Below are 72089 nucleotides of genomic sequence, written 5' to 3'. Positions count from 1 at the left end.
ATTCTAAAACCTAACCTCGGGACCAATCCCGAGCTCTCGGGAAGTCCTAATTCCACCAAACGGGGTGGTGGAATCAAACCCCGAGCCCCCGGGTAAAAACCCCAAGAAATAACTCAAAAACAGGGTAGCGCTATAGCGCCACAAAGGGGGCGCTGTAGCGCTACAAACAGAGCCAAAAAGCCCCCAAACACTCAAGCCTAGCGCTGTAGCGCCCTAAGGCTAGCGCTATAGCGCTAGTCACAGCACACCTAATACTCTGGTTTTCCTCTTCGATTTTCCTCGAGCCAAAACTCCCCCAAACCTTAACTACACACCAAATTGAGCCTACCACCACCTACATCTCACCCCACACAACCCAATAACACAAGACTTAACCACATGCATCATCAAACCAAGAAAACAAGCATTGAACTCAACAAGAAACTCAGAACTTCAAAGCCAGAATTCGTTACCTTCAATGGAGAATTTCGACCTTAGGTTATCTCTAGTATCCTTCCAGCCTCAAGCCCTTCAATTCCTCAAGCTTATTTCCCTTAATTTCATCCAAAACTTAAGTTTAGAAATCACCTCAATAAAACTCAGAAAAACTCATCAGAAATCCTGAAACTTACCTCAGTTAAGCTTAATTTCAGTAGAACCTCCTAGATTCACCAAGGATCCAAGTGCTAAGGTTTGGCCTAATCCTCCTCTGAACCACAGCTCCAAAAGCCCCCAAGAAATGGTGCAAAGAGAAGGAACCGAGTGAGAGAAAAATAGGTTAACTTAGGAGTTCTGTTTTTCTTTCTTTCCTTTTGTCTCTTTACCTTATTCTTTCAGTTTCTACTACTCTCTAAACAATCCACTAAGTGAATAAAGGCAGATTGATACTTATCTCTGTATTAAATGAAATGACCATATTGCCCTCCCATTAAAATCTAAACCTTAAAACATTCTAAGGGCATTTTGGTCATTGCTCCCAATTTCTGTTATTTCCTCGAGTGTCTCTAATAATTATCGCTTAAACTCCGACACCTAACTAATCACCAATTATTTTCCTCAATATCAAGTAGTCTCCAATATATATCCTAAATTTTCAGAAATACCCCCAGGCTCACGCTGAGCCGGGTATAAATTCTCACTGTGACTTTTTCACTAAACCGCTCACTAGGATCACCTCGTGTCACAAGCTGCAAATATATCCACATAATAATGTGGTATCAACAATTTATCACAATTATTTACATTTATGCCCTCAACGGGCCAAAATTACAAACATGCCCTTAAGAACAAAACATGGTCCACATGCATATTCAATACTCATAAACATGCATCTAATCATATCTATATACTCATTTAATCATGCATGCCATATAATCATGAATTTAATCATTCATTCACATAAATAACAATTATGCCCTCCTGGCACACTCATCAAGGCTCTTAAGCCTTATTAGCAAATTTTGGGTCGTTACAAGTATAGTGTCAAAATGACGTGTTGTCATGATATGGTTATGGGTAGAAAGTGTATGGGAGTGATTAGAATTTACGAGGTTGTTCTAAGGATAAGGATTTTGTAACGACCCGACTTTTTCTTAACTAGATCCACTGAAATATGACTATGACTATCTGGGGTCAACTGGACCCTAACGATCAACTTTGGTCAAAATCGGACGTTAAGAACTAAATAGACTTTAAAGTAAACTTTAGAAAAAATTTCATTGGAGTACTTTGAAATAAAATAGTATTTGGATGGGATCCCATAGTTTTAAAAACAAAATGTAGTTAAATGTAACGTAAGAAATAGTCTGTAGCCACATGGCTTTCTTTAAATAAACTAGTAAATATGAAATTGATAAAACTGTTACTGGACTCAGCGGAAAACTTAAGAGAACCCTGACAACCCTGCAGGTCAGTTGTTTCACAGTATGCATACTTCAGACAGAATCCTCTCCAGCTTATTGCACTGCTCCTTAAGCTTTGCCCTTACCTACACACACAGAGTAACTGATGAGTTATAACGCTCAGTAAGGAAGCTAGCTACAACTTATGACTCTACTATCCAAAACAAACTTTGCATAACAGAAATTCATATCTAGAAACTGCAAACCGAGCAACACGTCTAGCATATGCACATAAGTCAAAGTGTTGCATAACATACTGAAAACATATAACTGAGCCATCGTGTTATCTGTGGGGTTTTAATCCCAGTGTGGCCTCCACGGCCCAGAGAATACTCACCTCCTGTACCAAAGGGGTACACTCCGCTAAAACACGATGACTTTACTGACTTGGCGGATAACCCCACTGTACGGCTGCATGGGGAATCCGCCCTCACGAGGCCTTGTACTGAGCCATCGAGTTATCTGTGGGGTCATGATCCCCGGGTGGCCTCCGCGGCCCAGAGAATACTCACCTCCCGTGCCAAAGGGGTATACTCCGCTAAAACCCGATGACTTTACTGACTGGACGGCTAACCCCACTACACGGCTGCATGGGGTCCACCCTCACAAGATTTCCCTTGAAAGTCACAAACATTGCACATGCATTCATAATACACTAAGCACATTCAAACCCGATAGATGAGTACTATCATGCGCATCCAGCCATATAATCACACATATATATAGCAACTAGAATTTAACCAGCAGTATACAAACATGCAAACAATTCACTAGAATCACAACAAGCTAAGACGTATTATTTAGCAAGTTCAGAGCTTTAGTTGGAAGGTTTCCGAGTGTAAGTTGGATGAACACATCAAGTAGGACTGCCAAAGTCGGTTGACTCAAGACGGGCAGCGAGCCAAGAATCATAAATGATTTGGTGATGATAAGGAACATCAGTTCTGCAGAAGAAGCTGAAAACTAGGATGTTGAATAAAAGATGGAGCGGAAAGATAATTCACTTTTAAAGGAATACAACACGAATTTATGAGAACAAAGACGACCCGAAAGTTCGCTGACGATCAAGCAAAGATCGGATGTGATGGGAGGCAGTAGAAAGAACCCCAAAACGATTGTAATTCTCCGCATTAAAGGAGTTTGCATGGTGAAGAGCGAGACGACCAACCAATGAAGAATGACATTAAGTATGAAAGAGGATTGAGCACCTATATTTTGAAATAATGATGAAGATGACAAGAAAGCGCGAAGCACTCACTACAAAGAAGATGACGGACAACCACATGCAAATGAAGCGGACTAGACGAGGACAATCGTGGATAGACACAGGAGGAGAGATCACTACGTAAAGCACAATGCAACAGCTTACTACATGACACGATTGATACGACCACCTGCAGAATGCTCAAGAATTAGAGGCGTCTTTTTTCACATTGAATGATGGAGGCTACAAACATATGGAAGGATTGCACGAGATCATTAATATTCCACTTCTAACGACAAGGATATGAGGAGCACATAGCTAGGAGGACCAAACAAGAACATATGAGCATACGACATGGATTAAGACTGTAGTGATTGCACCTGTTTTGGAGGAATCTAAGGCAATAGGAATATGCCCAAGTTATTATAAGGTGAAAGGAACTATGATTACAAGAAAAGACAAAAGTGTTGGGTTTTAAGGAGACGAGTTATGGATTAAGACTGCAGCGATTGCACCTGTTTTGGAGGAATCTGAGGCAATAGGAATTATCCCAAACTATGATAAGGTGAAAGGAAATACGATTACAAGAAAATACAAAAGTGTTGGTAAACCATGATATATGACGGAACATATTTTAGAAACAATTTATACTTGGATAGTAAGGACTTTTAAGACGGACTATTTGGACAATGATGCCTACAGTTTATTGATATGATAGACTACATTTTCGCATTTTCAAGGCTTGAAGATATTTTAGAGTCGTTACAAATGAGGAAAACCCAGTGTAGGGAAAATTTTATTATGAGAAACATGTAGGGATGTTATGACTTAGGGAAGTATGAAAGTAAGATCAATACAGAAGAGGCGAAAGAATTTTTCAAATGATTCGAGGTAACAAGATTCGTTAGTGGTAAAAATTGATTGATTTACATAATAATGTGGGTTATTTTGTAAAAGGCGATCCTTATGGATTGATCTCGGAATTGGAAACATAAGAAAATTTGATAGCTTTACGGACTGCATATTTGGATAGGATCTATAACACATTTAAGACTATCTTCATGAATTGCATAAATTTTTTAGAAGTCAATGGCTATAAAGATAAAGGTCGCCTTAGAACCTTGTTGTCGGACGAAAAGGATAAGTGGAGGATAGACTCGTGTTCTAAGAAACACGATATGGATTCAGTTTTGGATTGTACCAGATTATAATGTATGTATGAGTTTTATGCTACTGTTGTAGCTAACAAGTGACATATTTCAGGCAACATCTTAAGTGGTAGGGTAAAGGATGAAGTTACCCACTTGTTCGATAGGACACATCGAAAGCAAGGATTTCATAATGGTCAGAAGTGAATGACTACTTAGGAGGGTTATTAGAGTACAATTGAATTGATAGACTGAAAGATTGAGAACATGCATCAAGTACTTCTATAAGTGCTGCTAAAGAAAGCTATTATAAGGACAAGTTGAAAGGAAAAATAATGAGGGCATTATGAGCCTTAAGCATTGCTTAAAGGAATTAGTGAACATCTGACATTAGAAGGCATTTATGAAGGACCCTCTTGTTCTTCTACCTTCAGTACTAGATTCAGGGCCCTATGAGATCACAAGTAAGTGAGAATCACACTTCTTCAAATAAAAGTAATTTCATTTATTGAGAAATGAATGAGTCCTGTTTGGGATTTCTCATTCTTTGTTAATGTATTATGTTCATAGTGGATTTATCCAATCAATTTTGTTGTTTTGCAATTGATTTGTTGACTTTAGATGTTTTTGTTGTTGTGTTTGTTCTTAGAGAACTGGTGATTAGTTCTGTGTGTGAATGTGTATAAACCCTTTTATATTGTTTTGTTCTCTTTAATTTTATTGAATTTTGGGATTCGAGGGTTTTCCTTGTTCGTCACTAGTATTCTTACACGACAGATTTTCTGATATGATAATCTCAGAACGTGAAATTAACAATTATTCTTCTTTCACTTTCAGTTTTGCCCTGCATGCTCATCCCAATCTACCTGAATAGAGGATCTATTCTTAAGGTTTGAAGAAAAATGGTTAAAGGCTATACATAGCTTGAAGTACTCACTAGTAAACAGAAGGATTCTAAAATGCCAACTTGCTTGAGATTTCGTGCTCGGTGCTCCAAATATTTCTTTGGCCCAGTCTGATTCCAATTCTTTGAATCATAGTGAAATTGATTATCCTCATTGTGATGAAGTGGAATCTAATATTAAGAGTATTTAATGTTCATTCTGAAGTGCAAACCAACTCGGTTAATGATTTTTTTTACTCTGTTAATGCTACTCTTTTGTTTCCAAGTCTTGTAGTTTCTGCTTGTGAGTTTTCAACTTGTGATGAAGAGGAAGAAAATCATGCATTAGAACAGTAGATGATTCTTCTATGGATAAACCAATGGACAAATTGACTATTGGTAATCCCATTTTTTTTTCACAATTATCAACAATTAAATTCTAAGTGTTGACCGCGTTTTTGGCCAACGACGTGAGAACGTCAAAAACGATAAAGCCTTCAAGAGAAATTAAATGACACAGACAATTTTGAACAGAAAGTAAATAACACATGCAATTTTTATAGTGGTTCAGACCCAATATGTTGGTAATAGCCTAATCCACTTAGAGTTGTGATTATAGATCTGTACTCAAGATCAGATGAACTGAGCCAACTGAGTTTCTTCAGTACAGATTACAAGAATATAAGAATTCTTTCAGATACAAGCACTTTCTCTTTCTAAAAAATTCAGACCCAAAATTTCCAAAAGTCCTTTTCTGATCCCATCAGCCATATATTTATAGGCTTAGGATCATACATCTGCTCTCCCCTAGAATCGAGATATTTCATTATATTTAAATTACAAAAATATTCAAAATGTAACAGAACACCCAATTTGTGGGAAGAATGAGAGATTCCCGCGTATGCCAAGACCGATTCTTGTTGAAGTCGTTTCTAGGAATCTTGACGTAGTCTGTTCTACCTGGTTGATGAATATCACATTCTGGTCGGCCATACCTCTACTGGACAGTTACGCACTTGGCTGGTAGGACACGCACTCCTCTGGTCTAACATGGTACATCTCTGGTCTGGTCTAATATGACACATCTCTGGTCTAACATGGCACACTGGTCTAGCATGACACATCTCTGGTCTAACATGGCACACTGAGCTACTCCTAAGCCAAGTCACTTTATCACAACTCTGAGGAGCCAATATATTTATTGACTTATTAATGTGTCTTTTACGGACCATGTACTGCCACTTGTCACTTCTATTGCCACGTCATCGATCTCCATTTTTTGGGGATAACACTAATAATTTCTTTCAGTAACATCTAAGCTTCAAACTTAGTTCCAAATTACTTTACAATCAAGAATTAACATCATAAAAATCCATACAGTGACTAAAATACATTCTAAGTAATTTTCATAATTAATCCACACGATGTTCGCGTCTTCTCCAGCCCTGGTGAGGTGGAGGGTTTCGATTTTGGCCCTTTCCTAACACTCCTTTTCCTTGGAAAATGATCCTCATGTGTCCAACACCTCAAACCACACAATCTCAACCCAAAACCACACTTGCAACCCCTCGATTTAAGGTCTTCTTCTCCAACTCCGGTACACCACAACAAATGGAGCTAAAAATTAGTTTATGTGTTTTAGGCCTTTAAGCTATGTTTCCCCTAAGCTTGTACACAAGCCTCCACAACCCAAAATTTTTCCTAACTCCCTGAAATCCAAAATCCTCTCAAGAACACCCACTTTAATGGTGAAAAATGGTGAATTTTGAAAACCAACCCTCTAGCCCCTTTTGTCACAGCAAGAACTCTCCTTAGATCATAGGAAAGACATTCCAAACGTTTAAAACCAGCCTAGAAATTCCCTAGAGTGCTCAAACCTGAAATCTTTCTTTTTCTCTCTCTAGAAAATTCAAGAACGTCTTTTTCTACCACTCGTGTGACTCTCTCTCTCTCTTTCTCTCTCTCTCTCTCTCTCTTCCCACGATTTTGATCTGTTCAAAGGTCCTCTAAATCGTGTTTAAACAAAAAAATACAAAGCCCCAACCACTTGGTTGTTGTTAACCGTTTCTTCTCCACACAATATAATTTTTTCTTTTTGTTTCTTAAAAAAAATACATCTTATTATAACTGACTTGGAATTCGAATTTGCATGATTTAATTGGATTAAAATCACAAAATAATCATAAGATAATGTCTTCTAATGCCCTTCAACCAAACTAAAACTTATGGACATTATGATATTTTCACAATTACATGCAAATATTATATTATTTTATCCATTTAAATAATAATAATAATGTACTAAACCACATAATAAAATAAAATAAACTCACGTCATATTATTACATTATTGTGCCCATAATAATAATATTCACAATATAAGTAAATAATTAAATTAGAAACGGATATTATAACTTCAATGGCGATGGGAGGTGGTGACATCAATGGTGAGGACGATGTTAACAACGATGACAACATTGAGGTGGTACTATGCCATCGTAGAAAAGTAGTGGTGCGTGGTGGTGACGCCATCTTGGTAGACATGGTAGAGAGAGAAAGCTTGAGAAAGAGTTTGAAAGAGAGCGGATTGTTTATGAGAGGGGCAATGTAGCCAATTTTTTTTTAAAAAGGCATAATTTTGTGATGTTTAATGATGTTGGTATAAGAAGGTTCATAAGGCATCAAATTTTCCATTTACATTTCACTTTGTTTTATTTTTCCTTTTACAACTAAATATACGACCTTCAAAAAGTCATTTCATCTACATATCATAATTTAAGAAAGATTCACTTAAAAAATGTGTATACAAAATCGTTTAACATAATATTTAAAAAAAACAAGGGTAGGTAACTATTTGGTACCTTGTGATTTTGCAAAGTATTATTTTGGTACCATCTGTTTTCAATAATGCTCATATGGTACCCTGTATTTTAAAATCGTACATATTTGGTACCCTAAACTCAAATTTAATTAATAAAATTTTACCAATTTAATCAAACTGCTGTTAATTATGTAAGTTCCAAATTTAAATTTAATTACTTAATTACATATAACTGATGACAGTTTGATTATATTGACAAAATTTTATCTATCAAATATGAGTCTAGGATATCAAATATGTATAATTTTAAAATACAGGGTACCATATGAACATTATTGAAAACAAAAAGTACCAAAATAATACTTTGCAAAAACATAGAGTACCAAATAAGTAAATTCCCAAAAAATAATAATAAATAATGGTACGCATCTATTTTACCTTAAAATTAAATAATTTTTTTATATGAATGATAAATTTAAAATAATGGTGATAAAATTATTCCATTTGAAAATAAAATTGGAATATTTTATGATAATTTAAAAGATGTATATTTAAAAATAATAAAGCAACAAAAATTATGATTGAGATATTTATGATCATTTCTTTTGTATTAAGCCGTTGGAGCTTTTTTCTTTTTTTATTCTTTTAAAGATTTTTTTTCATTCATCAAATTCACCACAAAAGACATGGTTAGATACAATAGAAACCAAACCAAATGTAATTGATGCAGTTAAAGTAATGATCTGTTGTTTACTTTTTTAGGAAATAACTAAGTTGAGGATAATCAATATTCAAGGAATCGAGAAACCGAAAATCATAGAGTAGCCAAAGAATCCAAAGACGACATGTAGTAAGAAGGCAAGAAAAAGTTCTTTCCATACAAAAGGATGACTAATTTTATATACTTGAAGAAAACAATAAGGTGACATATGAGAATGTATAATATTGCTTAAGAATTTTCACCAAAACTATTTTTCTATTTTTCGATTTGCGATTTCTTATATTATATCTCTTCTTCTATATAAAAAGGGTGTATTTAAGAATTTTTATTGATTTAAAAGTTTTTTTTTAACTTTAACGAATATACATTTAAAATCAACTAAAAATAAATATTTATTAATAATATTAATATAAATTCAAATATTATAAATACTCGTATTATAATAATATTTAATATAAGACTAGATATTCAATAATTATATTAACATAAATTTAAATATTATAAAATGTTATTATTATAATAATATATAATACAAAACTAAATATTTAATAATTATATTAATATAAATTCAAATGTTATAAAATATTATTATTATAATAATATATATTCTAATTTTTTATAAAATTTATAATTATATTGATATAAATTCAAATATTATAAAATATTATTATTATAATCTCTTATTCTCTTTTATAATAAAAGTGTGTATTTAATAAATTTTCTTAGTTTTAACGGTTTTTTGTTTGTTAACTTTAACGGAATATACATTTAAAATCAAATAAAAATACAGTTGAATAAATATTTTGTAATTATATTAATATAAATTCAAATATTATAAAATATAATTATTTTAATAATATTGAATATAAAACTAGATATTCAATAATTATATTAAAATGTTATAAAAAATATTATTATTATTATTATTACATATAATATATAATTCTAATTTTTATAAAATTTCAAGTAGAATAAATATTTAGTAATTTTATTACTATAAATTCAAATATTATAAAATATCATTATTATACTATATATTTAATAATTATATTAATGTAAATTCAAATGTTATAAAATACTATTATTATAATATATAATATATAACCTTAATTTTTATTAAAAAAAATTATCATTTATATTTAAAAAAAAATATTATTTGCAAATTGCACATTGAATGCAAATAGTAAATATATATTATATTGTTTTTAGAAAAATACCTGCATTTAGAAACAATTATTACAATTTTCTTTTTTTTAAAAAAAAAAAAAACAATTGTAACTAGCTCTTATTATTCTCACTCCTATGTTTCATAAGTATATTTAAATAATTTTATTAGGTCTCCACAAATAAATATATCTTTAAAATGTCACATGTTGGAATTAAAAATAAACAAAATAATGAGTTTGATGAATTACAACTCTCATATTAACAAGGTGACAAAACATGACATATAATACTTAATCCAAACAGAAATAAGATACCAAAAGTCAGCTGAAACTCCTTAAACAAAACATTCTTACATTACAAAAATTATATGAGAAGAGTATAGAGTCTAGTATTGTACAAAAATTACCACATAATCAATAACATTTAATTCCATATTTGGCCAATAACAGTTTGGGTTTGGCTCTAGCTTGACAGGATATACTCAGAATTTTATTTTACTAGAGACAAAAAAAATAAAAAATTAATTATGTTATTATGTTATAGAAAGTCATGATGTAATTTTGGGAAATCACTTTTTATATAAGTTTCCAACTTAGATGGTAGCTAATGTTTTTACCCTCCTAAAAAAATTATATTGGTGAAAATTTTACCTAGTGTACAATGGTAATTTTTTTTTCCTATTATAGTATATGTAGAGCTTTTCCATATCATAGCAATTTTTATCTTTTTTGAGGAGAAGTATATTTAGAAAATTTTATGCATTCACAATTTAATTAGATTTTTTCTAAAGAATTTTTTTATTCTAATAACTGAAAGTCTTAAATGGGCTCCTTGAGTTTTCTTCAACAAAATTAGCAATTATTATCATAAATATATATTTAAGAAAATATACAATAAGGTATGCGTTTTTATCTTATCGGTAAGGTACGATCTTGTTTTAGGCACTCCAATTTTTTTTATGATGGTACTCATTGTAGTCACAGCATGCCATCTGTCAATTCTAAAAAAAAAAATAGATAATTTATGGTCCTGAAATTAAGACTTAAATAGTTTGTTGCACTCACTATTATTTTTTTTACGAGTGTTTAACAGACTATTTGAACCATGATTTTAATATCATAAATTATCTAAAATTTTCTGAAAATTTACAGGAAACTTGTTATAATTATAATGAACACTATCACAAAAAAAAAAAAATTATAATTCATTTATGTGCCTAAAACAGAACATTCTCCTACCGGTAAAATAAAAATATGTACCTTCTAGACTCTCTCATTTATATATTATGCATTTTCTATATAATTTTATTTTGTGTTAGTATTTATGAAATCATTTTACCTAATTAATAAAAAAAATAGACATCGTCCATTATTTAAAATTAATTATTTGCATTGAAAGTCAGCAATAACGGTGTCATTACATACATTATTCCCCAATATATATACACATATTTATGCAACTATATATTTTTAAAACACTTGTCTTTCAAAAGCAAATAAATTAATAGAGAAGGGTATCTGACAAAATAAAATAAAATAAAGAAGGGTATAAAAGAATTGTGGATTAGGGTGTTGCTTCTTCTTGTTTAATTACAAAGTGGGGCTCCTTTATATCAACAAAAATTAGTATATAAACATACATAAATTATATAATTTTACTATCTTGGATTTTAAATTAGTATATGAACTTCGTTGTCGACCATTAATGGCTCGAGAGAAAATGATATGGCCCTTAAGTTTTTAATTCGTTGTTGAGGAAGAGATGCCTTAAAAAAATGTTCGAAACCCAAGTGAGATGTGACTTTACTATATGTAATTTATTAATAATAAGATTTTGATAAAAAAAAAATTTCAAATTACCCCTATAAATTGTATTGTTTAATTTTCATTTTTAATTTCTTTAAAATCTTATCAAAAAGTGTCTTAAATTAAATAAAATTGAATATTTTGGATATGTTTTGACCATAACAAGATTTGTTACAATTTTTTTAAAACCATATGCATATTTTTACTATTTAACTTGATGAGTTTAATTAAAGGGATAATAAACCATAAGCATCATTTCATAGCAAAATGGTCAACTACAATTCATCTTACAACACTCCGAATGGATGAGCTAAACGAATAGTAAAAATGAGTTTCTAAGCTAAATTTGAGTTATTTTATATATTTTTAACCTTAATAAATAGTATTACTCTACATGTAGAGACAACTATTCATCAAGCTAAAATGATTTTATTGTTATTTCTTTCTTTCTCTTTTTATATTAATTATATTTTGTTTTATTGTGTTTCTTTCTCTTTCCTATTTTAGTATTTTTAATAAATAAAAAAATATTTAAATGATGTAGAAAAAATATAGAGAAGAAATAAAGAAGTTGATGTATGGTGTAATGTAAATGTTTGATGTAAAATAGAAAAAATAAAGTTTTGGTGATGTATTTAAAAAAAAAAAAAAAGTAGAACATCCATTAAGAGTAGTCAGAATAGCTATTGTAAAGTAGTCCAAATGTAAAAAAAAAAAAAAAAAAAAAAAAAAAAAAAAAAAAAAGAAAGGTAAAAGGCTTAATATTGTTCCATCACCTCCTTTTTAAATGTTTATGTATAAATAGTTTTGCACTAATACCAATAATTTCTACACTAAATGTAGCAAGCTTTAATCAATATGTAAATATTTTTTTAATATTTTTTTTATCTTTTTTTCCTTTCTGTCTCTTGTTAGCTAATTTTTTATTATTATTTTTTTATTCTTTAACTTTAACTATAACTATTAAATAATATTTATAAATATAATATTCAAATAATGTAAAAGAAAATATAAAGAATGTGAGATATAAGGTGTAATGTAAAATTATTTAGTAAAATAAAAAAGTGAGATTCTGATGGATACAATAGAGAACCCATTAGGAGTGCTCAGTACTAACAAAAATGGAAGAATTCGAATAGGAATGAAATAAAATTTAATATAAATAAATAAATAAAAATTGTGCATTAGAGTGACATTTCTACTTATATTTTTTTATCGGCTCCGTTAAGCAAAGTTTCTATTTTTGCTTACATTGCTAAAATCATAAGATAAATACAAATTTTAACTTAATTTTTCTGTTTGGATAATAATTATATTAAGATTTTTTTTTAATGAAAAATTATTTAGATATTAATTCAAAAGTATCTTTTATGAGTAAATTAAGAATAATAAAATCATTTTAATTTAAAAAATAGTTTCTCAATATTTTTTTAAAAATGCTAGAAATTCTAGCTTCTAAGCATTTTTTATTTTACATTTTAACCCGAATTCTCTCAAAAGTATTTTTTTAATCCTAGAAACTAAAAGCATCTTAGAATAAATCAAGCTAAACGGATCATAATCATTCCATTATAATGGCATTCCAATACTTTACCACTAACCAAACATACTTTAACAAATAAAAAATTGTGTCAATATTAATGGTGACCTTTGAATAGATTTGGAAGATAGTCCAGCCACATGCCAAACTAGCACAAATTTTAACAATTTATAACAATTTATTTCTCATGAATTACTAAGTAAATAAAGTGAAGATATCCCCTCAAAAGAAGACCAAAAACATATCAATCTTTGTTTCTTTATTTACCATTATTAATTGTATAATCTTTGTCTCATTCACATATGCTTTGTTGGCAAAGCCAATTGGACTTAGCTAAGAAAGGAAAAAAAAATAGGGAGAGAAATTTACTTATCTTTTTTTCACTTAAAAATACAATAATGCAATTAACATCCATGCCATAGTGAAAAATACAAAGATATGGAGAATCAGTTCTCATCTTTTTTTTTTCTTCTTTAATATGGAACTTGACAATATATTAAGCATTTATATATTTTTTAAATAGACAAAGATGATGATTATTGAGATCAAAGATCTTAGGGCATCCCCACTTTGTGTAACTCTAATAATTGGTCCAGTCCTCAGCTTTGTCTAGGTAAAACCTAGTTGTGTAAAGGTACATACTCCTCCAATATTATACAATAAATATAACAAAACATTAATATTAGCATTTGCAACAACTAAATTCTATATATATATATATATATATAAGAAGTGTCATTTTGTAACAAAAAAAAAAAACATTATGGTGCAAATGTAAATAATATATATATGGAAGAGTTCTCAGTGATTATTATTCATACATGATTATCATAAATTATTAAACAAATTTTTGATGATGAATGATTATAATGATGATAAAAATAAAAAAATATATAAAATCAATAATTTAGAATTTTTTAGATTAATTAGTCAATAAATATTAGTTAGAAAGATAACGGTCACATTAATTCAAAAATGAATCAAGAATGAAGAATGAATGAAAAATGAATATTAAATAATATTTTTTTATTATTTAAATAATAAATATGTGACTATCATGTCATCCGGTAATTCTTCAAAAAATTTACAAATGTCAAAATTTATTTTTAAAAATATTAATTAACAATTATAAATATAGACCGTTGATCTTAATCCAATAATTAATATTAAAGTAACTATCCACCACTAATTTGATTAAGAATGCCATATATATATTTATATATTTACAGTAGCCATCCACATTCAACAATCCCACCTGTTTTGTTTCATAAATAAATGAAAAATCAACACTTGAAAAAAGTAAACTCTCAAGTATGAAACCTAATAAACCAAAAAATTCAATATATAATGTTGGGTCTTATCATGAATTCCAATTAAGCTGAGACCATGTTATCATCTCCAACAGTTCTTCCATGGTTCCATAACCACCTAATGAAAACATTGTAGTTTTTCACTTTATATATGATTATATAAATATCTATATATATATATAAGAATTTTTTAATTAGAATTTCACTTTAAGTTTTACTGGTAGAGTTCTTAGTATTCTCAATCCGTGAATAGTTTTTAGAGCGATTTTTTTTATGACCATGTATATTGTAGCTTTTTAGAGGATCTTGCAAATTTTTAGAAAATTCTGAATAGTTTATAGTACTGAAAACTAGGTTCAAACATGTTGTTGCACGCATGACTAATATTTTTTATCCGCGTGGAAAACAATATGTTTGAACATAGTTTTCAATACTGTAAAATATTCGGAATTTTCTGAAAATTTACAGAATGCTCTAAGTAGCTAGAACATACACTGTCATAAAAAAAAAATCGCGCTGAAAACTGTTTAAAGATCAAGAAAGAAACACTGAAAGCCAATAAGCCTTAAAGTTACTATGTATATGTGAGAGACACAATGGTGAAAGTGGGTGTGTTTTTCTTGTTGAACAGACCAGGTTCTGACTATTCCTTTGGTGCATGTCAGCTACTGCTTTCAATTCTCCAAACTATCTCCTGAAATCTGTAGACTGTAGTGGGATTTGATAAGTTTCAATCACTCATGTAAATATGTATATATAAATCAATATATTTATATATAACAGTAAAATCTACCTCATGAGGCAAAAGAACAGTTCGAGTCACTCTATATATATATACACACAGACAATGAAAGTGAATCAGAATTAGGGGTGTTAGTAGTGCGGGTGGTGGTGTAGTTTTTCCCTAATTTTTCAGATTGCACCGCACATGCAGTTTAAGCAATTTTCTAAATCGCAACACACACCGTATAGATCTCAAACTGCATAAACTGCACCACAAAAATACGGTGTGGGTGGTTTATACCTATCGTCAAATAATTTAACAATTAAACATTATAATTAATAAATATTCATAATAAATGTACAACAAACTAATAAACTTTTAGCAAAACAATAAAAATAAAACAAACTAATAACAAAGAAAAAATATAATATAAAAATAAAGATTTTAGTTAACGAGAAATATATTTAGATTGAAGTAGAATATATATTAACATCCTATAAAACATTATATATTTTTTCTAGATATTGTGTATATTTTACTATATAAATATTTATGCATTAATTTTAAATGTGGTATAAAAGAAAAAAATATATAAAAAAATTTAATATATATAATGATGTGGTGCGGTGTGGCTTGAACTGCATTTATAAAATTTAAAATTACAAATCACACTACACTGCGCGATTTAGCAAAAATACAAACCGCAACCACACCACGAATGATTCTAAATTGTAAATTGCGGTCCAGTGTGGACGGTTTTATGAACACCCCAAATCAGAATAAGTCAAAATTGTCATATCTAAGAATTACCAAAGAAAGGAAGAAAACTATCAAAGGCTTTACCCAAGAACATGACAGCCTCCATTAAACACAGTCCTAGAGACCAATCCCAACCTATCTTTCTTTCAACCTATACATACACAAACAAACAGGATCAATTCTAGTGAGTTGATAAGAATCTCTATCTCTTCCTCAGAAAGAGATTATATTCTTTTGAACCTTCTCTTCTTATATTCCTTTTCTTCTTATATTCCTTTTGTTAAAGATGTTCCTTCTCCTCCCTCCATTAATATTATCCTAAGAAAAAGAAAAACTAAACAAAGCAATACCAAAGACAAGACTTTATCACACAAAAAGTAGAGCTCCTTTTATGTATGCTTAACCAAAACCAAAAAGTACTTGTTGTTAGAGAAGACCCCACTTTCTCTCTCCCTCGATATAGTCATTTTAATGTTATTGGGGCATTATATTTTCACCCCAAGGTTTATACAAATGAATAATTTAAGTAATTATACAAAGTAAGTAAAAATAGTATCATGTTAAGGGTTTACTCATTATATATTTTTAGTTAATTATTAAATTAATCACAACCATATTGTATCAAGCAATCTAATGACTATAATTAATGTAATCATCGATCGATATATTTTCGACGTAACCATTGAGTACTATATATATATATATATATATTGTTGTGTATATATATTATAATTAGTCGATTTAGCTAAGATTTGAATTATAATGATAATGGTATTATATCTTGTTATAATCACAAATTTGCAAAACTTAAGTTATCTTAAAACTCTCACTTTTTTATATTTTTAATTAAATTTTTTGCTAAAACATGAAATTGATATGTTTTTTATAATTTAAAAATACTATGAGGTATACAAATAATGTTATAATATATAATAAACTCTATATTAAAGTGGTTTGTTAATTTAAACTTACTAAAATAAAATAATATCTAATAAATATCAATTATAAAAATAATTTTTGAACAAAAAAAATTACAAATTAAATATTTTTATTTTATTATAATATTAATTTATTTTAAATATTTTTATTTTAACTAATATATAATAAATAAGTTTATTGTAAAATAATTTCAAAAAGCTATCTTTTAGAAAAAGATAAAAGCTGAGTTTTGTTGGCTTTAGATTCTAGCAGTAGCTTTTGCATAAATTCTTCAATAAACTATTTTTTGTACTGTTTACCAAACATCATTATCGAATAACTTTTTTAAAAATCAACTTTTAACCTTTGAATGATAATTGCGGACGGGTCAGAATGAGTTGGGTTAAGTTATATGTTCAAAAATAATTGCGTCTTTGTAAGTATGTTGGATGATATTGTAAAAAATATTTGGGGATAGAATTAGTATTAACTAATTATAAGAGGTATGGAGTATACTTTATGAAGCTTCCCTTTTAACTATTTATGAGCCTTTGTTCAATAATGGAGATAGTTCATTTGCTCATTGTCTTTCCAGTCCATTTGATTCTAACATACTGTAATTACTTTCTCCATACTATAATTTTTTTTCACTTTTTATTTATTTTTATAATTATTTAGTGATCCTCCTCACCCTTAAATGGGCAAGTAAAAGAAACCCATAACAAAACCATAATCATTTGAATAAATTAATAAAAGAGAATTTTTCCTAAATACACTTTTTTTTTTTTACTTTTTTACGGTTCTTTTTTTTTTTCAAAAATACGCACTTAAATTTTCAAAAATACGATTTTCAAAGTTTTATAATTACGACAATACAGTTTTTAGAAAAAACAACTTGAAAACAATTCATTGGACCAACTAAACATCAACAAAAAAAAAAACCTAAAAACAACTTGAAAAAAAAAACCGTAAAAATGTAAAATTTTTCTTAAAATTGTAAAATTGAACAAAAAAATATTTGACTGTAAAAATATAATTTTTTAGCGAAAATTAGTATTTTATATAATTTTCCCTAAATAAAAAAGGCAAATATAGTAATGCATTTGAGACATTTGCTCCATATAAGATAATCAATTAAAAAAAAATCCTTAGTAACCATGTAGAATTGCATTAGGTTAGAAATCATATCAATCTACATCTTATTATAGTAAATCATATTATTATTGTACTTTTCTTAAGTGTCAATGTCATTGTTTTGTTTGGGGGGAAATCATAAGGTTCTCATGTAACCAATCTATAAATCATATCAATCTACATCTTATTCTAAACCACTACATTTGTTACACAATGCTATCAAAGTACAAGTTTATATCAATCTGTTAATTTAGTTATGCTCCAAGAAATAAACCCCATCCATAAAATTTAGAAAAGAAATTAGAGTCATCTCTTGAGTCTCTACAACTAATTTAAGCATGATATATGGTTGGTCTTCTTGATTAGATAATATATATTAATTAATTATCATATAAGTAGTAGTGAGTGATAGAATTTACTATACAAAATGATTTGATTCTAACCATAACAACAAATTTATATCATATATAATTATAATTCAAAAGATTTATTATGATATTTAATTCCAAATTATTAATAATTCATTCACTTTTTCTTTTAAATGTATATCCATATATAAATATATATATATAAATTAAAATTCATATATATATAAATGTAATGAAAATAAATTTCTTAAAATAAAACACTAATAAATTTATTATAGTAAGTACTATATTTTTAATACAAAAAAAAAAGAACTTTCTATAAAGTCTATATATACCTATTAAAAACAATCACTATTGAATCATTTTCTTATTAAATAGTATACTATGTTGAGTGTGCCCTATATTGGGTTGTATTTAGTTTCTCCTTCTCTGGTGGTGTATTTGCTTCTATTTAAAAGATAATTGTCAGCATTGGAGAGCAAGATCAAATACTTGAAGCTTTGCAGTCACTTTGAATAAGTGTTCCTATTGTAGGCAATGTTTGACTTAAGAATTACTATTGTGAAGTTGGAGCTCATCATAACATGTTTTGTATTTGTTACACTAAAATTTCGAGAATAGGAACCTTGATCTCAAAATTTAGGTTCGTAAGGTGTATGCTCGAAAGAAGCAAGGTCATTATGAGGTCCACCGGTCAGAGATTTTGTGAGCTCGAATAATATGTAGCCACGAAGGTGTTTCGAGCCTATAAAGTGAACTCGCAGCTCATATAAGTTTCTTGATGCATTTCTTGCCCTCAGAGAAGATCGAACTTGAGAGGTGTGAGCTCAAAGGTGATGGCTTCGTCAATGGTTACTTGTTGGGAGCATAGGCGAAGTGAGATGACGAGCTCGTAATAGGAAACGGTCTCGAAGGCGCATGGATTTGGTGTCTGAGCTAGTCGGTTATGTGTGAACGTACTTATTGTTGTAAATTCCTTATGTTTAAGGAATATGATGTAATCAGTTATTCAATCCCGCATTCTATGGGATATTAACGCGTACATAGCAAATAATGCATTTATTTGCATTATATTATTTGATTTACATAATATTTTCCCGAAATATGTGGGAACGAATTCTGAAACATTCTCTATAAATAGAGATGTAAACTTCACTTATGGAGGGACCGAAACATTGAGATTGAGAGAAAAAAAACTCTGGGCAACTATTCTTTAAAAGTTTCCAGAAGACTCCAAAGAACTAATAATATGGACTCGTAAACTAGACAGATTTTAACTGCTGAACCACGTAAAAAGATCTTGTTTTCATTTTTTTTATTCATTTCCTCTTGTATATTCTTATTTAATTGCTCTCCTTTTTTAAGTTGACAAAAAACAGCGTCAACAATATTGTATATAATATATAATGATAAATTAAAAAAATTGTCAAAATTATCATCTTTTAAAATTAATTTTATATTTTTGATAAATTTTAACATCACATATAAATAAAGACCGAATTAACCCATGAAAAAAAAGCATACATGATTGAAAATAGTTTATAATAAAATCCCATAAAATATATATACATCGATTACAAATTCTTTAGTTATATTAAAATACCTTAACAAATTTTATTTACAAAAATACACTATCACATCGATAAAAAATACTAGATTAAAAAAAATATCTTGAAATGGATATATTTGCAAAATCCCAGTAATACTGTTTTTTTTTCGAAAGTAACATTTTGGTTACTTAAGATGCCAATAGAATACCAATATATTACTTTTTCATAAAAAGCTTAGACCATATTATTTTCATTTTCATATACATTTTGGTTACTTCCAAAACTTATTTGTAGAAAATTTGTTATTTTAAGATATCAATTAGTCATTTTTAGGTTAAATGTTGTTTTATTATTTAAGATATTTTTACGCTACATTCAAGCTTATTTTAGATACTAATGAGTTACAATAAAGCTAGTATAACAAGTTCCTATATAGCTTATTAGTAAAATTTATTTTTAATATATTACACAATAACTTTTTAATAAAAAATTTCATATATTTTTGGGTCACTCATATAGTTTACATGTGAGTAATAGTAGCTTTTTTAAAATAATAAAATAGAATAGAGACGTTGAATTTACTTTTGAATTATAATAAAAAAAATACACATTTTGGTCTTTTATAATTAATTTTTATTTAACTAAATTAACAAATTAATTACGAAGTTACTTTTCAAACACAACACAGAAATGACTCATTTTTATTATTCAAAAGATACATTCTGTTTTTTTATTAATAAAACAAAAAAAAAACTTAGAATTTACTTTCAAAATACAACGTAAAATGACTCATTTCAATTATCTTCTCAAACGACGACAAGAAAGTCATGAATGTCATGTACCAAAATAACCCTCTCGAAGAGTAGGTTACGATGGTTTCACTCTTAAACCCAAACAACCAGTGATGTCACCAGAAAAAGCTTCTAAAGCTATAAATGCACACACGAACTCCCCAGAAAACACCAACGATACAGGTAGAATGGATGGATAGGTTGTGTTCCTCTCAAGGAGCTCATTCCAACAGTACCACCCTCGAGCGTTGAAGGTGGCCGAAGTTGGTCAGAAAATACAGTCAAAGTCGCACCTCAAATGATTTTGACTAGCACGTACAACCTCCTCGATGACTTATACTGATGAACTTTAGAGGGCCGACTGCCTCCTCCGATGACTTCTACCGACGAACTTTGGGCGGCCAACTCGTCAGAACCTCCTCTTATTTCCTATTCAGTGTGTGGGTGGCCAGAAGTTAATGGCTTAGTTTGATCGTTTGAAGAAAAAGAGCGTTGTAAAAAAATGTAAAAAAAAAACTATAAAAATAGAAATAAATTTTTGAATGATATTTTTGTAATTAAAGTATGAAAAACTTCATCAACATAGGATTTAATAAATATACCTCATCATAATTAGAATTTTATTTTTAATTTATTTATCTTCTTACTTATTTTTTTAGTTTATTTAAAATCATTTAGTTATATGGAATTTTGTCTTAGAATACGTTTAATTGTAAAATAAAAATGAAATGGTAATAGTAATAGTAATAGTAATAGAAATAGAATAGAATAAAATTTCGATTATTTTATTTAGTAGAAATTTTAGAATAAATAACTGAATAATAATTATTATGTTTGGTATGATATTTAATGAAATGTAATTGAAATTGGCAAGATATCATTTCTCTACTCTTATAATTTTTTTAATTAAATTATCAATATTTTTTAATATTAGTTTTTATTATATATAAAATTATAATTTTTATTTTAAATCATATGTTATTTTTGTTAAATTACCATTATATGCAAATTAAACAAATAAATTATATATAAAATATATAAATATTTTGTAGAAAGAACTATTACTTATATCCAATCGAGTCTTTACCTTGATACTTATCCATTTTATTTTATAAGGCAAATTAAAAATCTAATATCAAAATATTGGAAAGGAATGAATTTTCAGGGAAATCTCCGACCATGGAATCGGCAATCACCACCGGCAGCACCGACCATGATACCAATCCATGGACTTCTTCCACCAACTGCTCCATTGTCCGCGGTTCTGTCGTAAAGTCAATCACTTTCGGCTCATCTCTTTCTCCGATCGACGGCGATGCGTTGGCGAAGACCTCAATTCCAGTTCGAATGGCCCTCTTGTTCTGCCACCTCCGGTGCCAGATTCACGGCCCCGTGAGATCACAAGTAAGTGAGAATCACACTTGTTGAAGTTAAAATCATTTCTTTTACTGAATAATGAATGAATCCCTTTTGGGATTTCTCATTCTTTGTTAGTATTATGTTCGTAGTGGATTTATCCAATCAATTTTGTTGTATTGCAATTGCTTTGTTGACTTTGGATGTTGTTGTTGTGTTGCTGTGTTTGGTCTTAGTACTTAGTGAACTTGTGATCGGTTCTTTGTGTGAATGTGTGTAAACCCTTTTGCTTTGTTTTCTTTAGTTTGATTGAATTTTGGGATTCGAGGGTTTTCCCTGTTCGTCACTAGTGTTCTTACAGGACGAATTTTCTGATATGATAATCTCAGAAAGTGAAATTAGCAAAGCAATCTTCTTACACTTTCACTTTTGCTCCGACGTGCTCAACCCAATCTACCTGAATCATTGTTCTTGTGAAAGTTATCTTTTGCCAATTTCAATTTCTATGACAAAGGAAATGACTGTCTGGTTTGTGAACATGACAACTTAGGAGATGGAATTAGGAAAATGAGGGTTTCTCGGTGTTAAAATGGATTGTATGCAGAGTAGGTAGGCATTTTCATACTCTTCATGGTCTTTTAAGTGAGTCTAGAAGACCCCAAGCATCGTTCAAGCGATCCTAAATTTGACACTAAGGATCGTTTTGTGTTAAATCATTTAAGTTATTTTGCTAATTTCAAACATTCATATTGCTATTTGAACAAATTACCCTTTTTGAAAAGCTTGGAGAATTGATTTCCTTATTTTCTTTGAAGTTCAGTTTGTTAGGAGCACTGATCGAGTGTATGAGATTTATTATGAGTCAAACTCAAAGAATGGCAGAGAATATCTTTGCACTGTTCGCTGTGGTGTTGCTTCCAGTTCAAGCAACTGAAAAGGAGGAAGTGCTTTCTGCATGTTCAAAGGGAAACGTAAGAAATGATGGTAGTCGAAGAAGTGAAGATGAATGGGTAGATTTTAAAGTCTCAGATAATTCTATGCCAATGATCACACAAGTAAGAATTGGAAACTACTTGTTCTAAAACACGAAAGACCATGAATTTTTATCTTTTGTTTCCATCTTTATGGCTAATTGGAGGAAAATGTCAGGATTATTATGAGGCTACAGCACAGATTGGTGATGCTCATCCGTGCATTTCCATTACTCTTCATCTATTCTCAGTTCAGAATGAAGATAGTGTTTATGTTTATGAAGTATATGTGTTTGCTGATCTTGTTGACTCAGCTGACTCGGAAAAGAAGTGCATAAGATGGAAACTCCACCGGGAATTCTCTTATGACAATGCTCCTACCTTTATGCAAATGTCTAGAACAAAGGGTGCCACCAGAAGAAGCTAAACATCAGAAGAAGCTAGACAAACTTCTGAGTCCCAGAAAAAACAGAATTTTGGGGACAGCTGATCGGAAGCAGCTCATTCTATCAACGCTGCAACTACAATTCGGAGGGAAGGAAATTCCAGTGTTGCTGATCATCAAAGAGTTGAGTTTCAGGACATGAATAGGGCTAGTGTAATTACTGCCCAATTACAGAGTCCTCTGCAAGTTTGTCACAGTGCAAGCGAGACTGGCCTTCCTCCTAATGATCATGTTGAAAGAGCTCTGGACCAACTTTCTTCTCAGATGGGAAGAATAGAAGATTTATTTTTAAGGTTTGAAGAGAACTAGTTAAAGCCTATACATACCATTGAGGCAAGGCTCCACAGGGCGGAGCAGCATCTTGAAGCACTCACAAGTAATCGGAAGGATTCTTAACTGCTAAATTGATCGAGATTTTGTGCTCCAAATTTTTCTTTGGTCCAGTCTGATTCCAATTCCTTGAATTATAGGGAAATTGATTATCCTCGTTCTGAGGAAGCAGAATCAAATATTAAGAGTGTTCGTTCTGAAGTGCAAACCAACTCGGTTGATGATTTGTCTGACTCTGTTAATGCTACTCTGTTGCTTCCATGTTTTGTAGTTACTGCTCCTGAGTTTTCAACATGCGATGACAAGGAAAATCATGTATCAGAAATAGTCAATGATTTTTCTATGGATAAACCAAGGGACAGATTGACAGATGATGATGCTTTAGCTTCTGCACTTGCTCGATTTGTTTCTTCAATTTCAATCCAGGCAGAAGACCGATCTCCAACTCTTTTAGTCAAAGCTCCTGAGTTTCCAAGTGAAGAAGATATCAAAGTTGACAAAGTAAGTTCACCAAGAGGTCAATCTCAAATAGGAACTGGTGAGACAGCAACCATAAATGTAGTTGAGAACAGCCAATCTGAGAAAAACAGCTGAAGAGGATGATGAACAGGAACAGCATAAAGAGAGAGTAGAGGAAGATGAACCTTCTGGCAAATGTGTTAACAAGAATGTTTATTGTGACGAGGAATGTATTGAAAATGGAGAAATCGGTTCTGAAACGAGCAACTGTCTGGTCTGTGATAAGATTGATATTCAAGAGCACTCCCTCCACAGATGATATTAGTTCTGATAGAAAAGGCGAAGAGGATAGCTCTGATTCAGTTACAGCCCTTGAAATAATGAAAGAGAAATCTGACCAAAGATGTTTTTCGCGGTATCAAACTTACAAACAAGTGTGATGAACAAGCATATCATGACAAGGAATGATACAGGGATTGGAGAAGTTGGTACTGATTCAATTCAAACAACATTCTGGTCCATGATAAGATTGATATTCAAGATTACTCCCTCCAAAATCCAAAAGATGCAACTGGCTTCGAAACAAAAGAGGAAGAGGGATCTGAAAAAGACGTCACGCAATGAATTCCCACATGCTGCTTCTGTGGTGGATTTTGAAACCTCAGTCCTGGATGTGAAGTTTGTTGCTCACATTAGCTGTGGCAGAAACTGTCCCCTTGAAGCCCTTTTGTCCCACTTGTCAAACTCCAAATCTGAAGAAATTCTTGTGGAGGAAATCGATGATTCGCCTCCAAGTGATGAGCACAGTGACTTGATTTCGGTGGAGGATGATGAACCACTTGGTCCTGCCACTAACAGCCAAATACATGTGGATTTTGACTACTTAGTCTACCAGAAACTTTGAGCAATGAGAGTGAATTGAATTCCCTCTAACTTCTAGTATATCCAGCAGCCATGAAACTTCATCATACAGTCTCATTTAATCAATTGATTAAGGGTCATTTCCTTTTTATTGTTTGTAAATCTGACTTTATGTTCTTGTTCTTTTGAGTTTAAATGTTAGGGTTTATACATTTTTGGATCTGTGTTTTGACAAAATTATTTTTTGGACCTTATGTTTTGTAATATAGTTAAAATAGAACCTTAAATCTAATTTTGGTCAATGTTTTCTCAACTAAAATTACAAATAATTTACCAAACTAACAATTCAGAACAAAAATAAAATCATTCTGCTTAAAAATTGTGTTGTTATATTCAATTTTTTCTTTATTAAAATTGAGTCTAGGGTTCTATTTTACAAAATATAAGGTCCAAAAAGTAGTTTGTCAAAACAGAGGTCTAAATAGGTAATAGGATAAAATATGTTGACTACACCGCTGGAAAAAATTTGTGCTGTGTTTTTGTTAATCATCACTTTATTGTAAATTCCATACCTTTCTTGGGTCATGTGAACTGGACAATACCATATTTTGGCAAAGAGATGTTTGAAAGAAAGAAATATGGTATTTTTCTGTAATTTTAGGAATTAGTGGCAATTTGTCTTATCATAAAACTTAATAAGCAATAGCATGCATACCCCTTAAAATATGATATGAATTATATTTTAATTATGTAGAATTCTATTTTGGAGAGGCAACTATATATCTTCTTTATTGACAACAGAATCAATTATTACAAAAGTTAAAAAAAAAAAAATTGCAACTAGTTCTTATCATTCTGACATTCTTATTGTTTCATATTATTTTAATATTTTCCATTAGTTCTCTACAAGTAAATAAATTTTAAATAATGAATTTAAATTGCAACTCTCATATTAACAATTTAACAAAACAAAAGTAAGATGCCAAAATTCAGCAGAAACTCCTTAAAGACAAACAAAACAATCATATATTACAAACTAAGTTTCCCTTTTGACTAAATATACCAAAAATTATATGAAAAGAGAAAGTCTTTGTATTGTACACAACTCCTTGTCCAATTTTACATCAATAATATTTAATGTCATATTGGCCAATAATAGTTTGGCTTTGGCTTTAGCCTAACATGAAACGTCCAATCCATGTAAATACACTAGTGGCAAAGTACATCCAAGGGATGTGCTGCCATTTTAAAAAAAAATATTTTTTTCAAATGAAATAATAATTTTAATGACAAAATGATTCCTCCGAACTATAGTACTCGTAAATTTTTGCCCTCCCAAATTTTTTTACTTGTCAAAAATACCTTATTCTAAACTATAGCGTTTGTAGACTTTTGCCCCTTCCGTCTAAAATAGTAATGGTTTGCTGACGTGGTAATTAAAAAAATTATTTTAAAATAATTTTTTTATTAATTAATTGATTTTAAATTAGAAAAAATTAATTAAAATTGATTTTTAAATTTATTAAATTATATAAAATCCAATAAATAAAAATTCAATAAACATAAATAGTTTTTAATCCAAATATATTAAAAAAAAACTAAAATCAATATTTCCAAACTAAATTATACTTTGAACTAAACTAAATTAAAATCTTTAATTTTTTATGATTGTTTAATAAATGTGTTTGATTGTCTACGTTTGAATTATAGATTTGGTTGAGTTTTTATTTTAATTTAGTTTAGAAATATTGATTTTAGTTTTTGTAAAATTATATTTGGATTAAAAAAAATTATGTTTATTGATTTTTTAATTTATAGGATCTTATATAATTTCATAAATTTAAAAATATGTTTCTATTGTTTAACAACTGTCACGTCAGCAAATTATTATTATTTTGGACGAAATGGACAAAAGTCTACAAGTGCCATACTTCAGGGGAAAAATAATATTTTGTCCTAATTTTAAATAAATAACATTACATGTAATTTACATTTAAAAAAAAATCATATCAAAATTAATTACAAATAAACATAATTCAACTTAATTACATATAGAATTCACTAATTTTGGTACAAATAATTTTTATTATGACAAAATAGCTCAAGTATCACATTATTAAAAACATTCACTAAGTTTTACCCTAAGTATCACAATTTTATTTACATCATTGTCAAAATTTTAATAATATCAAAGTTCTTGGTAAAAACAAAACATAAGTGTATCATCATTTACAATTTTTTCTTTCGCAATTGTTTATTTCTTTTGCTTTTATTTACAAAAAAAAAAAAAAAAAAATAGGCTCTTCTATGTTTTTGCTTTTCATATAAGACACTATATATTCAAAATAAATTTGGAGTATATTTTAAAGTGGTGGATTAGTAATCCTTTTTAGAAATTGAATGGATTCTCCAAATATTGTTTGAAATGGATTCAAACTTAATTGTACATAGTATATAGTAATGATATAGGTATTGAATTTTGTCTGATTTTTATGTATTTCAAACTTAATTTTACATATTTAATTTTAAATTTATGTTTTTTAATATAATTGATAATCCTTTGATGAATTAAATTATTAATTGTACAATATTAGAATCCCACATTGAAATAATATGGAAAACACAATGACTCTTTTCACTAAAAAAATATTTTATACATATATCGTCACTAATAAGTTCATACTACATTTTTTTGTGGCTAAAACTACATTTGTAATAACTTGTGACTAATGTTAATTTTTAGTTACAATTTTTTTTTTGCAACTAAAAGTGACCTTTAGGCACAAAAATTTCATGTTGTGAATAAAAAATTGTCACTAATTGATCACTTTTTTTTGTAGTGTTAGTTACTTAGTACTGATTGGTTTTAAGTTGGAGCTTTAATTCTATATTCTCAAATGACATTCCCTTTTAATTTGTAATCAATAGTTTTGGATTGAACCAAATTTATTTATTCTAAAGACGAGTTCGAGATATATATACATATACTAGATACAAATTACGTGCACGTTTGCTTAATTTTATTTATAGAATTTATTAATATTTTATTAAATTTATATTATTTTCATATAAATTTTAAATAAATAAATAATATTATATACAAAAGAATAACATAAACATATTAAATCAAAACATTGTTCATGATTTTTTTTAAATATATATAATATAATAACCCTTTTAAACATAAAAGTTAATTTTTTACTAAAAATTAATATTATGTATTATATATTATTATAATGATATTTTATAATATTTGAATTCATAATTAGTACAAAAATTAGGATTATATATTATTATCAAAATAATATTTTATAATATTTAAATTTATATTAATATAATTACTAAATATCTAGTATTATATATTATTATAATAATGATATTTTAAAATATTTAAATTTATTTTAATATAATTATTATATATGTAGTCTTATATTAAAGATTATTATAATAATAATATTTTATAATATTTAAATTTATATTAATATAAATAATAAATATTTATTTTTAATTAGTTTTAATTGTATATTCTGTAAAATATTTTGTTAAAATTAATAAAATGAACCATTAAAATTAAAAAAATTCATTTCTACCGACTACTTTTTATAAAGATTAGATAGATATATATAGCTTTGGATATGACACAAGAAGAAGAGGATTGAGAGGTTTGACTAGAGCACTCTACCATCCTCATAGGAATAAATTTTCAACACAATTAGTACTGCCTCAACTTACTTTATGGTCTTATCCAACAAAACTATCATGACTATGTGCTTTTTGAGTACTTCATATATATGTTATTCCAGGTTCCATATCTTGCTTTTACGTCTTACTATCCTCAATTGATAAAATGTCAATTAACTCATAAATATAAATGGGGAATTTTCTTACGTAGCTTCATTTTAAGCTTTATCGGTAAGACTCTTAGTGTTTACAACTCGTGAACAGTTTTCGGCGCGATTTTTTTTTTATGACCGTGTATATTGTAGCTATTTAGAGCATCCTGCAAATTTTTAGAAAATTCTGAATAGTTTACAGTATCGAAAACTAGGTTCAAATATGTTGTTGCACGCGTGACTAATTTTTTTTATGCGTGTGGAAAACAACATGTTTGAACTTAATTTTCAGTACTGTAAACTATTCGAAATATTCTGAAAATTTACAGAATGCTCTAAATAGCTACAATATACACGGTCATAAAAAACAATCGCGCCGAAAACTGTTTACGGATCGAGAAACACTGAGAATCCTACCGATAGGGCTTAAAGTGAAACACCTATAGAAGAATTGTCCTAAATATATATATATCTTGTTATGCTATAGAAATTGATGTAATTTTGAGAAATCACTTTGTAAGTTTCCAACTTGTAGCTATTGTTTTCACTCTCCTAAAAATATTGTGCATTTCTATATAATTATATTTTGTGTTCTTTTGATTAGTATTTTTTTCATGGAAATTATGAGATTTATGTATGAAACTATAATGGTGCCATCACATTATTCCCCAAACTATACATCACCATACTTCACAAATGGAATAATGATTTTATGCAACTAAAATTTGGACACTTGGAAATTCTTTTTCAACTTTTCTTACAAAAAGCATGCAATAAAAAAGGGTAGGAAAGAATTGTGGGTTAGGGTGTTGCTTTTAGATTTTGGTGATTGAATTAGAAAGTGGGGCTACTTTATATCTCACTAAAAAATTAGTATATATATGGAAGACTTCTCAATGGTTATTACCCATGAATGATTACTATAAATCACTAAACAAGTTTTTAATGATGAATTATTATAATGATGATAAAAATAAATAAATAAACAAAGTATATAAAATCAATCATTTCGAATTTTTTAGATTAATTAGGCAATAAACATTAGTTAGAAAGATAATAGTCACATTAATTATTCTCATTAATTCCAAAATGATTTTTGTTTTCTCATGGAATGGATAAAAGGAATGAATTATGAATGGAGAACGAATATTAAATAATTTTTTTTTATTCTTTATTTAATAAATATGTGACCGTCATGTCTGCAAATAGTTATTCCAAAAGTTTAAAAAAGTCAAAATTTATTTTTATAAATATTAATTAATAATTATAAATATGGATCACTGATCTTAATCCAATAGTTAATATTAATATAATTATTCATGGGTAGTAAATATTAAGAGCGATCCATATATATATATATGTATATATATATACATAAGAAGGGATACTTGTGGCAAAAGTACCCAATATTTGAGTTTTGTATGCGGCATAGACCAAAAATTTATTTTTAGTGGAAAAAGTACCCATAGTACCAAAAAGTATTATTCCGTTTGGTTTGCTCCGTTTGTGCAGACCTTCTCAACCAAATTCATAGACCTTCTCAACCAAATTCATAGAAGCCACAAACGGAGAAAACCAAACGGAACCAAACAGAATAACACTTTTTGGTACTTTTGGTACTTTTGCCACTAAAAATAAACTTTGGGTCTATGCCGCATACAAAACCCAAACTTTGGGTACTTTTACCACAATTATCCCACATAAGAATTATATAACTTAATTATCTTGGATTTTAACTAATTACTAAATATAACTTTATGTATGTACCCATAAAAAACCTTTAACATAATTGTAATCAAACTTATTAATAATATATCAATAAAAGAAATCTCAAATCACCCATATTAAGATTGAACTACATCAAAAATGTCATGTCAGATAAATTTTAACAATTAGTGAGTCTATTGTGAAATTTTTAAAACTTGGATAATAGACTTCAAATAACTTGTGAAGATCAGCAAACAATTGACCACTTGTAGATGGCATCATTTCATTTCATCTTCACGTGTGATAATTAGGTTTGATAGCAAAATGCTCAACTAAACTACAATTTGCCTTATTTAAACCTAAAACAAACACTAAGAAACAAAAAAAAAATGTGTCAATTTTTGTGGAGCCTTTGCATAGATTTGAAGGAGAGACAAGCCAAAATCCAAAAGAGTACAAATTTTAACACAATTTAACAATTTGCTTTCTCATAGCAAATAAAATAAACATTGTGAAAGCAAGTGGACAAACCCCTTTTGCTGTTATACCATTCCAACCCTTGCTTCTCATAGCAAATAAAATAAAAAGATCAACCATCAATCTTTGTTTCTTTCTTGGCCATTATTATTTCCTCCACCCCACCAGAGTCTCATCCATATGCTTTGTTGACAAAGTCAATTGGACTTGGCTAAGAGAAAAAGAAAAGAAAAGAAAAGAAAAAGAGAAAGGGAAAGTTGCTTATCTTTTTTGCATTTTTTTTACAAATGCAATCAACATCCATGCCATCATGAAAATACAAAGATGGAGAATTAGTTATCTTTTTTTTTTCTTTTTCTTTAGCATGGAACTACACAACATATTAAGTATTTATATAAATATATATATATATATATATATTATATTATCAAATAATCAAAGATGGATGATGATTGAGATCTAAGAACTTAGGGCATCCCCACTTTGTGTAGCCTCTAATAATTGGTCCACTTCCCAGCTTTGTCTGGGTGCAACCTTGACATGTACAGGAGCATACTCCTGCAATATTATACAATCAATATATATATATATATATATCAAACATATATATACAACTGTCCTACTTTTCTACTACATTTTTCAAGAGTAGAAATTCATTATTTATTAACATATGTTTACCTCCATCTTGTTGATGAGATCTTCAGCTGTATTTGCTATTACCAAAATATGTCTAGCAGAATGGTCTATGAAGCCTTCATCTACTCCTTTATCAAACAAGGCAATCAAGCTGTTATAGTAACCATCCACATTCAACAATCCCACCTGTTTTGTTCAATTCATAAATAAATAAATAAATAAAAAATCAACACTTGAAAGTAATCTTAAGTATGCAAACTGATAAAGCAAAAAAGTCAATATATAATGTTTGTCTTACTGGTTTGTCATGAATTCCAAGCTGAGACCATGTTATCATCTCCAACAGTTCTTCCATGGTTCCATAACCACCTAAGAGATTGTAATTTCATTTCATGATTATATTCATACATATATATATATATGTACAGAAAAGTACAAGAAAGACACAATGGTGAAAGTGGGAGTTTCTTGTTGAACAAACCAGGTAGTGCAATGAAAGCATCTGCATGTTTTTCCATTTCTGACTTCCTTTGGTGCATGTCAGCTACTATTTTCAATTCTCCAACTGTATCGCCTGAAATCTGTAGCTTGTTGTGGGATTTGATCAGTTTGAGTCTTTAGACACAAGATATTCCATCTCAATGTAAAGATGTATAAATACAGGTATATATAACAGTAAAAACTACCTCATGAGGCAAAAGAGCAGTTGGAATCACTCTATACATACAGACAACAAAACAGAATCAGGGTAAGTCAAAATTGTCATCTGAGAACCAAAGAAAGGAAGAAAACTATCAAAGGTTTTACCCAAGAACATGGCAGCCTCCACTAAACACAGTCCTAGAGACCAATCCCATTAGGCCTATGCTCCCTCCACCATAAACCAAATCTATCTTTCTTTCAACCTATATATACACAAACAAGATCAATTCCAGTGAGTTGTTGGGATATTATATATGATTTATATATAAAGTTTAGTTTTTCTTTAATGTGATTGATATAAGACAGAGATTACCAGCTGTTTACCAAGCTCAAGAGCAGCATCACTAAATGCAGATTTGTATCCAGCTCTGCTTCCACAGTAGACACATATTCTTTTAAACCTTCTCTTCTTATTTCCTTTTGTTAAGGATGTCACTTCTCCTCCTTCCATTTATCCTATGAAAAAAAAAACAAAGCAATACCCAATAAAGAGAGAGAGACAGAGAAAGAGAGAGAGAGGAATAGTGCTATAGGAGATACAAGAGATGTTGGATAATGTATTGAGGGAAGCAGGAGGCACTTAAGCTTTTAAGTACGCAACTTTATCACAACACCTTTTGTCTGCTTAAACTAGTACTTGTTGTTGGAGAAGACCCCAACAACAGCCTATCTCTCTCTCTCTTCCCCTTACATCAGTCTCCTCATCTCTCTCTCTCTCTATTTATGAGCCTTTGTTCAATAATGAAGATAGTTCATATGCTCATTGTCTTTCCATTTGTGTCCACTTGATTCTGACCCTTTGCTTGCTTTTATCATTTTGTTGTCCTTTCCTTTCTCCACACCTGTAAAAAAAATTTATCTTTTTATCCATAATGTAATCATCTAGTGGCCCTCCTCATCCTTAAATGGGCCACTAGAACAAACCCATAACAAACAGATAAACTGTATACATTTAAATCAACAAGACATATATAGTAATACATTTGAGACTTCTGCTCCACATAATGCATATAAGGGCCATAATCAATCCAAAAATAAATAAATAAATCCCTAAGCAATTCATGAGTAACCAAGCAGAATTACATTCAAGGTTTAAAATTTCCATATCCATCTGAATCCATTCAATTATACAGGATAAAGTATCTATATTATTGGTGGTGAAACAAAGAGCTAGAAAACAAGAATTCATGAAAACATTATTGTACTTTTTGGGGTGTCAATGTCATTGTTTTGTTTTAGGGGAAATCATAAGTTTCTCTTGTACCTTTAAACCATCTATACATCATCAATCCCATATCAAATTGCAAGCTTAACATTCTGTTAGTTTTTTTTTTTTTTTTTTTTTAATGAACATTCTGTTAGTTTAGTTATACCACAGAAATAATCCCCATTCCCACCATATATAAAGACTAGAAAGCACTCTTTTTTGGATTGTTCTAGAGTCAACTATCTACAACCATTTTAAGCATGATATAGTTGGTCATCATGATTAGATAATATATATATATTTTTAAATGATTTCTTTTTCTATTATAAAATTTCGAGATGATTGCATTCTCTTACTTAAAGCTAGCTCATTTGTTCAAAGATTGCATTTTGATCTTCAGTACAATAAAAATAAAGGCATTTCTAAAACGTGCTTGCCACCAACACCTAAAAGTTTTTTGATTTCTTACATATTTTATGCAAAGCATTTAACTGACTACCAAACCCAAACACACACACACACACACACATATATATATTTGTACTGATGCAGAAATAAATATAGATAAGGTTGGCTGTGGGGGACAGATAACTGTACAAGAACTATAAACCAAAAATAGATAGCTGAAACAAATGTATAAAGAATAAGCTAGCAACTATTCAGTTGTATTGGTGCAAATTTAGAACATCTGACAGCATTCACGGGATAAGATTAGCTGAAAAATCAGATGTTCAGGCACATAAGAGAGTAGAATTATTACATGAATTCTAGATGAAATGATTATCTTGAATCTAAAGGGTCACACAGCAAATCAGTATTTAGATCATCTCACTTCATATCTTCAGCTTATTTCCAAGACACAATTAATCAAGAGTACCCGTTGTCACCCCTCAAAGACCAGGCATGCCTACTCCTCTTTTTGCATCATAAGTCTTCTCCAGCACCACATCAATTGGAGTATCCTTGGGACCAGCTGCAACCCAAGTTCAGAGAATTGTCAGCAGAAAGAACTTTAAATTTAGTGTTTGCTTGAATACACTTATGTTTTCTACTTTTTGGGGATTCAAAAGTGAAATGAAGGAGAAATAAACATGTTCAAGATGTTCCTTGAGAAATCTTCATCATCGATTTCACCTTAAAAATTAATAATAATAATAAAAAAAAAAAAGTGTAATCAAGCAAGTTCATAGTGATATCAAGTTGGATTGCCAATTGGCAATCTATTACATTTTACACGATACACGTTGAAGTCAGCGTTTGATTACAAGCTGCAACAGTTTAAAGAAAAGAGTAAAGCAAACATAAATATATTGTGAAAGAGTATTTGAGCTACCTAGTTCATAGTCAATTTGTCAAAGCCAAAATTCATAATATTAACACATTACCCCCAATATTTTTTTTTCCATAACAAGGTTTCACATTCCTTGTCTAAGTAAGAGAGGCAACAAGTGCAAGCCTCGTGAATAGTGTAAATGACGCACAAACTACTAAGTCTATGTTCTGTGTATCTGCATGTAGAAAGCAGAATGATTTTTAGTATGTACCAAATGTAGGTCTTGGAGTAGTCCTTATCTTCAAGATCTCAGGGCGAGGAATTATGGATCCAGATGCTCCAATACCTCTGGATACTCTTACTTTTGTGCCATCTTCAAGATACTTAGTCCCAATCTTACAAGGTTTCCTGCAGAAAAATCTGTAAATATTCATTCTGAACATTGGAATTGTAAAGCCAAGAACAAGCACCACAACATCTTAGATTAAATTTTAAGGACTCTTATAGGCTATACCCAGTAACTGGATCAAGAACTTGAACATTTGAGACATGAAGAGGGGCTTCAACTGTAAAGATCCCACCTTCATGACCCTGACCTTGCTTGATATGTTTCTTAACCTGTATAGACAGAATACAAACTTGTTGCAGCCACAATTTTAAAAATAATGTAGAGGTGGATGACATGAACACATAATTTTAAATAATGACAATAAAACAACACAGAATCCTAACGATGAAAAAGCTTCTTATATTGAGAACATCTTTACTATAAGGGTCAAGTCAAAATAATAGTTATTTAGGTCGTTAGTAGGAAACTATAATATTCATGTGCTATCAGTCTCCTTCTTGCTAGGATCCTAGGATGCAACTAAGGGCCTATAAATATGGACATCCCGAGTCTCACTTTGCCTTAAATTATTTGGTCCTTTTAGTTAAGGTGAACAACAGAATGGCTGTGAAAAGTAATCTGATAGACCTCCTATTAATTACGTGTACGCTAGGAGAGGGGGGATAAAAGAGAGGACAGGTCAGCCAGTTAGTTATGAGAATTCTGGTTGAGTGTAGGAGGGTACACGGGGTAAATTAGGCCAGAGTATATAGCTGAGTAATTTTGTTGTATTGAGCATGGAGAAATTGGTGTAATTTTCTGTTTTGTTTGGAGAGAACCAAGCTCTCGAATTCTTGGTAATTTGAATGATAATTCTGGCCAAATTCTTGCTATCTTTCCTACTGTTTTATTTGCAATCTATTTTATACTGCTATCATATTGGTATCAGAGCACAGATCTACCATGGGACCTAAAACTATTCCGCAGCTGGAGTTGGTGGAAGAGAAACTTGAAGAGGTGCAATCTGAGCTGAGACGTGAAGTTTCGGAAATGAGAGCTCAGATGCAACACTTCCCACAGGAGCTCGAGGCTCTTCGCACGGATACCCAGAGAATTCCGGGACTGGAGAAGAAGGTGGAGTTCTTGATTGGCCATATCACAACGTTGTTGCAAGGATCGACGCGTATGGGTACGACGGGGCCAAGTGAGGAGAACGACCGACAACGACGGGCAGTGGACGGTGACTGTTCGGCATCCCATGCTCCGCAACCAGATCCGACGGGAACACAACAGCCCCCTACGATGCCGACGGAGACTACGGCCACTCCGGTCGATTTCTCTGGCGGACGTGATTTCGGTCCTCCCCGTATGGAGCTTCCTCTGTTTTCTGGTGAAAATCCCGACGGATGGGTGTTGCGGGCTGAACGTTACTTTGTTTTGAACCGATTCTCTGAGCATCACAAGTTGGAAGCGGCTATCATTGGGTTAGAGGGAGCTGCCCTAACTTGGTTCCAGTGGGAGAACCAGAGGCATCCCATCACTTCGTGGTCGACATTGAAGCGGCTGTTGCTGCTTCGATTCCGTGAGGTGCCGATTGGGTCGACGACAGAGGAGCTGCTGTCCATTCGACAAGAGACCACGGTGAAGGCTTATCGTCTTCGTTGGGAGGCCCTGGCTTCTCGGGTGGCCGGCGTCCCGGAGCACGTATTGGAAGGGTGTTTCGTCAAGGGGCTGAAGGAGGAGATTAAGGGACCGTTGCATATGTTACAGCCTTTGGGCTTAGCCCATATCATGGACACAGCCCAGCGTATTGAAGAAGGGCACCAACTTCTGGGATTGGGCCTTCAGCACAAAGGGGCTTACACTAGGGTTTCTCCAGGCCCAATTACACCACCACGTTACTCTCCTTTCCCTGCGACTGTACGGCCGACTCAGCCCCCTTTCACGAACAGTTCTGGGCCGATATCGACGTTTTCTGGGCAGTGGGGAGGCAAACAACCCAGTTCTTCAACACCTAAACGTTTGACAGAAACTGAATACCAAGATAAACGCAGCAAGGGCCTTTGCTTTAGGTGTGATAAAAAATTTCACAGGGGGCATGTATGTGAACAAAAGACATTACAGGTGCTTTTGGTGGGAGATGACAATGAGGAGAGCGAACCTTCAGAGTCCCCTCCTCTTAGCCCAGAAGCCAGCTTGGAAGCAACATCGGAAGACCAGTTAGCTATGTTATCATTGAATTCATTAGTCGGCATCTCTTCAGCTCATACGATGAAGCTATCGGGTATGATTGCCGAACAACCAGTCACAGTCCTTATTGATAGTGGTGCGACACATAACTTCATCTCAAAGGAGTTAGTGGAGGCTTCGAAGATCCCCATTACAGCGACTACAGCTTATGGAGTCCTACTTGGGACGGGAGGTAAGGTGAGAACGGACGGAGTTTGTACGAACGTGGAGCTGGAGCTGGGCACTTTAAAGGTGATTACTGATTTTCTACCGCTGGATTTGGGTGGTGCGGATGTTATCTTGGGTATTCAGTGGCTAGGGTCGCTGGGAAATATGCAAGTTAATTGGAAAACGATGGTGATGAAGTTTGAAGTGGGAGGAACATGGATCACACTACAAGGGGACCCCAGTTTATGTAAATCACAAATTTCGCTCAAGGCACTTATTCATTCGGTTCAGCAAGAGGGGCAAGGTTACTGGATTCAGTTTGGTTCCCTGTCCACGGAACACATCCAAGAACCCGACTGTGTACCGCCGGCAGTAGTGTCATTATTGCAGCAGCATGAGCCAGTTTTTTATCTACCGGAAGGATTACCACCGCAGCGTTCTCATGAGCACAAGATTACTTTAAAGGAGGGGGCTGGTCCAATTTCAGTTCGTCCTTATCGCTATGCGCAGGTCCAGAAAGATGAAATTGAGCGATTAGTTAAGGAAATGCTGCGAGCCAGAATTATACAGCCTAGCACGAGCCCTTTTTCCAGCCCAGTTTTGTTGGTAAAGAAAAAAGATGGCAGCTGGAGGTTTTGCGTGGATTATAGAGCATTAAATCGGGAAACCGTTGCTGATAAGTTCCCCATTCCGGTCATTGACGAGCTTCTTGATGAGTTGTATGGCGCAAAAGTGTTTTCTAAGTTGGATCTCAAGTCGGGTTATCATCAAATTCGCATGGCAGCTAGGGATGTTGAAAAGACAGCGTTTCGCACGCATGAGGGACATTACGAATTTTTAGTCATGCCTTTTGGCTTGACTAACGCTCCAGCTACATTCCAAGCCTTAATGAATGAGGTTTTTCGTGAATTTCTTAGAAAATTTGTGCTTGTTTTTTTTGACGATATTTTGATCTACAGTGCCTCCATGGAACTTCATCTGCAACACCTGGATATTGTCTTAAACTGCCTCAGCCAACACCAGCTGTTTGCAAACAAAAAGAAATGCTTATTTGCCCAGTCACAGTTGGAGTATTTAGGCCACATTGTTTCAGCAGAGGGGGTGTCCGCCGACCCCCTTAAATTGGCTGCCATGCGCCAATGGCCCACGCCAAGAACACTTAAGGAGCTGAGGGGATTTTTGGGCTTAACTGGATACTACCGAAAGTTCGTTCGAGGATATGGCCAGCTCGCTAAACCGTTGACAGACCAGTTAAAAAAAGATGCATTTGGCTGGAATGAAGAGGCACAGGCAGCGTTTGATGGTTTGAAACAGTCTCTGTGTGATATTCCAGTTTTGGCTTTGCCAAATTTTTCAAAACCATTTGTGGTTGAAACGGATGCTTCCGGCACAGGTATTGGGGCTGTCTTGATGCAAAACCAGCGGCCTATTGCGTATTTCAGCAAAGCTTTGTCCCCTCGGGCTCGCGGTAAGTCAGTTTATGAAAGAGAACTCATGGCCATCGTCCTCGCTATCCAAAAATGGCGTCCATATTTACTTGGGAGACATTTCATTGTTCGAACTGATCAAAGGAGTTTACGGTACTTATTGGAGCAGCGTATGGTCGCCACTGAACACCAGAAATGGCTCACAAAACTGCTGGGGTATGATTTTCAGATTCAATATCGGCCCGGTTTAGAAAACAAGGCTGCCGATGCGTTATCGAGGGTGCTGCCAGAGGTAACTTGCCAAGCAATTTCAGTCCCAAATCTGATTTCTGTTGCTGATTTACAATCTCATGTCGCCACGGACCCACTGTTAGCTAAGATAATCCAGCACCTACAAGCAGGGAAGTCATGTACGGGGTACTCTTATCAACAAGGCTGTTTAAAGTTCAAAGGCAGGTTGGTTTTACCATCCTCTTCCCCGTTTATTCCGCTTTTGCTGCAGGAATACCATGACAGTAACGTAGGGGGTCACGCTGGCGTGTTTCGGACCTTTCAACGGATAGCTGCCGACTTCTATTGGCAAGGAATGCGAGCTGATATACAGAAATATGTTGCTGAATGTTCAGTGTGCCAGCAGAATAAGTATTTGGCGCAATCCCCAACAGGTTTACTTCAGCCTCTTCCTATCCCGGAGCAAGTATGGGATGATATTTCTATGGATTTTATTGAGGGACTACCTCAATCTAATGGCTTTGACTCGATATTGGTCGTGGTGGATCGCCTTTCTAAATATGCCCATTTTATCCCACTTCGGCACCCATACTCAGCCACCACCGTTGCATCAGTTTTTGTTAAGGAAGTTGTCAAATTACATGGTATTCCTCAATCTATTGTGACAGATCGTGACAAAAATTTTTTGAGCCTCTTTTGGAAGGAACTGTTTAGATTGCAAGGGACTGTTCTTAAGCGGAGTTCGGCGTACCACCCACAGACGGATGGCCAGACGGAGGTCGTCAATAGATGCTTGGAGACATATCTTCGCTGTTTCGTGAGTACGAAGACAACACAGTGGGTTAAATGGCTGCCATGGGCTGAGTTTTGGTACAACACTTCGTATCATTCCTCAGCGGGTATGACACCTTTCAAAGCTCTCTATCACAGAGATCCTCCACCTTTAATACGGCTGGAAGGTAACCAAACAATTGTTTCAGCAGTTGAACAGAATTTACAGGCTCGGGATGAGGTTTTGGATTTATTAAAACTGAATCTCCAGCGTGCTCAGCAGAAGATGAAGCATCAAGCGGATAAAAAACGGAAAGATATTCAGTTTCAAGTGGGCGATAAAGTCTATGTGAAGCTCAAGCCTTATCGGCAGCGCACTTTGGCTAAAAGAAAAAACCAGAAATTGGGTCCGCTGTTTTTTGGCCCTTTTCCAGTGCTGTCACGCATTGGGGGTGCGGCTTATCGACTTCAGCTCCCATCGGATGCAAAGATCCACCCAGTTTTTCATGTTTCTGTACTTCGGCCAGCGTTGGGTCCTCTCCAATCTGCAACTAAGCTCCCTATGAATCTGTCCTCTGAGATGGAATGGCTGCTGGAACCCAAGAAGGTGTTGGACATACGACCAGGAACTCACAGAACACAGCCACAGGTTTTGATCCAGTGGCTACACCTTCCTGAATGCGAATCCACTTGGGAGGACTTTGCCACAATTCAGCAACAATTTCCAAGTTTCCACCTTGAGGACAAGGTGCGTCTTTGGGCGGGGGGTAATGATAGACCTCCTATTAATTACGTGTACGCTAGGAGAGGGGGGATAAAAGAGAGGACAGGTCAGCCAGTTAGTTATGAGAATTCTGGTTGAGTGTAGGAGGGTACACGGGGTAAATTAGGCCAGAGTATATAGCTGAGTAATTTTGTTGTATTGAGCATGGAGAAATTGGTGTAATTTTCTGTTTTGTTTGGAGAGAACCAAGCTCTCGAATTCTTGGTAATTTGAATGATAATTCTGGCCAAATTCTTGCTATCTTTCCTACTGTTTTATTTGCAATCTATTTTATACTGCTATCATAATCTCTCTAAGAATATAGAATATAAGGTATCTAATTTGAAGAAATATGATGTAAGCAAATAGATACAGCAGTGTCAAGATTAGAAAGGACTACGAGATATCACCCCCAAGAAGGGTAGCTCAAATGATCATGTATATGGTTTGCTTTAACGAGGTCTGAGGTTCGAGTCCCTCTTGTGCACTTACATGGCAACTGCTGTAATGTTCTGGTCCCCAAAAATTATCTTTGTTTAAAACTTGAAACCAATTACACCGGGGAATGAAGTTGATCAACCATAGCAATTAAAAAGTTCACTCTACAGTTGCTATATAAATGAAACCAAATGGAAACACAGCAGAATGATTTTGGAGATTGTTTCATAGTTTTAACTCTCCATTTCCAATCCATTCCTTAACCATTGAAGAAACAAAAAAAATATTGAAATAGTTGTTTGAAAGTACATTATGTATAAAAAGAAATCAAGGCAAATGAGCACAAACACAATGGAAATCTTAAAGCAGCTCTGTCCAAGTCTAACACAATCTTACCAGATTTTTGCCTTCAACAATAATTCGATTCTGAGAGCGAACAACACGCTTAACAAGACCACTCTCACCTTTGTCTTTGCCCCTTGTTATCATCACCTGAAAACAGCCAACAAACACAAGATAATTCAAAACCATTTCTTTTTCCTTTGAGTTATGTTAAGTTAAACAAGAACAAGAACAGTCAGTGTTTTTGTTTACATTATCTCCCCTGACAATCTTCCAATGCCTAATAAGCTTCTCAGCTGCTTTCCAACCCATATTTAATCAAAAATGGTAAGAGTAAGAGTACCCAAATCCTTAAGATGTTTATAAGAGGTATCTGCACCCGCCAAGTATAACAACATTAGCCAAAAACACCAAAAGCAAGAATGTTCACAGACTAATGTTAATGCAAATTTGAGAGCCATTATTAAAAGACAAAAGCTTGAACCAAAAAAATAAGACCCCAATTTGCAGAAGCAATAGAAACTACTTCAATGAAAACAAAAACTCAGCTTGAATACGGCTAGAGGGAGAGAGAGAGAGAACAGTTATTGTTTGGTTCGATCACGTTTAGAAAAAATGGCAGGAATATCAATTTATCATCATCATCATCATCACTAACCTTGAATTTCAATCCGAAATCGATAAACCCCTAATGGCTAAAACCCTCTTTGTGATATCCAAAGACTGTAAATTTGAAGAATCGCCATGGCGAACTCAGACGACGGCGACTCATATTGGGAAGATGGGCCAAGCCCATCTTTGGGCCCACACTTACTTGTTCGGTAGCCCATTTAGAGCCCAAACATTATTTTTTAGAAAAATGACATAATCCACCACCAAAATAAAAAAAATAATTAAAATTGAAACATACGTTAGGTAGGGGATAAGTTGAAAATTAGCTAGTTTAATGAGTTCTTAACTAAAATTACCTCATAAATATTCTTTATTTAGTTCTACCTATTTTTATCACAGACAATTCCAAAAATACCCTTGACCACATGGTACTCTTCTAAAAACAATATCCACCAATTATAGGGGTATAATAGGTATATTGATTGAAATAGTTGGTATTATACTAAAACTTAAAAATTATAAATAAAAAATAAAGGGTTTACCTAAAAGTAACCACTGAAACTAATTTCTACATTAGGTAGAAATATTGTATGGTCTATCTCTTTCTTTTCTTCTTCTTCTTCTTCTTCTTTTCTTCTTCTTCTTCTTCTTCTTCTTCTTCTTCTTCTTCTTCTTCTTCTTCTCGATAGCCAACCACCTTTCACTCACCCATCTGTGTTTTTTTCTTCTTCTTCTTCTTTCATCTATGATCGACCACCGCCAACGTCAACATACGCCACTTAGACACGTGTTTATCGATCGCCAAAGCGCCAGCCCTTAAGCCTTGTCCCCCCAATTGTTGTTGGGTGCTGTGAGTGGAGAAAATGAGATTTTGTTTAACTTCACAAAATTAAATTTGTAAATGTTAGTTATAAAATGTAATTTTTAGTTACAAATTAGTTCTGTAAATTTTAGTTACAAAAAAAAATTTGTTTTTAAAGTTAAGAATCAATCTGTTAAAGTTAATTACAAAAATGTCTTTTTGTAACTATATTTTGTAAAAAAAAAATCTAATGTTTATTATTATGGCTTTATTAGGGATTGTTTCAAATTGTTTATGAAGATGGTACTTTTGCAATGATATGTTTAAGTGGGTTTTAACTTGGGTGGGTATGGTAAAAAGTATTAGGTTCTATGTCACAACTATTTGGTAATGAGTGGAATAATTTATGTTTTTATGAATGGTATAATGTTTCATCACACTTTCTATGGAGGATACTCCAACATTCCTCCTCAAGATAGTGTTTATTTTTGTTGATCATTCTTGAATGACTCGATCGGAAGTGATTAGTTTACTCACTATTCCAAATTGCAAGGTCAATATTTGAATCGATTTTGATAGAATATGCTCATAAGAGCTTTTTGATCTCTCTTATCATGTAAGAATAAAAGGTGGAATGGACGTTTAGAAAATAAGAGTGAAGGATAAAATAGTGAGAGAATGGAAAATATAAAAAGTAGAATGAAAGGTATAGTAAGAAACATGTCTCAAAAGTAATCAGTGATGTGGAGTAACCATAATCTTATATAAATTATATAATGTTTTCACACTTTTCATATGGAATATTCTAACAATTTATAATGGCCCAAATTCAAAAATCCCTCGAACCCAACTTAAAATCCGAGCTTGAATCCATGAAAAAATCAAGACTATTCAGATGAATTTTAGTAACACGTTTCTCTAACCCAAAATCGAAAAAATCTAAACTCGAGAATGCAACTCATGTACACCCCTACAAACTACGAATAAAAAAATTATGCAAATCTAATTATATAGTGAATAAAGTACAAACAAAGCACTGCAAAGTTTATATATGTTGAAAAAGTAAGGGTCTGATTAGTTCGCGATTAGAAAACTGTACTTTTGAAAAGTGAGATTCTGAAATGAAAATCTGAATTTAGTGACTAAAAACATATTTATGAAAATGTGATTAGTTCAATATCTGTAAATTGTTTTTGAGTTTTAAAAAATTGAATATGTGAAAATAAATAAAAAACATAGTTTTATTGTTTTCTACTTTTCTTTATAAAATATAAATTCTTATTTGGATTTAATTTTCAAACACAGTCTACCAATCATGTATTTTGACGGGTCCCACAGATTTTAAAAATCTAAAATCATAAAATTGTATGCGAATTGGATACCAATCACACCCTAAATGATTTGATAAAGGCTCTAGTGACCAAATTACATTATCATTTTCCTTTTTCTCCAACAACTTACTTGGACATTACCTAAAAATGAAAAAGGTGATGCTTATGAGCATGAAGGAAAAACCAATCCTTTTTTGATCAATCCAACATTGTTACAAGAAGCTTCAACCACACCATCTCCCTCTCTTACCAAATTCACATCTCTCATTGAAATTCCTTGGCATTCAAAAGTCTTGCTACAATTAATCTTAACAGCCACTTTTGAGAAGCTACTCCCAGTTATGTTATTGTAGAACACATTGCTTATTCGTACTGCCGAATACTGCCACATAAAATATAAAATAATCAGTAAAAATATATTTTCTTTTAACGTTGTCTCGCAAAATATCATTATTTTGATAATATCTAATAAAGTAACCTTTCATATAGAATGTCGAGTAAATTCGAAAGGATGTTAAGTGTGTCGAGAATGCTACGTTGCAATGAATTATTAAAAAAATGACATCTTGGCAAAATGACCTATTTTTTAAAAGTTATTTTGCACTCTAGCCTAGTTTTAATATTTTTTTGCAAAATGATCTCTCATAATTTAGACAGGTGGTCGAAAAATTTAAATAGCTGGTCGAAAATGTTAGACAACTAGTCGAAAAATTTAGACAACTGGTCGAATTTTAGACAGAGACCATTTTACAAAAAATTATCAAAAGTAGGCCAGAATGCAAAACCACTTAAAAAAAAGATGTTATTTTCACCAATTTCTCTTAAAAAAAATACTAATTTATAAAATCGCATTATTATAATTATCATTATTCATTTGTATAACCTGTTCGGGACAAGGGTCCTTTTGATCACAATAGTATTGGTCTATGATGATGGGGTTGGTCACATTGTACATTGCTATGTTTTGAAAGATTATGTTTTCTCCATAACCAGATCCTCCCTGCATAATCATAATCATATTATATAATTATTGCTTAAAGCATGCCTAGTAAAAGAGAAAGAACAATTATGATATGTGAAATTTGGAAAATATGTGAGTTATAATCTTGTTATGGAAAATTGAAAGTAAATTGAAAAATTCACCTGCCAACTCTTTATTCTGACTCCATTAGAAGTTCCCAACATTGTTACTGTGTCCACTGTCACATTGTAGACTTTAGATTCTGTGTTATTAGGTCCTAAGCTACCAATGCTGCATATACATAAAAATATGATTCGTTATATGAGAACGATTACAATGCATCATTTTTTTTACAACATTGGTGCATTCTTTTCAATTTTCGGCACTTGGATAGATATAATCCCAAATTTTTTTATATGACGGTGTACATTGTAGGTATTTAGAATATCCTGCAAATTTTTAAGAAATTCTGAATATTTACGAAGCCGAAAACAGAGCTCAAACTGTCAAATTTTACACGCGTACACAAAAAAACAAGCACGCGTGCAACAGGCAGTTTAGACTCTGTTTCAGTACCATAGTTTATTCGGAATTTCTTGAAAATTTAGGATGTTCTAGATAGCTATAATGTATACCTTCATATAAAAAAAATTTGGATTATAACTATTCAGGTGCCGAAATAGAAAAAGGATGCACCGGTGTTGCAAAAAAATGAGATGCGTTGTAGTTGCTCTCTATGTTATATATCATTATTATTGGCCATGAAAAATTATCAAAAGAATATATTATTTTATTAAATCCAAAACCTTATTCCATGACCAGGACCACAAGTTATATCTGTAGCTCTAACATTGGTTGACCCATTTATGATGGAAATACAGTCATCACCTTCAACCAAAAAAAATATAATAAGTTAAACATTTTGATAATTTTTTTGAAAAATTACTTTCAGAGTGTCAAACACCCAAAAATTAATAAGCATAGAATACTATTCCAAGATTTAGTCAATAATAGAGGCTTAGTTAGGTGAGAAAATTAGTTAAGATGTGTATTAAATAGTTACCTGTTTTGATAATAGAGTTCATCACATGAATATGTTGTGTGCTTCTCATATGAATTCCATCTGTGTTTGGACTGTTACTTGGGGCTGTCACTAATATATTTTCAGCTTTGACATTGACACATGCATCAAAGAATAGATGGAATCTTTGTCCATCTTTGAACCTCAGATTGGTCACATTTAGATTCTTACAATCATAGAAAGTTACAGCCTGTTACCAAACAAAGCCAAAAAAAAATGAGTTACTTAACATGGGAAACTTGTATAAAAAAAAATTCAATTCCTGTAGTTTTTTGCAAAATAGTCTTCCAGATAAAGTCTCGGCTCTCAAGCACTTTCAACACAGTGTTAAATGTGTCTAGTATCTCATTGTACAAAGTGACTTCAAAATATGAGTGTCTTAGCAAAATTCCCTTTTTTTTAAATTATTTTGTAATTTGACCTAATTTTGATAATGTTTTTGCAAAATGGCCTCCGACACCTCTTTTGAGATTTCGAGACACTCCGTTAGGGTTTTCAAACACCTTATCCAGAATTCGAAACACCTAATATGGACTCCAGACGGAACCCACTTTACAAAAAGATTATCAAAACAAAGTCTATAAAATAAACTCTAGAAAAATATATATATTTTGCCAAGCACCTCAAATTGTAAATACTTGAAATATCATAAACAAATATTGAAAAGGAAGATCCATGAACTTACTATTGGAGAACGAACACAGGACTGTGAAATAGTGAAAAGCCACCCAAACAAAATCACAGAAAGAAAAAAAGTTAGTATTTTTTATAAGATCACATGGCTCTAAGTTATTGGAGTACATACATGCCTATAATGTAAATGCACACTCACTTTACAAGCACATGGCCCAATAAATAAGAGTCATTGGACCAGCCTAAGACCAACAAGCATTAATGTTTTTCTTAATGAATCACTACAAAACATAAATAATAAATAAATGAAAATTTTGTGAAAATGACTTTCTTTTTTTTTTTTAAGATTTTGATGTGCCCAATTTTTGATAATGTTTTGCAAAATAACATCTGTTTAACATTCGACCTTGTCTAAATTTTCTAACCATCTGTCTCAAATTTTTTACTGACCATTTAAATTTTTCGACCATCTGTCTAAATTTTTGATTAAATTATCAGATATCATTTTATAAAAAATTATTAAAACTAAGCTAAAATGCAAAATAACTTTAAAAAATAAATCATTTCGACAAAAAAAAAAAACCCTAAATAAATAGATAAGAGAAGAGTTGTTGTGACATACAAGGGAATTGATGACACTGCAAGAGTTTTTCCACCAAACTTTTCCCTTACCATCAAAAGTTCCACCTCCTTCAACTCTCAAGTTTTTCACACTAACAAACACAAGCCAGTGCCACAGATCTTCTCTGTACTCACTCTGCTCAGTAGAAGCTTCAATTGTTCCAACAATCTAATACAATCACATATATATATATATATTAGCAAATATAGGTACTTACTTGTATATATGTACATAATGTACTAAATAACTCACCTTCAAAGTGAGCAGAGAAAATTTGCAAGGGCCAGTAAAATTCATTGGCCCAAGGAGATAAGTTCTGTTTGGGACCAAAAAAACACCCCCTTTGGAAGAACAAGCCTGATTCCAAGTCTTGTTAAATGCCTATGTACCAATCAAACTTCAATGTCAGATTCTAACTCATCAAATCAAAACATTAACTTTTGAGTTACCTTTCTGTCATCTGTGCCATCACCCTTAGCTCCAAAATCATCTACATTGAAGATCTGGGATGGTTTCCAGTGAGAGCTTCCATGGCTGAGCCTTGAAACAGGTCCAAGAGTGGAAATGGCAAGTGGGTTTTCTTGGTTTTGGCCATAAGAGAAAGGAACACTAGAAGAGGTTAGTAGAGCTAGCAAGGGGAGAAAAAAATGGAGTGTTTTTACATACATTTTTTCAGTTGAGTAAGAGCTTAAGCAGAAGAAAGTTAACAACCTTGGGTTATTTTATATGGTACAAAAAGTTGGGAAAGTTTTAAAGTAATGATGCAATTTCACTGTTACTTTTTTTTTTTTTAAATTGGATTTTGAAAAGAGTTTATATTTTGTTGGACCTGTGATTTTTCTCATTACCAGTTTGGACTCTGTGTTTTGATAAATTACTTTTTGAACCATATGTTTTGTAAAATGGTTAAAATAGAACTCTAAACTCATTTTTGATGAAGAAAAAAATTGAATATAACAATACAGTTTTTAAGCAGAATGATTTTATTTTTGTTCTGAATTATTAGTTTAGTAAATTATTTGTGATTTTAGTTGAGAAAACATTGACCAAAATCGGGTTTAGGATTCTTTTTTAACCATTTTACAAAATACAAGGTCCAAAAAATAATTTATCAAAATACAGAGTCCAAACAAATAATGAGATAAAATACAGAGTCCAAAAAATTATATACCTCTTGAGTGAGAGCTTAAGCATAAGAAAGGTAAGCTTGGGTTCTTTTATATGGTAAAAAAAGTTGGGAAAGTTTCAAAGTAATGATGCAATTTTACTGTTACCTTTCTTTTTTTTGGTCTCTTTTTCAAAGAATTGGATTTTGAAAAACATGAATGGGGGATGGTATGGCTAACTCTCTTTAGCTCAACAACTACGCACATGAGGTGCACTATGCTCAATTTCAACAAGAGATGAGTGTGTTTTTATTTATATTTTGCTTTAATGCCAAGTAGGACCCTACACATCACTTCACATTGAGATTTTTTTTGAAAAAAATGACATTTTTTTTAATGTTTTTATGGCTTTTTCACATATACCCAACATTTTACCAAGTATTAACTACACTTGTCCTACACATTTACCAAAATTGCATAATGTAACAAAAGAAAAACTTCAAAAAAGATATGAATCATAGTGAATATGATGTTAATCCCAGCAATTATCTACTCTATTATTTAAAATACATTACTAAGATCACTCCTAATAGGTGATCTAAAATATAATTATGTGATATGATATATAGGTAGATTTTATAAATATTAAAAGATATTATGATATTATTGATAGTTAAAGAAAATATTTAAAATTAATAGAAAATATTTAAAAATATAGTATTTAAATTATATAGAAAAAAAAAATAGAGAAGCTGATGTATGGTGTAATGTAAAAGTTAGAAGTAAAATAAAAAATGTGTGTTTTTTAGAACTATTTTAAAAAATGAAGTAGAGCATCCATTGGGAGTGCTTTAAAATCTTACTTTCTCTATTTTACAGTATACTATATATTAGTCTATATATTATTTTACATTATTTAAATATTATATCTTTGAACATTTTTATTAATTAAAATAATAAAAAACTAATAAATTTGAAAAGAGAAAGAAAAGAAAATGAATAAAAAAATAGAAAATAAATGTTTTAAATGAGCTCTTAAAAATCTATAAATGTAGAAATGAAAATAAAGAATATAAAGAAACTCTATTTTAGAAAATTGATTTAAATGAGCTATTGCATGGTAATTTTAACAATTTTCTCTATAACAAAAAGTTGCTTTTGTAAGTACGTCATCTATTAGAGTTATTAAGCATGTTGACTAAACAGACATTTGTCACATGTAATCAACCTATTTCATTTAAAAAAATATTTTAAATTATAAAAATGAATTAAAAAGACATTTTAAATTAATATAAATTGAAAAAATACATATTTTAAGGATAAAAATATCAAAATTATGGAGTGATACATGTCTAATGAGTCTACACTTAACAACTCTCCAACATAGTAAGTACTAACAAAAATAATATTTTAGTAACTTTTGGTATTTTTGCGGCAAAGAAAAAAAATTAGGTATTTATTTTTAAAATATATTGAATATTAATTATTTTTACTGTAAAAATAAAATATTAAATATTTAATTGTGACAAGTATGCTGCAAATTTTTTTTTAATGAATTTTTTTTTTTTATAACTTTTTCAGTGTCCCAAAATTATACTTTACATATACCCAATATTTTACCAAGTATTAACTACACTACACATATATACCAAAATTGCATAATGTACGAAAAGAAATTTTTGAAAAAAGATTTGAGTCATACTGGATATAAATGTATATCTAACTCAAAAATGGATGTTGAATTACTTGGTCTTTTATCTAAAGCAAACTATACTTTCTTTTAGTCTCTCAAAAAATTCAGAATATTAGGTAGATGGGGAGACCATTATGAGGGAATCACCATATTTTTCTCACTAAAAGTCATCACCTAAAACAACCAACAAAAGAAAATTAATATAGAATATGATCAAAAAGTAGGAGATATCACCCAATATGAGTAGCTTAAATGATCATACATGTGCTTTGCTCCAAAAAAATCTAAAGTTTGAGTCCTTTTTAGAAACCTACTTCGAATAAGATTAGGGAGAATAAAATTCAAGATATCTTTATTTAAAACTTGAACTATATCATGCCATGGAAATAATATTCCATCATAATTTAATATATATATATATATTTTTTTTTTTGCTTGAGAAAGAAAAACTTTAACGAACCAAAACAACTTACAAACAAAAGCTCACAAAGAGCTACCAAGAAAACAGATTACAAATTGCGAATGAAATCAAGCATAGCCTTCTCTTTGTTCAGAATATTCTTCCTAGCAAAGCTAATCATTTTAGCCTTCAAACAAGTTTTAATCAAATGATCAACTCTTTGAAAAAAAAAAGCAAAATAATAAAAAATACAAGAATTACGATTTAGCCAAATGAAGTCAACCGAAGGAGCAAGCAAGAGCAGCTGCGGCAATTCTTTGTAACAACCCGTTTGATCTCCCATTTATCCATCACAATTTAATATTTTCATTTAAGGGCAAATGTTATCTTTATTAAAAAAAAAATTACATGATTATTGGTGCTTTGTGTCATTGGTAATCATTGGTCAATCCTTTAGTTGAGTCATTAATCATCCAAAATTTAAGTTCAACTAAATTACTAACAAAAATCATTATATGCCATCATGAATATGATTAGCTACTTTATCTTATTTTTTTCGGTTAATAATTAAAATTTTAGTATGAGGATTGACAATTTTTTTTTAGTATAAACTTACAAAATAATCTTGCCTAACATCTAAATATCTAATGATACACATTCAACACCTTATCAAGAAGACTACTTTGTAAAGAACTATCAAAAAAAGATTAATTTGCAAAATGATATTAGAAAAAAAAATATATAGGTGTTGTTTGATAACATTTAAAAAAAAGTTTTTTATTTAATTAATTAAAAATTTGACAATTAAACATAAAATGTGTTTGTTAACTCTATTTTTATTTATTATTATTTTAAATTTTAATTAAAATTTATTAAATTTTAAAACTATAATTTTTTCACTTTCAATTTTTTTTAAACAGTTTTCAAATTTTCCTTTCTTTTTTTACTTCTTTTCTTCAAATCAACACTTCATATTGTTATCAAACACATTTATTATTTTTTGTTTTTAATAACAAAAAACAAAAATAGTTACCAAAAATATTTTTATTTTTTAAAAATAAAAAAATACAAATAAAATAATATTTATATTTTTGTGTTTAAAAAAATCAAAAACAAAAATTTTACCAAACGGACTCATATCTTTTCACCAATTACTATTTGGTACAAACTACAAATTAAAATATATACCAATCCAATTATATGGGGAATAAAGTAAAGAAAAAGCACCACAAAATTTACATTATGCTGGAAAAAATAACTAGTTTGAGACATAATGGCTCTAGTGCCCAAATTTTATTACCATTTTTATTTTTTTGAAGTGGCCTTAACAAACAACAAATTGATTTAGTACTAGCAAAATAAAAGGAATGTAGTTTGTTCTTACAAACTAGGGCAATGAGCATGAAGGAGAAACCAATCCTTTTTGAGTCAATCCAACATTATGACAATAAGCTTCAACCACACCATCTCCCTCTCTTACAAAATTCACATTTCTCATTGAAATCCCTTGACATTCAAAAGTTTTACTACAGTTGAAATTCACAGCCACTTTTTTGAAACTGCTCCCGGTTATGTTACTGTACACCACGTTGCTTATTTGTACTGCCGAGTACTGCCATGAACAAAAAGATAGAGTAATCGGTAAAAATAGACTTTGTTCTTTTTAATATAGTAATATTTTTTTGATAATTTTTTACAAAATAGTTTTCCAGACATGTTATCGAGTAAACTCGACAAGATGTTATCAAGTATCTCAATAATGCTTATTTGTAAAACTACATTAAAAAATGGATAGGTAACCATTTGATACCCTGTGTTTTTGCAAAGTATCATTTTGGTACCCTCTGTTTTCAATAATGCTCATATGGTACCCTGTATTTTAAAATCGTACATATTTGGTACCCTAAACTCAAATTTAATTAATAAAATTTTACCAATTTAATCAAACTGCTGTCAATTATGTAAGTTCCAAATTTAAATTTAATTACTTAATTACATATAACTGATGACAGTTTGATCATATTGACAAAATTTTATCTATCAAATCTGAGTCTAGGGTATCAAATATGTATAATTTTAAAATACATGATACCATATAAGCATTATTGAAAACAGAGAGTACCAAAATGATACTTTGAAAAAACATAAGGTACCAAACGAGTAAATTCCCTTAAAAAATAGATCATTTTGGTGATTGCCCCTATTTATATGTATAATTAAAAACATATTATCATTATTGATTTGTATCACCTGTTCAGGACAAGGGTCATCTTGATCACAGTAGTACTGGTCTATGATGATGGGGTTGGTCACATTGTGCATTGCTATGTTTTGAAAGACAAAGTTTTCACCATATCCAGATCCTCCCTGTATAATCACATATCATATTATGTTATGTAGTGAGTTGCTCATACATCTTTAATTGTGGAAAAATTACACATAGCACTGTAAATTTCAAACAAAATTAATAAATATAAAATTTTATGAAAATTACAAAAATACATATAATAGTTTGTAACAGTTTTATTACTGCCTGTTATAATTTTCTATTATCTCTATAAATGTTGTTTATCAAATTGTAACATATGGTTACAAACTTGTAAATTTTATTATAAATTTGTAAACTTTAGTTAAAAAAAACTGTATTGTTACAAATTTGTAAATTTTATCTTTAAAAAAAACTTCATATTTACAATTATGCTACTTTATTTATTTATTTTTGTAATTTTTAAATATTATGTATTTTTATGAATTTTCCTTTAATTATTGCTTAAAGCATGCCATGCCATGCATATCATATTATATATATATATATATATGGGAATTTAATCATTTGGTACTTTATATTTTTGCAAAATATCATTTTGGTACCCTCTATTTTCAATAATGCTCATATGATATCATGTATTTTAAAATTATACATATTTGATACCCTAGACTCAGATCTGATAGATAAAATTTTGTCAATATGATCAAACTGTCATCAGTTATATGTAATTAAGTAATTAAATTTAAATTTGGAACTTACATAGTTGACAGCAGTTTGATTAAATTGGTAAAATTTTATTAATTAAATTTAAGTTTAGGGTACCAAATATGTACAATTTTAAAATACAGGTTTCTATATGAGCATTATTGAAAACAAAATGTACTAAAATGATACTTTGCAAAAATACAAAATATCACATGGTTACCCCTATATATATATATATATATATATATATATATATATATATAAACAGAAAAACAGAGAGTAAAAAACAGTTCAGAACTTGATGTGGACAATATATAATGTTTGTTGGGTCAAAATATAAGTGGTTAGGTCATATGCAAATTTCACAACTAAGTCAAAAGAAAAACAAAATGAGGAAGTAAGTATTGGAACAAATGTTTTCTAGCCTTTTATCTTCCAATATTAATTTAGTGTGCCCATATCAAGCCTAAATGTGCGCAAACTTTAATTATTTTCTCAAACTTTTTCTACCAACTTTTCAAAAAGCTCTTTCTACTTTGGATGAAAAATCTAGTAAAAAAGAAAGAACATAATAAAGGTGAATGCTTTCCATCTTCTTTTAGTTGAAATTTTGAATATATATACATATATATTTATATATAAATATTTTGTACTTTGAATGTAATCAGATCGGTCTTATTCAATTTAATCAGACTCTCCGTATACCCTGGAGATTGTTAAGGGGTTTGGAACCCGAGAACAATCCATTTATCAAGGTATGGAGTCACCGTCGTTTCCAGTATAGCCGACGAGAGACTACTTCCTATGGGTCACCACTTCCAAAGGGCTATATTATCAACGTTAAAATTAAATAGGAAGTTTAACTCCATAATATTTGTTGACTAAAAAACTATAACAATTGTTATGTACGTGCCTAATAAGAAGTAGGGTTGTGCAGAAATTTTTACAACCCGTCCAACCCGAATAAACCGCCCAAATCAACCCGAATAAACCGCCCAAACCAACCTGAAAAAACTGCCAAAAAACGCAACCTGAATAAACCGACCAAAATTTAAACCGCCCAATTGTTACATTGGCGCGAGTTGAAAATAATTATTAACCCGCCCAATATAATCCGACCAGCCCAATTAAAAACTTTTTATTAATTTATTATTTTTAATACATTTAAATAAATATATTAAATTTATATTTGTAATTAGACTTTGGTTTGTAATTTGACTTTGGACTATATTAATTTTCTTTTTTATTTTAATGATATATGTTTGTTACTTTGTTTAATACTTTTAATGTTGATGCAATTATTAATATATTGTCAATTAATATATAAGAATTTTTTTCAAATAAATATATAAATTAATTAAGTTTTGTTTTTTTTTTTTCTTAATTGAGCAAACTACGGGTTCACTTTTGCTAACCCGATTATGACATTAGACGAGTAAAAATGCCTTATAACCCGATCAACCCGCCCAATGATCAGCCCTAATAAGAAGGTCACATTCACACTATAAATAACATAGTATTATCATGTTATGGAAAATTGATATTAAATTGAAGATTTCACCTGCCAACTCTTTATTCTGACTCCATTAGTAGTTCCTGAAATTGTTACTCTATCCACCAGCACATTGGAGACTTGAGCTTCTGTATTTTTAGGTCCTAAGCTACCAATGCTGCATATACATAAAATATGATATAAGTTATGTATCATTATTGGTCATGACTATATATAATATTTGGATAAAATAATATATCATATGTATATAATAAATTAAGCTGATTGAGTTGACCTTATTCCATGACCTGGGCCACAAGTTATATCTGTCACCCTAACATTGGTTGTCCCATTTATGATAGAGATACAGTCATCACCTTCAACCAAAAAAATATGATAATAAGAAAAATATTCCAAGATTTGGTCAATTATAAAGGCTTAATAAAGTGACAAAATTTGTTTTGATATGTATTTTTGGTTACCTGTTTTGATAACACAGTTACTCAACTGAATATTCTGTGTGCGTTGCATGTGAATTCCATCTGTGTTTGGACTGTGCCTTGGGGCAGTTACTAAAAGATTGTCAACTTTGACATTCACACATGCATCAAAGAAAAGATGGAATTTTTGTGCATCTTTGAATCTCAGATTGGTCACTATTAGATTCTTACAATCAAAGAAAGTTACAGCCTATAACCAAAAAAAAAAAAAAAGGTTAGATATTTATATGGGAAACTAAAACAAGAAGTAGCTCGAAACGGTTAGGTATCTGGTTTAATTTCAACCTATCTCGTAAATCCACGCTCGTACTTATATCCATTCGGGAAGAATAGTAATTCTTCAATGATTGTTATAGTTTCTGAATTTTCAAATATTGTAAGTTTAGGAGGAGTGAATGTGAAACTTAAATATATGTGTATATATTGTTTCACTATAATTATCAAAGGCTTAAAATTTAATAAAGAAATAGAGAAATGTTAGAGGACACTAATGGGGTCCAACACTATGTGAATGCGACATATTGCTATGAGATTTTTTCATAAATATGGCTTTTTAACTATTAATATGCAAAAATATGGTAATTAAACTTTTCTTAGTTTGTATAGACAAATTTAATTAAAAAAAATCGGATTATGAAAAAAAAGTATGGCATAATAATGATTTTTTACAAAAATATGGCATAATAATGATTTTTTTACAAAAATGTGGGAAAAAAATCTCATAGAATGGAATACAAGTTTTAAAAAGCCATAAACTAATACTTGTAAAAAAAAAGTAATATTTTTTAAAACTTTATTAAAAAACCCATATAAAATGTAATTTTCACTATTGTTATTGGTGTAATATAATTTCGAGGCTTATATAATTTGAATTTATAACTAATATATAGTATCGCTAACCAATTACGAGGAATCATCTCGTGTGGTATCAAACACCTTAAGGTGTCAAATAACAACACTCCAAAAAAATAATATAAAGAAAGATGCATGAACTTACATGTGGTGCGCGAACACAAGGCTGTCAAATAACAGAAAGATTCCCCAAACAAAATAGAAAGAAAGAAAGAAAAAATTAGTATTTGTAATGAACTTTATATAAATTATCTTTCTTAATAAAATATAGACATAAAAAAGCAAGAGGTGAGAAAAAAGTGACATACAAGGGATTTGTTGACTTTGCAAGAGTTTTCCCACCATATCTTTCCCTTACCATCAAAAGTTCCACCACCTTCAACCTTCATGTTCTCCACACCAACAAACACAAGCCAATGCCACCTATCTTTTCTGTAGTCTCTTCTTTGAGAAGAAGCTTTGATTGTTCCAGCAATCTAATACAAGAGTATTTGATATAAATATATAAAAAAAATTTAAGCATAATATACTCGAGAGAGTGAGTTTGTAGCTCAAACGGTCAGACATGTAGTTTGCCCTGATGTTCGAGTTTGAATACCTATGAGGCAATTGCGATAGTTTTCCGAACCCCAAATATTTTCGAAAAGTATTGAGTAACAAAGTAACTCACCTTTAATGTAAGCTGAGAAGATTTGCAAGGACCTGTAAAGTTCATTGGTCTAAGGTAATAAGTTCGATTCTTTGGGACCAAAAACACACCCCCTTGGGATTTACAAGCCCTCTTCCAAGTCTTCTTAAATGCCTATGTACCAATTAACTTCAAAGTCAAATTCCAGTAATCAACAATATCAAATGATCATTATCGAAAATGAGTTTTGATTCGAACTACCTTTCTATCATCTGTTCCATCACCCTTGGCTCCAAAATCATCTACATTGAAGACCTGAGGCGAAAACCGATGAGAGCTTCCATGGCTAAGCCTCGAAACAGGTCCAAGAGTGTTGGGATTGATGTCAGACTCGAGCAGGGTTGGAAACTCATTCTCATCTTGATGATGATGAGAAATGGCAAGTGGGTCATTTTGGTTTCTACCAAAAGAGAGATGAAAAAAGGCAGAGGTTGCTAGAGCTAGCAAGGGAAGAAAATAATGGAGTTTTGGATACATCTTCATTTGAATGAGCTTAAGTAGAAGAAAGCTCAGCTAAGTGACAAAGGCATATGATTTGCAATGAAGCTTGGCTTCTTGTATATAATACAAAAAGTTGGGAAAGTTTCAAAGTAATGATGTATTGCTTATAGTCTTATAAAACTAGGCACAAAAAAAGGAATACAAAAATAGGCCGCCACTATTGATTTTCCACTTCAATTATACTAAAGGACAAATCAAATGCCATGCTTTGCTCACACAAATGGCTAATATCATCCTCAAAAGTTAAATTCACCGAACATTCACATACACAGTATTTATCATTTGAAAAAAGTCTTAGGAAAATATATAAGAACAATAATATTTTTACAAAGGAAAAAGTTACTACTCTTAACACACCAATTGATTTTAAGAGGATCAAATGAGCAAAAGAGTCCAATAGAACATAGTTATAAGAAACAACACAATTTGACAAGAGTATATAGAATACTCCTATCTATCTATACCAATGAAAACATTTGATAACAAAAGGAAACCCAGCAAACAGAATCAAATGATGGTTTCTTTGTTCTTATCCAATCCTTTTTTTCTCTGGTTTAAGAACAAGTAAAAAAACAAATGAAATCACATAGAAAATCTAACAGCTGCTGCCCACTTTGACTTTCCCACTATAAGAAGATAGTCTCACCAGATTTTGGGCATTGAATAGTGACACAATTCTGGCAATGAGTGAGTCACCATATCTTTGGAATAGTTTTTTTTTTTTGTGGGATATCTTTGGAATAGTTAATATAGAAGAAGAGACTAATCTTATAGGGAAAATTAAAGTAGTTTAATACAATATATATATATAAAGAAAATATATTTTTTGTTATAATATACATTTTACTTATTACATACAATTTGTTTCTTTTATTTTTATTTTTATAATAGTTAGATTTATTTGATTTTTTATTTTTGTATTTGATTTTTTTCCTTATTTATTTTAAAAAATATAATGGTAGTAACAATATAATGTTAAAATAATTTTCCTTTTTTTTTTTGGTTCAAAATCATCACTATCATTAAGAACCCGAAATTATCTCTCTCCTCAATAGATATAATTTTTCCTCCAATTTAATAATAAAGAGGAATATTTTTTTAAGTGCAATAATAATAAACAAATGTTTATATATTAAATAAATTAATAAATAAAATACTAATATACACGTAAGTTTATATATTAACTGTGTTGATTATTCTGTGCACAATTATAAATAACAGACAAATAAAATAAACAACTCTGCGTATATGTTTATTTAAAAAAAAAATTCAAAGTATACATGATTATATTTATATGATATATGTTTTGTGTTTCATTGTATATTATATTTGTGTCAGTTTAAATTTTGAATTATTTTTTGAATATTGTCTAATTAATACGGGTGATTTTGAGTTTTCTTATTATTTGATATGATTATATATATAGTAAGTTCTTTATCCATGGCATTAATGAATATCATATATATATATATATATATATTTTTTTTTCTTTATTTTGGTATGTATATTGTATGTGATATTATAATTAAGTTTTTTTTGTATATATAACATAATATCCTAGCTTTTATTGTATACACATAAAAAAAAATCTCAATCTTATATCCTTCCAAAAATGTGGATTTCAAACATTCCCAATGTAATTTAATATATGTTATATTATTTTTCTTTTTATTACAATTTTTAAATTATTTTTTCAAAAATAATGTACAAGATTAAAAATGTAATCCAATTAAGAAGAATCTAACCAAATATTTCAATGCACAATCAAACTCAATCAATTAGTTTCCATACAATTATATTCTACTCCTTAACATTCTCATTAATCACATAATTTTGAATTTTTTATACTAAACACACCTAAAAGTTGAAACTTTCTCACTTATACTAATCACCTAAAACAACCCACAAAAGAAAATTAAACAAAAGCAATACTTTGAGTTTGAGTCACTATTTTGGTTACACAATCAATGACCTCTGAAAATATTCAACTATTTAATATACACATATATGTGAAAAAATTACAACCTAGCACTGTAAATTTAAAAAAAAAATTGAAAAATACAAAATTTTACAAAAAATATGGATAACAGTTTGTTACTGTTTAGTAATCGCATGTTGCAATTTTCTATTTAGTCTGTAAATGTTGTTTACAAAATTATAACATACAGTTACAAACTTGTAAATTTTAGTTACAAAAAAACTGTATTGTTACAAATTTGTAAATTTCTTTTATAATAAAAAATAAAAATAAAACTTCATATTTACGATTATGTCACTCCGTATTTTTGTAATTTTTTAAAGATTCTGTATTTTAGTATTTTTTTTTTTAAACCATGTATTTTTGTGAATTTCTCTACATATATTAGCTTAGGAGTTCAGACAAGCCCAAGCCCGTCTATATTGGGCTTTTAAAGGTCCATAGGCCATGGGCTATTTGAGTGGTTGGTGTTTAGACAACTACCACTTGTTTTTCTTAAATAATGAACTATACCACTTAATTTATAATTAAATATTTATATTTTTATATCTACTATAAAGGTGGTTTAAATCAAATAAATATGTAATAAAAGGAATAATCGTTAAATGCATATTTAAAATGGTGGTACATTGATTAAGAAAATATATATTTTCACTTTATATTTATATTATCTTGTGTGGGAGTTGTTACTACCAAGCAATTTTTAATTAGAATTTTTTCACAAATACACATGTCAGCTCATTGTGATATTTATTAAAACAATAATTGAAAACGACATGAGCTATAATTCACATTAAAAAATATATTATATATCTCATATAGTTTTTTAAAAAATGTATGATGTTGAATATTTGATTTGTATAATAATGATATTGAAAAAAACAGCTACACCACTTGTATTTCTTTTCTTTCTTTATGATAATGATTTAGCCAATAGACCTATTCTTTATATTTTCTTAAGTATTATGAGTACTTGAGAATCTTATTTAATATACCAAAAGGAATTCTATATTTTTTTTTCCTATTTTTATATCTGAAGAACATAAAGTAAAAATAAATATAGGAAATTAATTGAAAAACAAAGTACTAATTAAATAAAACAATCCCATAAATTTTATTAATTATTCTAAATTTGTTGGCATCTAAAAGTGAAACCCATAATCGATTTCACTTTCCACCTAATCTACAACAGCACAAACAAATCTATGAGAATCGAGTTCTATATGGTAACTAACTCGATTCCATACACTAGATATGATATAATTTCATAAAACACATATGACCTAATCAAATAGATCATAAATATATTTACAAAATAACAATAATAAATCATAATAATTTAAGTGTTGGAGCATCTAGGGAAAACCCTCCCACTTTTGTCAAAGCTAACATTCTCACAAGAGGCTTCCACAACACCATCTCCTTCGCGCACCAAATTCACATTTGTGAGCGAAATCCCTTCGCATGGACTGCTCCTGCTGCACTCGAACTTCACTGCCACTTCAGAATCACTCGTCCCTCTTATGTTGTTGTACACTACATCGCTTATCTTGACAGCCGATCTCTGCCACATAATATTTTCCTTAGAATTGTTCTAACAAAACAATAACAAATAAAATATAATATATATATATATATATTTTAATTTAGGGTTTGTTTTAGTTGGGAACTCGATACACAAATATGACTTGTGTACTGGGATCATAACAATCCTGAAGTTGATCAAGAGTACTATTAGGGTTAACTAGGGTTACAAAAAATGAAATTATTGATTATTACCTTTTCATGACAAGGTTCATCTTGATCACAATAGTTTTGATCTATGATTATTGGGTTGGTCACATTGATCATTTCTATGTTTTGGAATAGGATGTTTTTTGCATATCCAGATCCTCCCTGCAAAAATCACATATAAATTAAAGTCAAACAATATATATATATATATAAATATAGAGTGTATATTTTTTTTGACATTATATTTTGTCTCATTACCTGTTTGGACCATGTGTTTTGATAAATTACTTTTTGGACCCTATATTTTGTAAAATGGTTCAAATTGAACCATAAACCCGATTTTTGTCAACGTTTTCTCAACTTAAATCGCAAATAATTCACCAATCTAACAATTCAAAACAAAAACAAAATCATTCTGCTTAAAAACTGTGTTGTTATATTCAATTTTTTCTTTATCAAAATTGAGTTTATGGGTCTATTTGAATAATTTTAAAAAGTATAAGGTCCAAAAATAAATTTTTTAAAACACGGAGTCTAAACAAGTAATCGGAAAAAATACATCATCCAAAAAAGTATAAACCTATAAATATATGGTACACCCTCTAGTTCAAGTCCTCTATCTAAATTTATTACTTAAGATCACACACACGTACATGAATATATACATGTATATATAGACAAATACATGAATCATTATAATTAGGTATAGCAAAGGTCAACATTGGCATAGTGTGCTTGACTTAATATGGATAATATATATATTATTTATATTTATATATAAGGAGTTGATTTATGGGTAAGGTTTGGGTCAAAAAATTAGTATTGGTCAAGTATAGTTGCAACAATATTGAAATAAGTTTAAAACTAATCAAGTCAAAAAGTAAGTGATAGTTAGTATTTTAAGCACTAGAACAAGAATGACCCAGTTTGATATGAAGTAGAAAGGGTTAGAAAAATGTCATTATTTTCGGTAGAAATCAGCAAAAATACCAAAATAGGTCTCTACTTTTCTTTATTTTTCAATATATATAAATCACTATAGCATAGTTGGCCTTAATGTACGCTATAAAGTGATTTTTTTATGGTACAAAACTCACATGTATTTACAAGATTTTCAAAAGGGTTTTGATAAAACATTAGAAAGATAGTAAAATTAAGATAAATAAATAAATAATAGTAAAATGTGGATGATTTTTTCTTCCCACTTTTTTTTTTTTATATATATAATTTTTTGACATGAAAAACTTGGTATAGAAAATTGAGTAATAATAATAATAATTGTAAAAAAAAAAAAAAAATCTCACCTGCCAAGTCTTGATTCTTACTCCATTAGTGGTGCCTGAAATTCTTGCCCTATTCACCATCACATTGGAGACTTCAGCTTCTGAATTATCAGCTCCCAAGCTTCCAATGCTATAAATATATTTATAATTATACAAATTAATTACATTAATGAAAATTATATAAATTTTAACAGTTAGACCTTTTATCAGCTTGTAATTGATCAAAACTACTAAATAATTATGACAACTCAGTAATTAGTTAATGATAAAAAAAATTCAAAATATAACTAACTGATATAATAATAATAATAATAATAATAATAATAATAATAATAATAATAATAATAATGGTGCTCTTTGATAACACTTAAAAATATAGTTTTTTATTAAATTAATTAAAAATTTGACAATTAAACATAACACCGTATTTGATAACTTTATTTTTATTTATTATATTTTAAAGAATTTATTAAATTTTGAAAATAGAAAATTTTCACTTTCAAATTTTTTTTAAACTGTTTTCAACTCTTTTTTTTTTTTCTTCTTCAAATCAACACCTTATTTGATATTGTTAAACGAAAAATAAAAATAAAAGTTATCAAACACATTTATTATTTTTTATTTTTAAAAACAAAAAACAAACAAAATTACCAAATATATTTTTATTTTTTAAAAATAAAAATAATATTTCTATTTTTATTTTTATGTTTAAATATATTTCAGTTATTAAAAAAGAAAAAGTGTGACAAACCTTATGCCATGACCAGGCCCACAAGTAATATCAGTGGCTCTAACATTCTTTGACCCACTTACAATGGAAATACAGTCATCACCTGAATATATATAGTAAAAAAAATAATTAGAAAATAATTAAATAATAATCAAATAATAGAATAATAAACAGTTTTTTTTTTTTTATTCTTGATGGGTTAATTATTATTAACCTGTTCTGATAACAGAGTTCATAATCTGAATATCTTGAGTGTCTGTGATATGGATTCCATCAGTGTTGGGACTATTTCCAGGTGCAATTACTCTGAGATTCACAGCTTGAACATTCTCACATTTCTGGAAATTTATATGCATTTGTTGTGCATTTTTGGACCTCAGATTGGCCACTCTCAGATTCTTGCACTCATAGAATGTCACAGCCTATATATACAATCAACAAAACCAAATCACATAAATATATATATACACAAATATATAAATATAACATGATTTTTATTGATATTTTGCATAATAACTTTTTTTTATGATTTTTTATAAAATAGCTTTCTCAATAGAATGTTGAGCTTTCAAAGCTATAGAGCTGTTAAAAAAATATTATTTAAAATATCATTGAAAAAAATGTATTTATACTAATCATTATTTTATTTAGGGTTTATATTTTTTTGGACCCTATATTTTGACAAATTATTTTTTGGACCCTATATTTTGTTAAATATTTCAAATAGAACCATAAACCCGATTTTGGTCAAAATTTTCTCAACTGAAATCACAAATAAGTCATCAAACTAACAATTCAGAACAAAAATAAAATCATTCTGCTTAAAAATTGTGTTATTATATTCAATTTTTTCTTCATCAAAATTGAGTTTAGGGATCTATTTGAATAAATTTACAAAATATAAGGTATAAAAATAATTTTTTTAAAATATAAGGTCCAAACAAGTAATAAAAAAATATAAAGTTATTTATATATATAAAGTTATTAAAATAATAAAAATACTTACAGTTGGAGCATGAGTACAAGGCTGTGAAAATGGCACCCAAATAAGAAAGAGAAAACAAAAACAAATTAGTATAATAAAATGAGGATTAATAATAAATAATATCATTACACAAATGAAATATATATAAATATATATATATATATATATAATGTAATAAGTTATGTAAAGTCATACAAGAGCTTTGTTGATTTTGCAAGAGTTTCTCCACCATTTTCTGCCATTGCCATTGATAGTTCCACCACCTTCAACTCTCAAGTTCTGAACATTATCAAACACCATCCAATGCCTTGTGTCCTTTTCGTAATCTGATCTACGAGGAGAAGCTTTGATTGTTCCAGATATCTATACACATACATATTAGTATATATATATATACAATTACATGCACCAAAGTACGTATATATAGTACTTAATAATAAGCATATATATATATATATATACGTACCCTCATAGTTATTTGAGAAGATTTGCAAGGACCAGAAAAAGTGATTGGCTTAAGGTGATAAACTCTGTTCTTAGGCACCAAAACCACACCAAATTTCGATGAACATGCCCGGTTCCATGCCTTGTAAAATGCCTATCCATATAGGTGTCGAGCGTGTACAAAAAGATGAGAAAAATGGTATTTTTGCAAAGAATTATCAAAACAGTTAATGTCGTTTTATCTGTGCTAGGGTTACCTGACTGTCATCTGAGCGGTCACCCCTGGCGCCAAAATCGTCGACATTGAATACTTGAGGTGAAGAAGAGGAAGGAGAAGGCGACCTAGTCGATCGGCTAAACCTTGTCATGAGTACTCCATTGTGTGTGCTGCGGCGGCCATCGTTTTGGTTTGGGTTGAAAGAGAAGGAAAGTGGGCCATTAGAGGCTATGAACAAAGCTAGTGATAAGGAAAGAAGAAAATGAAGTTTTGGGTTATTATAATTCATGATGTTGATGAGAATATGTATCTTTCACACACTCTTTTGGCCTATGAAAATTGATGTAAGGAAAAGATAGGTTTTGTTTTAATGTGTTTGTGTGTGTGAGAGAGAGAGATATGAAAGGTTTTGCTAAGACAATAAATGAATGTGATTTATGAGTTGAGACTAATGGGTTTCCATATATATATAGAAAGATTGGAAGGTCAAGGTGGTGATTATGATGATGATGGTGAAATGGGGTCTTTTCTTTTTTCTTTTTTGGGTAAAAAAAAGTGAGAAAAAGAGAGAGAGAGAGAGAGATATGGAAGAAAATATAGAAGTAGAAGCAATAAATACGATGTGAAAGAGAGAAAAAGAAGGAAGAAAATTGGCAAAACCGAGTTTGGTCTCTCACAATATATTTTTAATTCATTCCATTTTTTTTTGGTCAAGTTAGTTCATAGTGGCTTGTTCTTGTGCTTGTTTACCAACAAACATGTATATGGTATATTACTTTGTTTTCAAACAAATATGGCTGACTTAACTTTAATTTCTCAAATACATATATACGTATATAGGAAAAATTTTCTATAGGTGACTTCACTTTAAGCTCTATTGGTGGGGTTCTCGATGTTCTCGACCCGTGAACAATTTTCGGCGCGATTTTTTTTATGACCGTGTATATTGTATCTATTTAGAGCATCCTGCAAATTTTTAGAAAATTCCGAATAGTTTACAGTACCAAAAATTAGGTTCAAACATGTTGTTTTTCACGCGCATAAAAAAAATTAGTCACGCGTGCAACAACATGTTTGAACTTAGTTTTCAGTATTGTAAACTATTCGGAATTTTCTGAAAATTTGCAGAAGGCTCTAAATAGATACAATATACATAGTCATAAAAAAAAATCGCGCCGAAAACTATTTACGAGTCGATAACACCGAGAGTCTCACCAATAGAACTTAAAGTAATGCCCTTATAGAATAATTTCCCTATGCACCTTTGCTTAGTTTTATTTATAGAATTTATTAATTATTTTTATTAAATTTATATTAATGTCATATAAATTTTAAAATATATATTATTTTAATTTATTTAATTATTTATTATTTTTAAATAATTATTATTATAAAATATTTTAAAAATATCTTATTTTAATTTTTTTAATTATTTATTTTATTTAAGTTTAATTATTTTAAATATAAAAATATTATGTTAAATATAGGATACACAATTATTATATAGAAGAGATATAGTGGAATAGGAAAAAAAAAAACACTATATATATAAGCACATGTATCATGATTTTTTATGTCAACAAGACATGAGTTAGTCTAGTCTATACATGTGTACAACTTTAGTGCCAACACACCATCATATTCATGGTGGTGCGACAATAATCAAATACTTTACCACTAAATAAGGGACACATTATTAAAATCAATAATTTCTTTTTCTTTTTTTTTTACCAATCAATTAAATATCACAAAATCAATTAAAGAAAAAAAAGTAGGGTTAGAAGATTTTAATTCGGTGTGCTACATAGCCTAAAGATGATAGAGGGATTCTTTATTTGGGGTTGTGTAAAAAAAATTGATTATATTTTGGGGAATTTACTTATTTGGTGCCTCTGTTTTCAATAATGCTCATATGTTACTTTGTATTTTAAAATTATATATATTTAATACCTTAGTCTCAGATTTGATAGATAAAATTTTATCAATATGATCAAACTGTCATCAGTTATATATAATTAAGTAATTAAATTTAAATTTAGAACTTATATAATTGACAGCCGTTTGATTAAATTGGTAAAATTTTATTAATTAAATTTGAGTTTAGAGTACCAAATATATACGATTTTAAAATACAGGGTACCATATGAGCATTATTGAAAACAGAAGGTACCAAAATGATATTTTTTAAAAACACAGGATACCAAATTGTTACCTATCCTATATTTTATCACATAATTAAAAATGCATCCAATAAATGTTTGAGTTTAATTTGTTTTAGTTTTGGTGACACAAATTGTTTAATTTTTTCTTTCTTTTTTTTTTTTTTTTTTTTTTTTTTGAAAACTAATTTTTTCTTTCTAAGAAGAATATTATAATTAGTTTGGCTATTGTTAGGCATAGGTTTGTACCTATTTTGGTTTCAATCCACTTTATAGTTGTATACTATTGTATGCCTTGGAAAACGGCTTAACATATTCAACTGATTATAACTGTCTTGTGAAAACTTTGACCTTAAATATTATTTGACATTAATTAGAAACTAATAAGAAAAAAAAATTAGGCTTGGATTTGGACCATAATTTTGTCAAACAACCAAGATTATATGTATTGATTAATGTGAACCCATATATATGTATATAATTAGTTGCTGATTTTTTTTTATTTTTCACTATTGGAAAATCTCCAACAATGTGAAAGGTTCTCCATTTCCATCTAATTCAATTGAATAACTTGTAAAAAAGCATGACTATTTTTGTAAAGAGCACATGGATAAATTGGGTTATTCAACTCTAGCAAGTTTGGTTTATCGTATATTTAGGGTTTATACTTTTTTTGACTTTGTGTTTAATATGATTACCTGTTTGGACTCTGTGTTTTAGAAAAATCATTTTTGTACTCTATATTTTATAAAATTATTCAAAAATAGACTCTTAAACTCAATTCTGATGAAGAAAAAAAATTGAATATAACAACACAGATTTTAAGCAGAATGATTTTATTTTTGTTCTTAATTATTAATTTGGTGAATTATTTGTGATTTCAGTTGAGAAAACTTTGATCAAAATTGGGTACAGAGTTCTATTTGAATTATTTTACAAAATATAGGGTCCAAAAAATAATTTATCAAAACACAGGGTCCAAACAGGTAATGAGACAAAACACGGTCCAAAAATGTATAAACCCTATACTAAAGCACTACTATTAATTTTTTTTTTTTAAAAAAAAAACTTACACAATTAATAGATAATATTAGTTAATAAGAAACCAATTAAGTTTTCCTAAGGCTACACCACCAAATTCAAATTGGATTGGACTAGCCCTTGTGCCATTTTCCATAAGCTATTTTCTTCATTATTTTGATTTTCAATATGAGAAGAAGTAGTAGTGGATATCATGATGTTCTTTGACCACCTTGCCAAAACTTCTATTCCTTTTCTAATTTTGTATAATTTTACTCTCACTTTTTTAATATTATATTTTCCAAATAATAAATTATTAAAGTGGTTATTGGTTAGTTAATTTGGGGGTTGACAAGCTATATGAATATGAAATGTGTCACTTTTGGGTTGAGATTAGCCAAAATAGATTAATGTTTTTTTTTTCACAAAATGATGTCAAAGAGGCATAGACTTAAGATATTCAAAGAGAAGAAGCCATAAGAGAATATTTGTTTGATAAAGCAATTAAGTTAGGGAAGTTGGCACTCATTTAGGTGAAGTATTAGGCGTTTGGTTTGGGTAAAAAAAATTAAAATAAATAAAATTATTAAATTAAAAATAATAAGGTAAGAAAGAGAGTGGAAATTGCGTGTGCTTTATTTGGGGAATTAAAGTTGAAAATAAAGAAAGTTATGGCCATCACCCAAGACTTGCCGTGGTATATAAATATATATATATTTTTTAAAACTCTTTAAAAATTAAAATGAAAAAAAAAAACAAAATTGGCAAAGTATGGCCAAGATATGGTGTTTTTGGAAAAGAGTTTATGTATGTATATATCAATTTATATATATATGAATATATAATTGTATTTGTGACTTGTGAAAGGTTTGTTGCCATTTTAACAAGGTAAGTGTAATATTTGGTTTTTATGACATAATCTTTTGAGTTATAATAACGTTTACTTCTTCATTTCATTTATAATGCTATCCTAAGTAAGTATATAAATATATATATATATATATATTATCTACATGAATGTTTGATAAGTAAATAGATTGTGTTTTCAATAATCAACCCCTTCTTTTTAACCTATTACAATTAATACTATTCCTAATTAAGGCTTAATATGATGTGATTTTTCTTGTGTAGGACACTAGCTTTTATGGTTAAGGGATGTTATCTTATGACAATATATATAATAAGTGTGTAAATAACGAAAATTATTGGTTTTAAAGGTTTTTTTATTTTTTTTAATATTAACTTTAACGGAATATTCTTATATTTAACAGAATATTTTTATATTTAACTGTAGTTTGTAAACACTTAAACATAAATAAAATAAAATAAAAAATAAAAATGAAATATTTTTGAGATATTTTATCATTATAATTATTTATAAATAATAAATAATTAAAATAGAATATTTTTGAGATATTTTACAATAATAATTATTTTAAAATAATAAATAATTAAACAAATTAAAATACTATAGTTTTGAGATATTTTACGTTGATAATTATTTAAAAATAATAAAATCATACATTTTATAACTTAAATAAAATTTAATTAAACTTAAACTTACTTATTAGAATAATCGCATTAAACATATAATATATTCTACCGTGAATTAGCAACAATTTAAAAAAAAAAAAAAAAACTAGCAATAAACTTAAATTTAAAATCCATGTATGATATTTAATATTATATTAAACATATAATATATATTCTCTTGTCACTCTCAAATTCAAAAATTAGAACAAACATAAATTTAAACAAAAATTAATAAATTATTTAATTAAAATAAGATATTTATTTGATATTAATATAAATTTAATAAAAATAATTAATAAATTTTATAAATAAAACTAAGCAAACGAGTACATTGCATACATTGATTGTATCTAGTGTATATATATATATATATATATCTAATGCATATATGAATTATTACACAAAATAATTTAATATATATTATATTTTGTGATTATCTTTAATACAACAAATCTAAATTTATAATTATATATAATTTTAAATTCTCAATCACCAACCCTCATGAAAAATTGTAGCTAATTAGATGGCATGGATTGTATATATTATTTTACTAATTTTTATTGGAAAAGAAATGGGATGATATAACGGTTCTAACTAATCTCATTTTTTTAAAGCAAGAAATTTGACGTTATATTCAATGTTCGTTATACTTATATGTCATCAATAAATAAATAAATAAAAATAGTTGTGATAATAGTTATCCAAATATATATACGTATGAGTGACGATCACAGTCATTAGCAACATAATAATAATAATTAACAATTCAACAACGATATATAATGATATTAATAATGACTTCCATCTATGAAACTTTTATATTGGAAATTTTCATAACTATAAAGAACTAACAAAAATAGAAAACATAATGTAACTTAATCATATAAAATAGGGTTTATACTTTTTTGGATCATATGTTAGAAAAGCTAGTGATAATAATGATTCGTATAAAAGAACTGCATAGTTCAATACCATCATAGTTCAATATCATCATACTTTACGTGCAATATTAACCGATAGAATTGATGGGTGGGTTGTAATATTTCAGATTGATTCATCATTTCATTTAAAAGACCCGAAGTAGCAAAACATTGAGTAAAATTAACATTCGGTGCAGTTATTATATTTACATTGAAATCATTTTTATATTTTAAAAAAAGTGTAACCATATAAATAATAGAGAAATTACATGAAAGAAAGATAATAATTCTTATAAATTACTTAATAGTAAATGTCCCTAATAAATCCAACGACTAATAACTAATAATCTTGTTATACAGCAAAAAGTCATTGCTATCCCTTTTTCGGAGTCATATAGTCCTATAATTTTATCGACTAACAAAATTATCGATTGAATTGTAATTACAAATAAAACTACAAAAAATGATATATGAAGTAATATATGCTCTAAAGTTAAAAATTATTAATAATAATAAAAAAATTAATTTCACTTTTTATTACGAGAACTCACTCAACTTTGAGATCATTCTTTAACATACTTATTATGTTTTTCTCTATTATCATTAGCATACATATATTTATATTCTTTTTTATATGGAAATGAAACATATACTTGAATTTTAAATAAGCTTAGCTTTTTGAATTTTTTAAAGCATTTTTTTACAATAAATCCAAACTTGTATGAGAATGTCATTTTAAGTATCAAAAGTCAAAAAATTGACTGAAAGCATTTTTGGGAAGTGTTCCAAACAAGACCCTATGTGTGTTGAGATGTTGGACTTTGGCTTTTTTACAATTTGGAACCAGACCCTATGTATGTTGAGATGTTGGACTTGGGCTTTTTTACAATTTGGGCTTATCATGTTTTTCATTTTTATCACTTTATATTCCAAATCTAAAATTTAACACAAATTAGATTGAATTAAATATTTCCAATTTAAATAAAATTTTCATTTAAACTCATCCAAATTAATAATTTAATTACAATTATTCTCCTAATAATACCTAAAAATATATTAATTTGCGATGCATTTGATCAAAATTTTTGTTGCCACATGACCTTTTTTAGATACATGTAAGACAAATTTTTTGAACATTGATTTCGACATGTAAATTATTTG

General features: G+C 29.8%; 5 protein-coding genes and 1 pseudogene across 11 annotated transcripts; 1 reads left to right on the top strand and 5 right to left on the bottom strand.

Annotated features, from left to right (window-relative positions):
• The first annotated feature begins 21902 nt into the window (after positions 1-21902).
• LOC133830348 (uncharacterized) lies at positions 21903-25367 on the top strand (annotated as a pseudogene).
• Positions 25368-31261: 5894 nt separating this feature from the next.
• On the bottom strand, positions 31262-33326 carry LOC133829648 (cytokinin riboside 5'-monophosphate phosphoribohydrolase LOG1-like). Of its 4 annotated transcripts, none has more exons than XM_062259390.1 (8): positions 33102-33326; positions 32825-32956; positions 32606-32703; positions 32485-32515; positions 32280-32379; positions 32097-32167; positions 31841-31984; positions 31262-31720 (listed from the first exon to the last, which is right to left on the bottom strand). In XM_062259390.1, the coding sequence occupies exons 2-8, from the start codon at positions 32840-32842 to the stop codon at positions 31622-31624; spliced, it is 561 nt and encodes a 186-aa protein (XP_062115374.1). In that variant the 5' UTR covers positions 32843-32956; positions 33102-33326; the 3' UTR covers positions 31262-31621. The 4 variants fall into 4 exon arrangements, with proteins under 4 accessions (XP_062115374.1, XP_062115373.1, XP_062115372.1 ...); XM_062259389.1 differs by having other exon boundaries at positions 33115-33326; XM_062259388.1 differs by having other exon boundaries at positions 32825-33326.
• A 973-nt stretch (positions 33327-34299) lies between these two features.
• LOC133829649 (uncharacterized) lies at positions 34300-42472 on the bottom strand. Of its 2 annotated transcripts, none has more exons than XM_062259391.1 (6): positions 42336-42472; positions 41930-42050; positions 41732-41827; positions 35495-35598; positions 35252-35388; positions 34300-34680 (listed from the first exon to the last, which is right to left on the bottom strand). In XM_062259391.1, the coding sequence occupies exons 2-6, from the start codon at positions 41987-41989 to the stop codon at positions 34598-34600; spliced, it is 480 nt and encodes a 159-aa protein (XP_062115375.1). In that variant the 5' UTR covers positions 41990-42050; positions 42336-42472; the 3' UTR covers positions 34300-34597. The 2 variants fall into 2 exon arrangements, with proteins under 2 accessions (XP_062115375.1, XP_062115376.1); XM_062259392.1 differs by having other exon boundaries at positions 41930-42057; positions 42337-42426.
• Positions 42473-44446: 1974 nt separating this feature from the next.
• Positions 44447-48424, bottom strand: LOC133829647 (polygalacturonase-like). 2 transcript variants are annotated; one of them, XM_062259384.1, is made up of 9 exons: positions 48169-48423; positions 47972-48100; positions 47720-47887; positions 47150-47170; positions 46447-46654; positions 46190-46271; positions 45566-45674; positions 45306-45422; positions 44447-44804 (listed from the first exon to the last, which is right to left on the bottom strand). In XM_062259384.1, exons 1-9 carry the CDS (start codon positions 48385-48387, stop codon positions 44586-44588), a joined length of 1272 nt encoding a protein of 423 aa, XP_062115368.1. In that variant the 5' UTR covers positions 48388-48423; the 3' UTR covers positions 44447-44585. The 2 variants fall into 2 exon arrangements, with proteins under 2 accessions (XP_062115368.1, XP_062115369.1); XM_062259385.1 differs by lacking the exon at positions 47150-47170 and having other exon boundaries at positions 48169-48424.
• Positions 48425-52126: 3702 nt separating this feature from the next.
• On the bottom strand, positions 52127-58001 carry LOC133829645 (polygalacturonase-like). Of its 2 annotated transcripts, XM_062259381.1 has the most exons (9): positions 57626-57999; positions 57407-57538; positions 57045-57212; positions 56882-56902; positions 55867-56074; positions 55680-55761; positions 55454-55562; positions 53169-53285; positions 52127-52530 (listed from the first exon to the last, which is right to left on the bottom strand). In XM_062259381.1, exons 1-9 carry the CDS (start codon positions 57905-57907, stop codon positions 52306-52308), a joined length of 1344 nt encoding a protein of 447 aa, XP_062115365.1. In that variant the 5' UTR covers positions 57908-57999; the 3' UTR covers positions 52127-52305. The 2 variants fall into 2 exon arrangements, with proteins under 2 accessions (XP_062115365.1, XP_062115366.1); XM_062259382.1 differs by lacking the exons at positions 52127-52530; positions 53169-53285 and adding an exon at positions 54196-54906 and having other exon boundaries at positions 57626-58001.
• Positions 58002-60993: 2992 nt separating this feature from the next.
• Positions 60994-65705, bottom strand: LOC133829646 (polygalacturonase-like). Its single transcript, XM_062259383.1, has 9 exons — positions 65337-65705; positions 65102-65233; positions 64831-64998; positions 64657-64677; positions 63865-64072; positions 63672-63753; positions 62942-63050; positions 61683-61799; positions 60994-61467 (listed from the first exon to the last, which is right to left on the bottom strand). Exons 1-9 carry the CDS (start codon positions 65583-65585, stop codon positions 61243-61245), a joined length of 1311 nt encoding a protein of 436 aa, XP_062115367.1. The 5' UTR covers positions 65586-65705; the 3' UTR covers positions 60994-61242.
• Between the last annotated feature and the right edge of the window lie 6384 nt (positions 65706-72089).

The sequence above is a fragment of the Humulus lupulus genome, chromosome 4, assembly GCF_963169125.1.
Source record: "Humulus lupulus chromosome 4, drHumLupu1.1, whole genome shotgun sequence".
Lineage (NCBI taxonomy): Eukaryota > Viridiplantae > Streptophyta > Magnoliopsida > Rosales > Cannabaceae > Humulus > Humulus lupulus.
Note: the sequence above shows the minus strand (reverse complement) of the source record. Positions and strands in the feature narration are given on the sequence as shown.

Coding starts and splice junctions, on each gene's coding strand:
- LOC133829647 (XM_062259384.1), bottom strand. CDS start 48,387: ATGTATGTAAAAACACTCCATTTTTTTCTCCCCTTGCTAGCTCTACTA. Junction 46,272..46,446: donor GAACTCTATTATCAAAACAG/GTAACTATTTAA, acceptor TTTTGGTTGAAG/GTGATGACTGTATTTCCATC. Junction 45,675..46,189: donor GGTCCTGGTCATGGAATAAG/GTTTTGGATTTA, acceptor ATGTATATGCAG/CATTGGTAGCTTAGGACCTA.
- LOC133829645 (XM_062259381.1), bottom strand. CDS start 57,907: ATGAAGATGTATCCAAAACTCCATTATTTTCTTCCCTTGCTAGCTCTA. Junction 55,563..55,679: donor GGCCCAGGTCATGGAATAAG/GTCAACTCAATC, acceptor ATGTATATGCAG/CATTGGTAGCTTAGGACCTA. Junction 52,531..53,168: donor ATGACCCTTGTCCTGAACAG/GTGATACAAATC, acceptor TGTTCATGGCAG/TACTCGGCAGTACAAATAAG.
- LOC133829648 (XM_062259387.1), bottom strand. CDS start 32,951: ATGGAAGGAGGAGAAGTGACATCCTTAACAAAAGGAAATAAGAAGAGA. Junction 32,168..32,279: donor TGCTTTCATTGCACTACCTG/GTTTGTTCAACA, acceptor ACAATCTCTTAG/GTGGTTATGGAACCATGGAA. Junction 31,721..31,840: donor ATCTCATCAACAAGATGGAG/GTAAACATATGT, acceptor ATAATATTGCAG/GAGTATGCTCCTGTACATGT.
- LOC133829646 (XM_062259383.1), bottom strand. CDS start 65,585: ATGAATTATAATAACCCAAAACTTCATTTTCTTCTTTCCTTATCACTA. Junction 64,999..65,101: donor CTTCTCAAATAACTATGAGG/GTACGTATATAT, acceptor GTATGTGTATAG/ATATCTGGAACAATCAAAGC. Junction 64,073..64,656: donor CTTGTACTCATGCTCCAACT/GTAAGTATTTTT, acceptor TTGTATATATAG/GCTGTGACATTCTATGAGTG.
- LOC133829649 (XM_062259391.1), bottom strand. CDS start 41,989: ATGGGTTGGAAAGCAGCTGAGAAGCTTATTAGGCATTGGAAGATTGTC. Junction 41,828..41,929: donor AGATTGTCAGGGGAGATAAT/GTAAACAAAAAC, acceptor GGCTGTTTTCAG/GTGATGATAACAAGGGGCAA. Junction 35,389..35,494: donor GTTCTTGATCCAGTTACTGG/GTATAGCCTATA, acceptor ATTTTTCTGCAG/GAAACCTTGTAAGATTGGGA.